This window comes from Misgurnus anguillicaudatus, chromosome 18 (genome assembly GCF_027580225.2).
Source record: "Misgurnus anguillicaudatus chromosome 18, ASM2758022v2, whole genome shotgun sequence".
Taxonomy (NCBI): Eukaryota; Metazoa; Chordata; class Actinopteri; order Cypriniformes; family Cobitidae; genus Misgurnus; species Misgurnus anguillicaudatus.
The window spans coordinates 1,520,667-1,592,755 of NC_073354.2; the positions used below are offsets into that span (position 1 = coordinate 1,520,667).

The window sequence follows — 72,089 nt, forward strand, 5'->3', positions numbered from 1 at the left end:
ATATGCACGTTTCGTGAAGTTTCCTTAAAAACAGTGGTTTTCTCGTGGGTGCTTTTTTAAACTATACAACAACAAAACTAACAACAAAGTTGACCAAGCCACGTAATATACCGGATTATATGAGCTCTCGCTCTCATTATGTTCACGCAACACAAGCTCAAACGTGCCACAAAAGTTCATGTCGTGCATACTATCACGCATTCAGACTTTAAAACAGCAAACAGGGAAAAAATAAAACTCAAGAAGACTTACATGATATCCAGCTAGCCAACTCCATTTGCCATGAGAAGTGGTGGAGCACACAGACTGCCATCATTTGACTCCGTTGGTCGATCTGGTCCAAGCTTCTTAATCCTTAATTTATTCATCAATTAAATACCTTGTATAGGGTGATTTTGTAAGGATAAATGCATATTTTCCTTCATCTCAAGATATTTCACTTGCTTTCACTGATCTGTACTGTAGCTACCGGTTAACACAGCAATCTCCAACGCGGTTATGAGACTCTTCGAACGATCCAATCACAGGAGGTAAAAAACATTAAAAGCAATATTGATTCGCTTTCAACATAAGTGGGAGTGTTTGGGGCGCACAGTCCTGCGCCCCAGGGCGGATCCGAAACCAGCCACTTAGAGCTCAGCCTCAGGTCACATGTTTTTACCCTTTTTCCTGACCTACATATACACTCATTAGGGGTGCGCCCCATACACACAAACATGACACACACACAACAAACTCAGTTTTGATTTTTAATTGTTTTAAATAAATTATTACATGACTAACAGTGAAATAGTACAACTAAATGAATTTATTTTGTATTAATTTGCACTATATATTTAACTTTTTGATAACATGTTAAAGTAGCTTTCCTCTCTGGCCAGCTTTAAGGGGGCGGCGCCCCAGCGCCCCCTAGTGACCAGCCGCCACTGGTGTACATGTGTATACATGTGAATGGCCCCTACGCTAATAGGATTTTGTTTTCTTTCTTCATGTCTCGTCCTCGACCCCGAGGACAATGAGACAAACAGACCCAGTTCTGGTAAATGTAAAGGTCGGCACACCTCTGATCTACTGGCTGACCTTCAACGTGATGCCCAGCATGATGCCTGACCAACGACCACCGGCAGAACCCGCTTAAACCTCTGCTTAATCTCCTTATCCGTTTATATATACAGTATTGTTCAAAATAATAGCAGTACAATGTGACTAACCAGAATAATCAAGGTTTTTAGTATATTTTTTATTATTACGTGGCAAACAAGTTACCAGTAAGTTCAGTAGATTCTCAGAAAACAAACAAGACCCAGCACCCACGACATGCACGCTCCCAAGGCTGTGCAATTGGGCAACTAGTTAAAAGGGGTGTGTTCAAAAAAATAGCAGTGTCTACCTTTGACTGTACAAACTCAAAACTATTTTGTACAAACATTTTTTTTCTGGGATTTAGCAATCCTGTGAATCACTAAACTAATATTTAGTTGTATGACCACAGTTTTTTAAAACTGCTTGACATCTGTGTGGCATGGAGTCAACCAACTTGTGGCACCTCTCAGCTGTTATTCCACTCCATGATTCTTTAACAACATTCCACAATTCATTCACATTTTTTGGTTTTGCTTCAGAAACAGCATTTTTGATATCACCCCACAAGTTCTTAATTGGATTAAGGTCTGGAGATTGGGCTGGCCACTCCATAACATTCATTTTGTTGGTTTGGAACCAAGACGTTGCCCGTTTACTAGTGTGTTTTGGGTCATTGTCTTGTTGAAACAACCATTTCAAGGGCATGTCCTCTTCAGCATAGGGCAACATGACCTCTTCAAGTATTTTAACATATGCAAACTGATCCATGATCCCTGGTATGCGATAAAAAGGCCAAACACCATAGTAGGAGAAACATGCCCATATCATGATGCTTGCACCTCCATGCTTCACTGTCTTCACTGTGTACTGTGGCTAGAATTCAGAGTTTGGGGGTCATCTCACAAACTGCCTGTGGCCCTTGGACCCAAAAAGAACAATTTTAATCTCATCAGTCCACAAAATGTTCCTCCATTTCTCTTTAGGCCAGTTGATGTGTTCTTTGGCAAATTGTAACCTCTTCTGCACATGCCTTTTTTTTAACAGAGGGACTTTGCGGGGGATTCTTGAAAATAGATTAGCTTCACACAGACGTCTTCTAACTGTCACAGTACTTACAGGTAACTCCAGACTGTCTTTGATCATCCTGGAGGTGATCATTGGCTGAGCCTTTGCCATTCTGGTTATTCTTCTATCCATTTTGATGGTTGTCTTCCGTTTTCTTCCACGTCTCTCTGGTTTTGCTCTCCATTTTAAGGCATTGGAGATCATTTTAGCTGAACAGCCTATCATTTTTTGCACCTCTTTATAGGTTTTCCCCTCTCCAATCAACTTTTTAATCAAAGTACGCTGTTCTTCTGAACAATGTCTTGAACGACCCATTTCCTCAGCTTTCAAATGCATGTTCAACAAGTGTTGTCTTCATCCTTAAATAGGGGCCACCTGATTCACACCTGTTTCTTCACAAAATTGATGACCTCAGTGATTGAATGCCATACTGCTATTTTTTTGAACACACCCCTTTCAACTAATTCAACGAATTGCCCAATTGCACAGCCTTAAGAGCGTGCATATCATGAATACTGGGCCTCATTTGTTTTCTGAGAATCTACTGAACCTACTGGTAACTTGTTTGCCACGTAGCAATAAAAAATATACTAAAAACCTTGATTATTCTGGTTAGTCACATTGTAGTGCTATTATTTTGAACAATACTGTATATGTCCCAAGGGTTTTTCCCTCCTAGGACTTTTTTTAATTCCCCGGCTAAAAAGTCTGGGTTTTTTTCTCCAAGGGGGTTTTTCAACCCGGGGAGGCAGCCTTCTTGAGCTTAACTTAGCAACCTCTTCTTTACGTTACATTAGTATTACGCACGCTTATAATGTTGATTCATAGTCGCAGCAAATTTAGCTGCTTGTGCTATTGTGTATTATGTTGTGTTATCTGTCGATTTTCTGTGCTTTCCAATGCTTCTATTAATGTAAAGCTGCTTTGAAACAATCACCAATTGTGAAAAGCGCTATATAAATAAAATTGAATTGAATTGAATGTGTCTGCTATTCTGGATGACAACACAGGCCTTGAGTACCAACTTCCAAGGCACCAAAACTGTGCATGCCAATCATGCTCTTTGGAATAAAACCAGCAGGTCAACCATGGCTCATGAGACAGTGGAACGTGAATGCAAGCTGCAGTTTCTCCTCACCGTAGAAAGGATTGTGCGCATTCACAGAGAGCAAGGAGAACAAACAATTCGCAATGTCTGCACAGCATTAAAGATAAAGATATAAGTTGACAAAATTTATATTTTGTTTTTAAAGAATAATAAAAATAAATAAGCCTTGCTGATTAATGATTGAACCCACTTGTCTCAAGTAACTAAGTTTTGCATGGTGTGTGACAATTGTGGATGACTTGAATTAAAAAATGTAACTAATTTTTTTGTGTGTGTATTTAACATGTACAATGCATAATAAAGACATTGTACCAGAAATCGCTATAAGTATTTTTTTATCGTTTATCTTTTATAGGTTCAATCCAGCTGAAATGTTTTTTTTTGGTCAAAAATGCTGCTGCGATGAAGCCTGTTGCCATGGCCTTTATCCTCCAAGGGGAATCATCTGTGTATATGGGCCTCCTGCTGCTAACACTTTACCAGACGTCATGAAAGAGCATGCAGCAGCAATTCTCCTATCAAGATTCAGAACATCCTGGACCACAGAGGAGAACATCTTAAATGCTGGTAAATATACTTGTTTATCAATTCAAGTGTGAAACAGACGACATTGACCTATATAAATCTATATAATGTTATTGTAATTTAGGATTATAGTGTATCAATGACAAACCACAGGGTATCTATATAGTTAGAAGCTCAGGTAGCTTTTAATGTCAAACATCAGCAGCTTGACAGCCTATACAGTAGAAAGGTAAGAATAATGTGCAGACTTAATTCTTTTGAAAAAGGATTTATCTTGCCCTAAAATGATTAACATTACCCACAGGCCTTGACTACATCAGAAATCACCTTTACACCGACTTAGATGATGTCACCAGCACAAACAGCAGTTTGTCGGATGAAGACAACTTCTTTGCATCCATGGAGTTGGCAAAATCACAAGTATGGGAGCTGGAGAGGTACCTTTCATGACCTTCCCCTGCAGGTATTGACCTTTCCTCACATCAAGAATCTGTCACTCAAAGTCAACACACGTCTTCCTGCATCTGCAGCCTATGAGAGACTTTTCAGTCATGCAGGACTCCTGTTCACTGCTAAAGGCTCGTACAGACTACATGACTTTAAGACGTAGGTCCGAACTGTGCGGTTCAAACTACATGACTTACTCTCTGTGAAATCAGGAGTGTTCACGTTGTTGAGCAGTTCACACCACACGACACAACGTGAATGCCCCGCAACAGGAGGTAACGCACTACATGAGTTGAGAACAACTCTGTTACCCAACGATTCTATCTTGTCTACAAACCACGTTCTGTCACGAAAAATCACGCGATAAAACAAATCGTAAATGACGCGAAACAACGCGTGCGCCAGTAAACTCACAGAAAAAGAAACAAGACGACGCGCAAAACTTTTGTTTGTATATATAGACTTTAAACAGAAATTAGTGCTGCAAACCGTTTGCGCGATGCAAAGCCGCAAAAGAAAAAAATTAAAGAGATGTGGAGAGGTGGATCAGCACCACACGCGGACAGCAGGGATTAAAGATTTGGAGGTGAGTACAGCTTGTTTATATAGGAAATATAGCCGCATGCTTATGGCTTAGAGTTACAAATGACCTCCTATTAACATCCGATCGTGGTGAAATCTCAATCCTTATATTACTAGACCTTAGTGCAGCCTTTGACACAATAGATCACAGAATCTTACTCAGTAGACTAGAAAACTATGTTGGCATCAGTGGTCAGGCGTTAGCCTGGTTTAGATCGTATCTAACCAATCGCTATGACTTTGTTTATGTAAATGAGGAAGAGTCATATCACTCCCCGGTTAAATTCGGCGTACCACAGGGATCAGTTTTAGGCCCTATCCTATTCTCGTTATATATGTTACCTCTAGGAGACATTATCAGGAAACATAACATAAGTTTTCACTGCTATGCGGATGATACCCAGCTTTACATCTCGTCACATCCAGGCGAAACCCACCAGTTTGCTAAGCTAACAGACTGCATTAATGATATATTAGGGACTGGATGGCACATAACTTTCTTATGCTAAACTCCAATAAGACTGAGATACTTATTATTGAACCAAATCGCTACAAAAATAGCATGTCAGATTACAAGTTGTCCATAGATGGCTGCACGGTGGTGCCATCTTCCACGGTTAAGAATTTAGGTGTAATGTTCGACAGCAATCTATCTTTCGATAGTCATATCTCCAACGTCTGCCGCACAGCATTCTTTCATCTTAAAAATATCTAAAAAATACGCCATATGCTGTCTGCATCAGATGCAGAAAAGCTTATCCATGCTTTTATGACCTCTAGAATAGACTATTGTAACTCGTTACTCGGGGAATGCCATGCAAATCAGGTAAACAAGCTACAGCTGGTTAAAAACGCCGCCGCAAGAGTGCTTACTCGATCTAAAAAGTATGACCACATTAGTCCAATTCTGGCATCTTTACACTGGCTACCAGTTAAATATCGCATACAATTTAAAATATTACTACCTACAAAGCCTTAAATAGCCTAGCGCCCTCGTATATTAAAGAACTACTATCAGAATACAATCCACCACGTAAACTGCGCTCACAAAATTCGGGTCTCTTAATTATCCCTAGAATATCAAAAGTGTCTAAAGGTGGTAGATCCTTTTCCTACTTAGCCCCTAAGCTCTGGAATGATTTACCAAATAATGTTCGAGTATCAGACACAGTCGATCAATTTAAATCTAAACTTAAGACATTCTTCTTTAACAAAGCATTCAAATAAAATATGACCAGTAAATGTACTTTTCCCGCAGTAGTTATTTTGTCTAGAACAAAGCACTCACACACCTCATATGGGTAATACACTATTGCCGCAATAGTTAGCCTGTCTGGAACCGAGCTCACTTAAGGAACCATAATGTATGACACTTGCATTACATGCGAATATTGTACGCTAATAGAACTCTGTTTTTTTCTCCCTGTCTTGTCCTCGGGCCCGAGGACAATGACACAAACAGACCCAGTTCCTGTTGCTGTGAAGGTCATCGCACCACTGATCTACTGGCTGTTCTTCAACGTCATGCCTAGCCGATGCCCGACCAACGACCACCGGCTGAACCAGTTTAATCCGCTTCCTATCCCTACCGTATCTATATCTATATCTATATATATACATATTAATCTCTCCCAAGGGTTTTTGTCCTTCTAGGATTTTTCCCACCGGGTTTTTTTCCTAGGGGTTTTTTAGTCCCAGGGAGAGTCAGCCAACTTTGGCTTAGCTTAGCACTTTACTGTATATGTAACACTATTAATACGCTTGCTTGTACGGTTCAACCTTAGCCGCTATGTTCTACTGCTTATATTATCTATTGATTTTCTGTGTTCTTCTTTACATCTACTCATGTAAAGCTGCTTTGCAACAATTAACATTTGTGAAAAGCGCTATATAAATAAAATTTAATTGAATGGCTATGGTCACATTTAAAATATCAAAGTGTTGTCTACTGTGCTTAAAAGCTGTGTTTCTTGATTTAATTATCGTTCAAATAGAATAGGACAGGCTTCGCAAAGCATGACTTGGAGACCGTTTGTCTTTGACCCTGCGATTCTATGCAACAGGTTTGTGTGATTTAATTTCAAACCGATATGAACCGAATGTTGTCATAACGTTTTTTCTGTCTGGGTATCTTTGTGAACTTTTTTATGTCATGCAGGTGACACGTTCAAGTCCCTCAGGTTCAAGTCCAGGATGGGGGACCAGCACCATCTCACAAATAGTTTTGGATACCTGTTCTGCTCTGTACCAGGTTATAAAGGACGATTTCTTGAAGGTAGGGTTATTACAAAATATAAAGATATATATATATATAATCTACTACTTCATTTTAAAAAAGAACACCCATAACATTGTGGACATCAGCAGTTGAATGTTTTTGATAAAAAGTATTTTAGTAAAAACTATTATTAGAAACAGGGTTATAGTTCTGAAAAGTTTAAGTAATTCAATTTTTATGTCTATACGTACCTGTATACATTAATTACATAATTTTATCTGAGCTCCCAGCTAACAGGGAACGTTTTTATAACTTTGGCTAACGGTCTGTTAAGGTTCTCCCAAAGATATCCAAAAACGTTCTTGCAATAACATTAGTAGAACGTTTTCCTAACGTTATCTGCAATTAATAAACGTCCTTAAAACGTAAGCATTAGAAACGTTTTTATTGTATTTTTAGTGGAACGTTCTACACACCCAAGCATTGCAAATGTTACCATTGTGTATGTAATGTAACGTTCTTAAAACAGCCACATTGAAAACGTTACCATTGTGTATGTAATGGAACGTTCTTAAAACGGTAGCATTGCAAACGTTACAATTGCATTTTTAGCGGAACGTTCTACATACCCTAGCATTGAAAATGTTACCATTGTGTATGTAATGTAACGTTCTTAAAACAGCAACATTGAAAACTTTACCATTTTGTATGTAATATAACGTTCTTAAGACAGTATCATTGCAAATGTTATAATTGCATTGTTAGCAGAACATTCTGCACACCCTAGCATTGAAAACGTTACCATTGTGTATGTAATGTAACGTTCTTAAAACTGTAACATTGAAAACGTTACCATTGTGTATGTAATGTAACATTCTTAAAACGTTAGCATTGCAAACGTTATATTTGCTTTGTTATCAGAACATTCTGCACACCCTAGCATTAAAAACGTTACCATTGTGTATGTAATGTAATGTTCTTAAAACGGTAGCATTGCAAACGTTAAAATTGCTTTGTTAGCAGGACATTCTGCACACCCTAGCCTTGAAAACGTTACCATTGTGTATGTAATATAACGTTCTTAAAATGGTAACATTGAAAACGTTACCATTGTGTATGTAATGTAACGTTCTTAAAACATTAACATTGAAAACATTACCATTTTGTATATCATGTAATGTTCTTAAAACAGTAGCATTGCAAACGTTATAATTGCTTTGTTATCAGAACATTCTGAACACCCTAGCATGGAAAACGTTACCATTGTGTATGTAATGTAACGTTCTTAAAACGGCAACATTGAAAACATTAGCATTTTGTATGTAGGATAATGTTCTTAAAACGGTAGCATTGAAAACTTTAATATTGCTTTGTTATCAGAACTTTCTGCACACCCTAGCATGGAAAACGTTACCATTGTGTATGTAATGTAACGTTCTTAAAACGGCAACATTGAAAACATTAGCATTTTGTATGTAAGATAATGTTCTTAAAACGGTAGCATTGCAAACGTTATAATTGCTTTGTTATCAGAACTTTCTGCACACCTTAGCATTAAAAACGTTACCATTGTGTATGTAATGTAACGTTCTTAAAACTTTAACATTGAAAACGTTACCATTGTGTATGTAATGTAACATTCTTAAAACGGTAGCATTGCAAACGTTATATTTGCTTTGTTATCAGAACATTCTGCACACCCTAGCATTAAAAACGTTACCATTGTGTATGTAATGTAACATTCTTAAAACTGTAACATTGAAAACGTTACCATTGTGTATGTAATGTAACATTCTTAAAACGGTAGCATTGCAAACATTATAATTGCTTTGTTATCAGAACATTCTGCACACCCTAGCATGGAAAACGTTACCATTGTGTATGTAATGTAACGCTCTTAAAACTGTCGCATTGAAAACATTATAATTGCATTGTTAGCAGAACGTTCTACACACCCTAGCATTAAAAACGTTACTATTGTGTATGTAATGTAACATTCTTAAAACTGTAACATTGAAAACGTTACCATTGTGTATGTAATGTAACATTCTTAAAACGGTAACATTGAAAACATTACCATTTTGTATGTCATGTAACGTTCTTAAAACGGTATCATTGCAAACATTATAATTGCTTTGTTATCCGAACATTCTGCACACCCTAGCATGGAAAACGTTACCATTGTGTATGTAATGTAACACTCTTAAAACTGTCGCATTGAAACATTATAATTGCATTGTTAGCAGAACGTTCTACACACCCTAGCACTGAAAACGTTACTATTGTGTATGTAATGTAATGTTCTTCAAACGGTAGCATTGCAAACGTTATATTTGCTTTGTTATCAGAACATTCTGCACACCCTAGCATTAAAAACGATACCATTGTGTATGTAATGTAACGTTCTTAAAACTGTAACATTGAAAACGTTACCATTGTGTATGTAATGTAACATTCTTAAAACGGTAGCATTGCAAACATTATAATTGCATTGTTAGCAGAACGTTCTACACACCCTAGCATTGAAAACGTTACTATTGTGTATGTAATGTAACGTTCTTCAAACGGTAGCATTGCAAACATTATATTTGCATAGTTAGCAGAACGTTCTTCATACCCTTGTATTGAAAACGTTACTATTGTGTATGTAATGTACTGTTCTTAAAACTGTAGCATTGAAAAGTTTACCATTGTGTATGCAATGTAAGGTTCTTAAAATGGTAGCATTGAAAACGTTATAATTGTATTGTTGGCATTACAACATTACCATTGCATAGTGGAATATTCTAAAAATGTTAGCCTAAAAATGTATCTTCTGGGGATTTAAATTGGGGTGAGCCGATCCGATATGCAGTATCCCAGCTAACAATTTTACATTATATGTTAGCTGGGCTTACACTATGTGTATATTAAAGTATTTTGTGTGTAAACATGAATTATTAACTAACACAGCAATAAATATAAAATTACTTCCAAACCTAATATTGTAATATTTGTTATTCTACATGTTGTTCAGTCCCTAGTCTTTATACTTATTTATATGGATTAAGTAAGAAGGGGTCTCATTTATAAACATGCGTACGCACAAAACAGGTCTGGAAACATGCGTACGCCAGTTCCCACGCAAAGGTTGTGATCTATAAAAATAACTTAATGGAAGAATGGGCTTGCATGGTGGGATCTGAGGATAAATTATGTACGCACACTTGCAGAAAGGGAATATTGCATACGTAGACTTTTAGTAAGGATCCTTTTATAAATGAGACCCAATGTGTTTGACTCACAAAAGCATGGCTATCCAGTTTTGTTCTACATATAACTATGCAAATAAATCCATTGTAAACTGTAGTCTTAAATATATAATAATTTAATCACTGACATTTGGTGTGTCCTATTGTTTTAGACACCATCAACGGAAGGAGAGTGGCATACAATAGCCATGGACTTCGAAAGGAAGTGGCAGTTTCCAGCTGTAGCAGACTGCTGACCACAACATGGATGATGGACAGTGGAAGAATCATGGGATGGGTGCTTTTCAACCGATGAAGAACACCTCACATTGCAATTGTATGGCAACAGCAAAAGTGAAATGCAATCTGATGCGGGATTACTTTGTCTCACCAGCGGGTAGATGTAGAGTTATCCCTCAAACAGCAGATTAAAGCCAGTTATCGTCAGTTTAGGACATTCATTTTCTTGTGCAATCTGCTTGTTGCAATTAAGTGCCTTATACTAACTTTATTTCTTGATCCACACTCATTATTCACAGAACATTACAGTTTTTTACAGACGCTAGGACACATTTCTCAATACTTAGGTCACTTTTGCAAAACTCTTCACAGTTCTGCTAACAAACTTTCAGCTTGGCAAAGCATTTCATTTCACGTTCAAAATGCACTACAACTACCAAAACACTTTATTCAAGTCTCAAATCAACTCATTCTTCCAACACACTAGCAAAGGATGACAGCCGACAAACACACTTTGTCATACCCACAAAACAATGACCTAAAAAACACTAACAACCTGTAGCATTATACATTTTTCTTGTGTAAAACAAGGACACATCAATATTTATAATTCACTGCAATATATGTTACTGGAATGAATCAGACATGATGCAGAATTCTTTAAAGGCGGAGTCCATGATGTTTGAAAGCCAATGTTGATATTTGAAATCACCTAAACAAACACGCCCCTACCCCAATAGAATCTGGACCTTCTGTTGATAGACCCGCCCCACACATACGCAACCCGGCATTTTATTTGATTTTATTGGCTATAAGTGTGTTTTGGTAGTCGGCCCGTCTAATTTTCCAAAGCGTTTTTCAAACATCGTGGACTCCGCCTTTAATATTTTATGTTGTTTATTTATTTTTACTTTTTTGCATGGCATAATTCCAAAAAAACATAATTTGTATACACACCATCCACTGATACAGATAGATACAATAGTAATGCTAATCTACTTGGCTGTGGACAGCTGTGGCTGGTCCAATTGTTTCATAGCATTTATTTTTAAGATTTAAAATATATTTCATAAAAATATTACAGTTTTTGCCTATTGCTTACACACTTTTTGCAAAATTTGGCTCGTTATGTCAAAACTCTACACACAAGCCACACAGACATAGCACTTGGAGATTAACAACTCACATCCATGCCAAAATGAAACACTGCAATCAAAACTTAGCACTCCTTTCTAAAAATGAAATTATTGTAACAAAACCATACACACAAGCACCATTTGAATTACTCTTTCATATCACCAGCAACACAGTGATCCGCTTTATATATAACACTGCAGTCTTTGTGGTTTTATTTTTATCGTAATTTTCTTAGGGCCAATCACATTTCTCTGTCTTACCCCTTACCCCTACCCCTTAGTTTTGCACGTTCACGTGAGAGTAAGGGCTATCCCAATTCTCGTTTTGATCAAGGGGTAGGGCTAAGGGCAAGTGGTAGATACCCCTTAAAACCAAGAATTTCTGCGAGCTTACTTGAAACCAAGGGGTACCCAGAATACACTGCGCAACCGGCAAAAATGGCGTCCAGAGCGTCCAGAGAGTCCCATAAATGTAAGTATTTTCGGCTTAATAATTAATTTAAAAATTACTAATGTCTTGTTTTGTGCTCTACACAGTCCTGTTCATATATATTTGAATTATGTTCTTAATTTAAATGTTTTAAAATTTCGCTAGTTTGCTACGCTAACGTTACGTTGCTGATTTGCACAACATTCCTGTATTTGCTGATTTGCACAACATTCCCGTATTTCTCTAACTAGCCATGAATGGACTGCATGCTTGTCTACAGTTTTAACTGGCAGCCAGCAAACGACGATGTATGATGACGTAACCGTAACCAAGCGGTGTCTCATTTCATAGGGGTATGTTTTCACCCCTAGCGCTTAACACTTGGTTTTGAGGGACAAGGGCTTAGGGGTAAGACGAAGTGGTAGGGGAAGGGGTAAGACAGAGAAATGGGATTGGCCCTTAGACTCAGTCCAGTTTAGTAAAACTCAAAAGTAGATTTAGTAAGGAATAATTGACGACGGGCCATTGAATTATAAGAAAATAATGCACACCAAGGTGGTAATGCGGCACGACGCGAAGCGGAGTGCCGTTACACCGCAGGTGTGCATTATTTTCAAATAATTCAAAGGACCGGAGTCAATTATTCCTCTTACAGTTTTTTACGATTGTTATGACACTTTTTTCAATACTTTTAACAAATTTTCTAAACTCTTAACGCACCAACACACCTAAAACACACAACTGGCAAAACAATTAATTTTATCCTCAAAATCACACATTGTAAACTAAACTCTTATACTGTTTACAAAAACACTGTAAACATGTTTCAGAATCAACTAGTTATACCAGATCACCAACACATGTTCTCTTCCAACAAAAACATTTAGTCAATCATAACACAATGTCATGAAAAACACAAACATAAGATGGAAAAACAAAAACTGCATAAGTTTATGTGTAAGTCTGTCCTTATAGACAGTAGTAGATTATAGACTATAGATTATAGAGTTTTTTGTTTAGTTGGGTTTAGTAAATGCATGTATTATGATTGTTTTGCTGCAGCAATTCAAGACAAAAATGAATCATCCATCTTAGAGTACGTTTTATAAAAAAAGTAGTCAGAATTGCTGCAGTAAAGAACTTACAGTATTTACAACAGGACATTACTGCAAGATAACAAACATAGTCAATATTACTTCCATTTACAGTAAAAAAGTAAAACATAAAAATACAAACAGAAAAAGCCACTGAAAAATAAAGTAAAAGGAAAATCTCATCATCTCATCTATTGCGTTTCTATTTGGCCACATGTTCTCATTCACATCACACCTGATATCTTCTCTGGCAAGGCATCTTGGGAAGAATCTTTTGCCATGCCTGACAGTGTTCAGTTGTGATGTCTGGGATTGCACCATCTATTGCATCCAGGTGGGACTGGAGGAAAACCTTCCCCTTGACCTGGTGGTCTTCAGTTGACTTGTGCAGCCATATATCTTATTTTTTGTGTTGCTCATATTGTTTCTTTTCCACACAAGATCGAACTAAAGAGGCCCTCCTTTACTCTATTGTATACCATATAGTCATGCAATTGAAAGAACCTGAGTGTGTTTCCTATGTGGGAATCAGCTGTGATTTATATGCATTGGTACAATAAGTTGTTTTTCAATCCCAATGGAATAAAATACAGTGGATATATTTATGTTTCAATTCATCATATAAACAGCTGTTTCCTTTGACTAGTCAAGTTTTTGGACATAATGTTATCTGTTTTGACATGCTGTGTGAAAGCATTTGTAAATTTGACAGTAAAGAACTATTGTTTTGGTCTTGTTTGAGCTTGTCTGTAAAAGAAATTAAAGCATTTTAAATGTGTGTTAATTATATGCATTTCGTGTTAAAGCAACAAGAAATGTGTAAATTGTATAGCTTGTACAGGCGGATGTAGTGCTAACTGTCACGGTCCTGTCAGACATCTGTGTTAGATGTAGGTCTGAGTGCATCTGGCAGGACCGTGATAGTATTATGTTCTGTGTGTGGACATGTGGAATCACATTGTGTGTGTGGTTTCCACATGTTCCCGGTGTCTTGTGGCTGTCATGATCTTGCCAGACCTTAGTATAGGTCCAGGTCTGTGTTAGAGAGCAAGATCATGGCAGCATTGTGTTTATGTGGGAATACGTGTGTTTTCACATCATGTATGTGTAACACGTGTTCCCAGTGTCTCGTCACTTTCACCCTACTCCCTTATGTACTCGTGTCTTACGTAATTAATTATGTTCACCTGTTCCCCATTGATGTCTTGTCTTTATAATGCCCTTTGGTTGTCTGTCGTGTGCGCGTTCATTGTCTAAGTCAGAGTGTTCATGTATCCCGTGTTTCTGACTTGTGCTCCAGTGTTATTTTGGTTTCAGTGTTTTTGTTCCTGTGTTTCGTGTTCCATCACGTGTTCTGTTACCATCTGTTTTACCCCCACGTGGGTCTTTGTGTTTAATAAACCTTCAGTTTATTATTATTTCAGTTGTGTCTGCGTTTGGGTTCTCGTTTGTGTAACCAGTCGTGACAGAATGAACGCGCCCAATTGAACCCAGCGGACACAGCATGCAGTGTGTGTCGGACCCGGAATGGTGGTCCTCGATCGCCAGCCAGACTCTCTCCGGCAGTAGTCCCTTCCCACCGCAGAAGGGGCTTCCCCTTAATGACTACGCCCGGGCGGTCGAGAAGAGGAAGGGATGTTACCCGGAGTTTTTAGCCAGCGCTTATCTGGTGGCGGGTATGGATGACCCTCCACCGATTTAGGAGCGAGGTAGTTTACTCCAGCTGTCCTACTGGGATTTGGTAGACTGCCTCGCTCAACGACAGAGCCCAGCTGAGACTGCCCGACCCCTTTCACCCGCACCTAAGCTAGGGGGTATCCTTACGGGGGCGATCAAGCTGGGGAAGCCTGCTCTCGTTCCCCCGGTGCGGGAAATTACCTCCGCGGCCAGTCTCCGTCCTGACCTCCCTGCCTCTAGACGGAGGAAGAAGAGGACGAAGAGAGCTTCGGAGCCGGCGCAGCCGGAGACACGTCACCCGCCGGCGCAGCCGGAGACACGTCACCCGCCGGCGCAGCCGGAGACACGTCACCCGCCGGCGCAGCCGGAGACACGTCAGCCGCCGGCGCAGCCGCCTGCGCAGCCAGCTGCGCAACCCGGACCGCGTCACCCCTCTGCTTTTCAGCAGAGTCGTGAGACTCATTTTCGGCACCCTGGACTTTTTGTTCCCCCTGTTTTTGCCCCACCACCCCTTCATCATGTACTGTTTCTGTTAAATCACCCCAACCCGTTTATTACTTATGTTTGTCTTCCATTGATGTTTGTTGTTGTTATTTCTTGGGTGTTGTCTGTTGTTCAGTCTCTTGTTCCTCGTGTTTAATGTTTATTTGTCGTCTGGAATCCGCCTTTAAAGAGGGGGGTACTGTCACGGTCCTGTCAGACATCTGTGTTAGATGTAGGTCTGAGTGCATCTGGCAGGACCGTGATAGTATTATGTTCTGTGTGGGGACATGTGGAATCACATTGTGTGTGTGGTTTCCACATGTTCCCTGTGTCTTGTGGCTGTCATGATCTTGCCAGACCTTAGTATAGGTCCAGGTCTGTGTTAGAGAGCAAGATCATGGCAGCATTGTGTTTATGTGGAAATACGTGTGTTTTCACATCATGTATGTGTAACAAGTGTTCCCAGTGTTTCGTCACTTTCACCCTACTCCCTTATGTACTCGTGTCTTACGTAATTAATTATGTTCACCTGTTCCCCATTGATGTCGTGTCTTTATAATGCCCTTTGGTTGTCTGTCGTGTGCGCGTTCATTGTCTACAGTTGTCTAGTCAGAGTGTTCATGTATCCCGTGTTTCTGACTTGTGCTCCAGTGTTATTTTGGTTTCGGTGTTTTTGTTCCTGTGTTTCGTGTTCCATCACGTGTTCTGTTACCATCTGTTTTACCCCCACGTGGGTCTTTGTGTTTAATAAACCTTCAGTTTATTATTATTTCAGTTGTGTCTGCGTTTGGGTTCTCGTTTGTGTAACCAGTCGTGACACTAACTGTGTTAAGAGTTTTGAAAACTTGTTAAAAGTATTGAAAAAAGTGTCATAGCAATCGTAAAAAACTGTATACCACGGTTACCACAAACATTGCTCTGGTGCCTATTTTTAAGACGTTTGAAAAGTTAGGTGTGCGGTTTACAGAAAAATAATCAACACCCATAGAACATTTCTCAACCAATCAGAATGCAGCATTCAACAGACCCGTGGTATAATTTGAAGATATATTTATTTGTTTAAATTTATTCAGTAATCAAACAAGAAATTGTTATGGTTGGTGAACCAATCTTGGACCAGAGCAGCCCGGTGGAAACTAACATTACCTGGGCTGCAGTGGTCTGTCCTGCACAACTGCATGTAGTGCATCTAGAAATGCAATGATCTGTCCTGTATTGTAGGGACCTAGAGTGGCATGATGATGCAGGACTCCTTGGACACTAATTGCAGCACACAAGGTGATATTTCCCCCATGTTGCCCAGGGACATTTACAATAGCCCTTTGTCCAACTATGTTACGGCCTCGACGCCTGGTTTTGGTCAGATTAAAGCCTGCCTCATCCACATAGATGAACTCATGTGGCTGTTCGGCGGCATCAAAATCCAGAACTGTCTGTAACAGAAAATATTTAATAGTGTTACTGAAAACACATACAGTAACTACAATGTCTACATTTTGACACAAGTAGGGGCTGAGTTGGATTAGTATAGACAAAAACTACAAGACACAGACAGAGCAGGTGGCAGCATAAACCCTCATTCCCACATCACAATATATAGTATGTACAGTAAAGTGACACATACCTGCACATAATCATGGCGCAGATCCTTGACCCTGACACAGTTCTTCTCAAATGGCACCCTGTACAGCTGCTTCATTCTGAAGTTATGTTTCTGTAGGATGCGACTTATTGTAGTAATGCTGACCCTGTTGATATTGTCGAATACCATTCCTTCTGCTATTATGCGCTGTTGCAACTCACGAAGTCGGATTGTGTTATTTGCTTGCACCATTTGAATGATGGCAAGCTCTTGTTCTTGAGTAAAGAGCCGTCCCCTTCCACCTCGAGGAGGTAGCCCAACCTTTCTGTAAAAAATGCCCTCACAAGATGTCATTGGTTAGGTTCTTTTTCACATACTGTACTTTCAAACTGTACACAGTACTGTAACATTACAATGATACTCCTTTACATATACTTCACAGCACTACTCATTTTTTAATAGTACTGTACATTACAGTTTTTGCCTATTGCTTACACACCAAATCCGAATGCCTAGACCAAAGCCTCAATACCTAAACTTCTTGTAGCATATGCTTAAACACAGTGTAACCATAGCTTAAACACATTGTCAACTTTGCACTTTGTTTGCAATTCTGTAGCACACTTATTGCGAAACACTACACACGTTTTCTAACATTAGACACATTTTTCAAAAACGAAATCACCTATTATCATTGGGAAAACACTCTGTTCAAAATGCAAAAGTCATCTGGCAACCATAGGCACCCACATACACACCCGAACACACCTGCACAGAAAACAGAACACCAATCGGTCTGAGTCCCAGCACCACAAACAGGCCCCAGGCAAGACACTCCGAGAACCTTGCAAGCATGGAGGCAATGCGAGTAAGAGTAAGAGGAGGACAAAGAGAGAGAGGAGTTGGACGTAAACGTGGACATGGAAGAGGACAAAGACGAGGACCAGTGCGGAGACGTGTATCGGATGACATCAGGGCTACTCTGGTGGACCATGTCATAAATCATGGCCTATCTATGAGGGAGGCTGGGCAAAGAGTCCACCCTAACCTCAGTCGCTACACAGTAGCGTCAATACTAAGAACATTCCGACTGGAGAACAGGTATATCTTCAAGTTTCTACTCCTGTACCTACTGTATGTGTCACATGATTCTGTATCATATTACAGTATTACTGTACAGTACTATTCAAAAATGAGTAGTGCTGTGAAGTATATGTCGCCTGTGATGTCGACGAGGTCTTGTGGCCAGATCCGAACAGAAGGAGGGATCCATAAGACCCCCCAGGCCCCCACCACACACATACATGTGCACACAAACACAAAACAAGTGTGTTTTTCCCCACAATAGCAGTTTATCCAGTATTTGTTTTGTTTTTTACTTTTGTTTTGTGGCTAAATGTGATGACTTGTGGTTCTATTTTTCTTTATTTCTTTAAGAATGTTATTTTTAGGGTAAAAACTCTTGTTTGATTACTGAATAAATTTAAACAAATAAATATATCTTTAAATAAATCTACTTTTGAGTTTTACTAAAGACTGAGTCTAAGAAAATTACGATAAAAATAAAACCACAAAGACTGCAGTGTTATATATAAAGCGGATCAGTAATTCAAATGGTGCTTGTGTGTATGTTTTTGTTACAAGAATTTCATTTTTAGAAAGGAGTGCTAAGTTTTGATTGCAGTGTTTCATAATCGCATGGATGTGAGTTGTTAATCTCCAAGTGCTATGTCTGAGTGTCTAGTGTGTAGAGTTTTGACATAATGAGCCAAATTTTGCAAAAAGTGTGTAAGCAATAGGCAAAAACTGTAATACTGTAATATGATACAGAATCATGTGACACATACAGTAGGTACAGGAGTAGAAACTTGAAGATATACCTGTTCTCCAGTCGGAATGTTCTTAGTATTGACGCTACTGTGTAGCGACTGAGGTTAGGGTGGACTCTTTGCCCAGCCTCCCTCATAGATAGGCCATGATTTATGACATGGTCCACCAGAGTAGCCCTGATGTCATCCGATACATGTCTCCGCACTGGTCCTCGTCTTTGTCCTCTACCATGTCCACGTCCAACTCCTCTTCAGTATTTGTAGTGCTAAGACTCAGACCGATTGGTGTTCTGTTTTCTGTACAAGTGTATTCAGGTGTGTATGTAAGTGCCTATAATTGCCAGATGACTTTTGCATTTTGAACAGAGTGTTTTCCCAATGATAATAGGTGATTTCGTTTTTGAAAAATGTGTCTAATGTAAGAAAACGTGTGTAGTGTTTCGCAATAAGTGTGCTACAGAATTGCAAACAAAGTGCAAAATTGACAATGTGTTTAAGCTATGGTTACACTGTGTTTAAGCATATGCTACAAGAAGTTTAGGTATTGAGGCTTTGGTCTAAGCATTCGGATTTAGTGTGTAAGCAATAGGCAAAAACTGTACTAGAAATGTAGCAATAATAGAATAAATCTTATTCAATTTTGTATTATGTTATTGTTTAAAACATAAGTTTAACAGTTTTAAAAAAACAGTATGTAAGCATGTGCAAATTGGCTTATTTGTATAAAGAGTTTTGGCAGTTGTTGTGTCTGAGTGAGAAAAGAATTCATAAAATTTGAGAGATGTAGTCATTGAATGCATATGGTGCCAAAGCAATGATACTTGATCCTCAGTTTAGCCCACATAGACTTCTGTTGCGCTCACTGTGTGAAGAGTTTTGCAAAAGTGACCTAAGTATTGAGAAATGTGTCCTAGCGTCTGTAAAAAACTGTAACAATGTTTCTATACTAGGGCGATAAACATCAACCCATCTGATCATGATATAATTTATGGCGATTGTGATGATAAGCTCTGGGCATTTTTACTCAATGTGGATTAATCTAACAGCCAATCACACACAATTATATTACGATATTTATATATCAACCAGCCCTTAAAGGGCTCTACACAGGGAGTTTTGTAATGTTTAATTGTGTTAATGTGACGCACTGCAAGTGTTCTAACAATGTATATTTTGTCTGTCCACATAATATACATTCAAATGTACTACATTGTTTTCAAGTTGCACAAACAACAATGCAAGGCTATAAAGCACTATTCATATTGCCTGTTTTTGTAAAATATGACTCAATGTGTTTTATACTTTTATACTTTGTTGCATTAAATGTATTACTTTCGATGGACCATTTATTTCATGAAACAGCACTGGGAAATTCAACCTAAACCCTTTAACAAGTTTATTCACCTTATTGATAAATGTAATACATAGTAAAATCAATTCAATTCAATTCAATTTTATTTATATAGCGCTTTTCACAATGGTTATTTGTTTCAAAGCAGCTTTACATTAATAGAAGCAGTTAAAGCACAGAAAAACGACAGATAGCACAACATAATACACGATAGCATAAGCAGTCAAATTTGCTGCGGCTATGATTCGACATTATAAGCGAGCGTATTACTAATGTAACGTCTAGAAGAAAAAGCTAAGTTAAGCCCAAGCAGGCTGCCTCCCCAGGGTAAAAAAAAGCCTAGGAGGAAAAAAACAAAAACCCTGGGCTGTTTATATTATTAATTATATTATCCACAGTTGAGGATTTTGCAAATTGGGGGCCCACTGCGATGGTATATATGGTAACTAAGGGTCACCTTCCGGTCTTTAAGAGAAAATGAAACCTGTCGGAACAAACCAACACGTTTGACTAAGGCCGGAAGCCCCACTGTCATCGTTAATGCAGGTTCAGTGGCAAACGGGTCTGTATTGCATACTATTCACAAGACAAAGAAAGCACCAAAATCACAACCCAACCATACGTGCCAACCCGTTTGACTAAGGCTGGAGGCCCCACTGTCATTGTTAATGCAGGTTCAGTGGCAAACGGGTTTGTATGGCATACTATTCACAAGACACACGAAAATGCCAAAATCACAACCCAACCATATGTCACAGGTCGGGGCGGACCACAGAATGTAACAAGCCACGCCCCTTCCTAGTTTCCACCTTGAGGAGGTCCCAAAGCCATCCCAATGACCAGACACACAGAGAAGGTATGTATAATTAAAACAAACTTTATTAAATTACTTAAAATAGTGTTCAGGGAAGGGGAAAGGGGAAGTTTAAAACTGTTTCCTTCTATCCTCCATAGGCTTTCTCGTGGGGAGAGGGGGACGGGGTTCCTCCAATATGGATTCTTGATCCTGTGGCGCCCTCCGCTTTCCTGGAGGCAGAATTAAAAAGAGAGAGACAGTCAACACTCCGTGCGATAGAGATCGACTACCTCGACTTCACACTTCGAGGGTCCACAGGGGTGGATACGTCCACTGTGGTCTGTTGTACAACTGACACTCTTCTCTCTCTCTCTTTCTTTAGGTGGCCTGCTGGTGCTCCGACTGTGCGCTTCTCCAGCCGACGGGGGTGATCCGACGGAGTGGCTCTTCGCTGGAACCAACGGTAAGTATTTCACGGATGACCGTAGCTTTTACTTCCTTCCTCGGGTTGGGAGCTGTAAGCAGAGGTAAGGGTTTACACAGGTGACCGTAACTTTAACTTTTCTTCTCAGGTTTGGAGCTGTAAGCAGAGGTGAGGGTTTACACAGGTTTACGTAACTTTAACTTTTCTTCTCAGGTTTGGAGCTGTAAGCAGAGGTAAGAGTTTACACAGGTAACTGCAACTTTAACTTCCTTCTCAGGCTTGGAACTGTAAGCAGAGGTAAGGGTTCACACAGGAAACTGCAACTTTAACTTTCTTCTCAGGTTTGGAGCTGTAAACAGAGGTAAGAGTTTACACAGGTAACTGCAACTTTAACTTCCTTCCCTGGCTTGGAACTGTAAGCAGAGGTAAGGGTTCACACCGGTAACTGCAACTTTAACTTTCTTCTCAGGTTTGGAGCTGTAAGCAGAGGTAAGAGTTTACACAGGTAACTGCAACTTTAACTTTCTTCCTCTTATGCACAACGGTTGGTTTGCACCACTTTTACACTGGGGCAGTGGTTTTACGGGGTGAGGTTCCACACAGCAGGAATTTGGTTTGACGGGCCTCCAGAAGGGCCGGGGTAGCACACGGCCCACCTAAGGCTCACTGTCGGTCGAAGGGACGGCCAATATACTCATGTGGAGCCGAACGCTTCCCTTACTCCTCCTCCACGTATGGTTCAAGAGATGCTGAGCAGGGGCGAACTTTCGAAGAGGCTCCACACATACAAGAGTGGTTAAAGCACACAGCAAAATCACAGGCACCCTTCATCCCAAGAGGACACTACCAGATGGTCTACTCACTCTAGTTCGTAGGTATACTTCACCACTGCCCTTCTTCACAGTCAGAAAGGATCCGTCCTTTACACTCAGGAGGTACAATAAATATCTGCTTTAAGCCCACACTCCCCTAGCCTCAGCGGGCTGTTCTCTCCTCACGACTTCTCTGGTTTGTAGTGGCTCCTGTCGACACAAGCACAGCACTCCTCTGAAAGATTATGTGTACACAGACATACAATAAAGGCAATGACTCACCCACAGCACTCCTCACACTTTTCGTGACTAAGGACAGAGCCAAAACTTGACCCGGGTTCGTTGTGTGGCTTGGCTGGGCGTAGTTCTTAACGGAGGGGGAAAAGTGCCTAAGGGATGAACGCCGAACCTCCTGTGTTTACTCCTAATTGTACTTCTCGGCTCGCCCACGCTCCTCTCCACGGTGGGGCCGCAAATCTGCGTGCTAAACTTCACAACACAGTTCAGGTAATAGTCCCTCTTCAATAGCACTGGCTATGATATACAATGTTACTCACGTGCATGCACCAATACTCCACGACACGGTGGCCTCCCAGTACTATTTCCTGGCTCACCCACGCTTCTCTCCACAGTGGGGCCGCACACTGAGTAGTAAACTCACAACACACGTCAGGTAAAGAAATCTCCTCAATACTTTATAAACACATCTGGCTTTTATCGAAGACTCTTCAATGTGACTGCTCCACCAACGTCAACACATGACCGCACATCCACATCACAACGGTAAGTATTTGTTTTGTACTCAGCCCAGTCGATCGTATCTTTGATTCGTCCTGCTCTCAGTCACTGGCGAACTCTGTTTCTTCTAAGAAGATCTTACTCAAGCCTTCACTAGACAGTTTCCGTGGTTGCACACAATGCAGCGATCCAGATGAAATACAGCACACTAACAGCACCCCAACAGCCCTTGCTTGCATTTTGAGGGCTCCTTTTATACTCCCTCTCTTCCTTTCCTTAGCCAATCTCCAACCGCTGCGTTGATTGTACACACCTGCATCTAGTTTAGCCTGATTTGCCTCTCGGAACACACCCGGAAGTTCCTTTGTTTGCGGTAAATCGTACGGGTGGAAACTATCTTCGGGCGAAACTAATCCTCCCAACTTTAGTTCCGCCTATAGAAAAGTCACACGGTGACACATACGTACCAACCCGTTTGACTAAGGCTGGAGGCCCCACTGTCGTCGTTAATGCAGGTTCAGTGGCAAACGGGTTTGTATGGCATACTATTCACAAGACACACGAAAATGCCAAAATCGCAACCCGACCATACGTGCCAACCGGTTTGACTAAGGCTGGAGGCCCCACTGTCGTCGTTAATGCAGGTTCAGTGGCAAACGAGTCTGTATGGCATACTATTCACAAGACACACGAAAATGCCAAAATCCCAACCCAACCATACATGCCAACCCGTTTGACTAAGGCTGGGAGCCCCACTGTCGTCGTTAATGCAGGTTCAGTGGCAAACGGGTCCGTATGGCATCCTATTCACAAGACACACGAAAGTTCCAAAATCGCAACCTGACCATACGTTAAGATAAGGTTTTTATTTATTTATTTGGTTGGTCTGTGTTATGACCGCGAGTGCTTTGTTCCGTACAAATATCTTTTTCGAGTTAAGTAAATTATGCGAATGCTTTGTTGAAGAGAAAAGTTTTAAGTCTAGAGTTAAAATTATCGACTGTGTCTGATTCTCGGACATCGGTTGGTAAATCATTCCAGAGCTTAGGGGCTAAGTAGGAAAAGGATCTTCCACTTTTAGACACTTTTGATAGTCTAGGGATAATCAAGAGACCAGAATTTTGCGACCGTAGTGTGCGTGATGGATTGTATTCTGATAGTAATTCTCTAAGATATGAGGGTGCTAGGCCATTTAAAGCTTTGTAGGTGATTAGTGATATTTTAAATTGTATGCGATATTTAACTGGTAGCCAGTGTAAAGATGCCAGAATTGGGCTTATGTGGTCGTACTTTTTAGATTGAGTAAGTACCCTTGCAGAAGCGTTTTGAACTAGCTGAAGCTTGTTTACTTGATTTGCATGGCATCCCCCGAGTAGCGAGTTACAATAGTCTATTCTAGAGGTCATAAAAGCATGGATAAGCTTCTCTGCGTCAGATGTAGACAGTATATGGCGTATTTTCGAGATATTTCTAAGATGGAAGAATGCTGTGCGGCAGACGTTGGTGATATGACTATCGAAGGATAAGTTGCTGTCGAACATCACACCTAAGTTCCTAACCGTGGAAGATGGCACCACAGTGCAGCCATCTATGTGCGACTTGTGGTCTGACGTGTTGTGTTTGTGGCGATTCGGTTCAATAATAAGTATCTCTGGCTTATTGGAGTTGAGCTTAAGAAAGTTATGTGCCGTCCAGTCACTGGCATCGCTGGGGCAGCCTGTTGGCTTGGAGGACGTGTGTGTTTCGCTGGGATGTGGGGAGATGTAAAGCTGGGTATCATCCGCATAGCAGTGAAAATTTATGTTATGTTTCCTGATAATGTCTCCTAGGGGTAACATGTATAAAGAGAACAGGATAGGACCTAAAACCGATCCCTGCGGTACACCGTATTTAATCAGGGAGTGATATGACTCTTCCTCGTTTATATAAACAAAGTGATATCGATTGGTTAGATACGACCTAAACGAGGCTAGCGCCTGACCACTGATACCAACATAGTTTTCTAGTCTATTGAGTAAGATTGTGTGATCTATTCTGTCAAAGGCTGCACTAAGGTCTAGTAATATAAGAATTGAGATCTCACCACGATCGGATGTTAACAGGAGGTCATTTGTAACTCTAAGCAACGCTGTCTCTGTGCTATGGTGGGGCCTGAATCCTGATTGGAACTTTTCATATGTACTATTATTTGTCAAGAATCTGCGTAACTGGCTTGCCACTACCTTTTCTAATATTTTTGATAGAAAAGGGAGATTTGAGATTGGTCTAAAATTATTAAGCTCTCCCTGATTAAGCTGTGTTTTTTTAATCAGCGGTTTAATAACTGCTAGTTTGAAAGCTGTTGGAACGTATTTCTAGCGATGAGTTAAAGATATTTAGAACCGGGGTTGACACTACAGGGAATACCTCTTTAAGTAGTTTTGTGGGAACGGGGTCTAATATACAGGACGATGATTTGGATGATGTAACTAGTCTAGAGAGCTCATCTATTGTAGTAGGTTTAAATGAATCAAGATGTTCGTATGGTAGTCTAGTGTTAAGTGAACTAATGGGTAGAGTGGTGGCTGCCTGGGTAGCTATGATGTTTTCCCTAATAGCCGTAATTTTGTTAGAAAAGAAGTTCATGAAGTCGTTACTATTGTGTTGAAGTTTAATATTGGTTTCTGTTTGTTCTTTGTTTCTAGTCAGTTTTGCAACTGGGCTAAAGAGGAAACGAGGGTTATTATGATTCTCATTTATAAGCTTGCTAAGATAGGTAGATCTGGCGGTTTTAATAGCCTGTCTGTAGTGTTTAACACTCTCTTTCCATGCTGCACGCCATACCTCTAACTTTGTGCTTCGGTAGTTTCTTTCCATTTTTCTAGATACATTTTTAAGGGCTGCAGTATGATTGTCATACCATGGAGCTGGCGGTTTTTCTTTGATTCTCTTTTTTCGAATGGGAGCAACGGCATCCAACGTGCTAGAGCAGACGTTGTTCAGGTTTTCTATTATAATATCTAGATCTTCACGGTTATCTGCTACATGTTTCATTTGATACAGGTCTGGAAGAGTGCTAATAAAGCTATCTTTAGTGGTGGAAATTATTGTTCTGGCTAATCTGTAGCATGTTGTAGACCGAGCGGTCCTATCTAGAAGTATTGTGTATGACAGAAGGCAATGGTCTGAAATGGCATCGCTCTGGAGTGATATTTCGATGTCATTAATATTGAGTCCGAGTGACAGAATTAAGTCTAGTGTGTGATTACGAGTATGCGTGGGCCCCGACACGTTTTGTTTAATGCCGAGAAGAATTTAGAACATCCATAAACGCACGTCCTAATGCATCTTTTGGATTATCCACATGGATATTAAAATCACCAACGATAAGAGCTTTATCTACAGTGACTGTAAGGTCAGATAGGAAGTCCGCTATTTCTTTAAGAAAATCTGTGTGGTGGCCCGGAGGCCTATATATGGTAGCTAAAATGAATGAAAGCCGTTTGTTGTTACGATCAGTTATTTCCATATTTAACAGTATTATTTCAAACGAGTTAAATTTTAGGGTTGGATTTATGGTTTACTTTGAATATTTTATTGTATATTGTAGCTACACCACCCCCTCTCCCTTTTAGATGAGGAACGTGTTTATAATAATAGTCTTGTGGGGTGGATTCGTTTAAACTGGTGTAATCGTCTGCTTTAAGCCAGGTCTCTGTTAAACAGAGTGCATCTAAGTTTTGGTCAGTAATTATTTTATTGATAATTGGTTCTTTATTGGTAAGCGATCTAATGTTAAGAAGGCCGAATTTTAACATTTGAGTTTCATCTGTTAATGTATTGTGTTCTAATTTTATGTTAATAAGATTTGTACGAGACGAGGTAAACGGTGCACTGTATTTATTTGTTCGAGGAACAGACACAGTCGAGATGTGTTGGTACTCTGGTAAAAAAGGCTCTATGTGCTGGGATATATGTGATCTTGACATGTCAAGGCAGCTAACAGACTGATGGGTAAGCCGATCTGTCTGTTTCCTGACCTGGGCCCTGGATAGTCAGACAATATCAAAAGCAAGACCATTGGTCAGATTTCTAGAGAGTATAGCACTTCCCTCCGGAGACGGATGGAGGCCATCTCTCTTTAGCAGGTCAGGTCTTCCCCCGGAAATGTCTATAAACCCTACGTTATGCTGAGGGCACCACTTTGACATCCAGCCATGAAGAGACACTAATCTACTGTAAGTTTCATCCCCCCGGTAGGCGGGGAGGGGACCAGAGCAAATTACATTGTCTGACATTGTTTTTGCAATTTCACACACCTCTTTAATAGTATCTTTGGTGATCTCCGACTGGCGGAGTCTGGTGTCATTCGTGCTGGTGTGAATAACAATCTTAGAAAACTTACGTTTAGCATTAGCCAGCACTTTAAGTTTGGATCTAATGTCAGACGCTCTGGCTCCCGGTATACAATCGACTATGGTGGCTGGTGCCTCAATGCCAACGTTCCTGAGTATAGAATCTCCAATAACCAGGGCACCTTTAACAGATGTCTCAGCCGGTGTATTGCTGAGTGGAGAAAATCTGTTTGATATTAAAACAGGAACGTGATTTGGATGCCGAATGTGACTAGGCCGCCTGACAGTCACCCAGTTAGTCAGCCGCCTTGACTCAGATGCCAGAACCGAGCTATGTGTATTACGTTTAACACTAGGCGCACCCGAAACAGTGTTTGTAGCATTAGCGGTATTAGCGTTTGTAGCATTAGCGGTATTAGCGTTTGTAGCATTAGCGGTATTACTGTCATCAACTAGCGTTTGGATGCGCGCTTCTAGTTCTGCTATCTTTTCCGTCAGCCTAACTACTTCAATACACTTAGCACAAGTAAACCCCTCTATGCTGATGGAAGAAGCTAAACTGTACATGTGGCAAGTAATGCAGGTTACAATAACAAGCGAAGTCTTACCGCTTTCATATTGGGTGATGGCGTCTTCGGTCACCTGGACGCGGTCCGTGAAGCTACATCGCGAGGGAAGCTCGCTCCCAGCACGCCCCGATCGCCTACGGAAGTCTGTAGCCAGGGTGATGTGAGGCACGCTGAATCTGCGAAGGCCGGGCAGCAGCTCCTCCGCGGCTTCCCGATCGCTTTCATTCTGGGCGATGGCGTCTCTGTTCCCTCGAGCGCGGTCCGTGAAGCTGCAACGCATAGGGTGTTCGCCTTCTGCACGCCTCAGTCGCTTGTGGACGTCTGGAGCCTGGGTGAACTGGGCGCTGTACGTCGCGTAGGATCTGCGATAACCGGGTATCAACTGCTCCACAGCTTCCCTCTCAGGTGAGGACAGGTCTGAATAGCATACATCGGATGAGTCCGCCATTAGATCGGCAAATGGTAACTAAAGCCGGCACCGTTTGTTGATGCTAGCGGGCTATATGCTAACACGGGGTGTTTATTAGTGATAAATCGTGTCACGTGGTAGTACTGCTCAATAGTCGTCACGGTAAAGTATTCTTGAGATAAACTAATATGTTATATTATATAAATAGGAACAAGGTAGTCAGAAAATAGGATTTGGATGATGAACTCGACGGAGCTCTGATGCACGATGCTCAAGGTGTGTTTGACTCCAACCGGAAGTTACATAGTAGTAGCTCAAAAGGTGTATCAATTGTTTGTAAACAAAAACACATCGGGACCGCACATGTCATGTATGATATATGCATAGGGTAGGTTGTTCAGGTGACAACATTGATCCACTTCTGTCTCCTGGGTGTTGTATATCATCACCATTATGCTTCTTTTGAGTTGTGATAAGAGAACTGGGTCTTCAATATCCCTCAATTCCAAAGCCATGGTTCCCAAATGATGTTAATGTATCCCTAGTTGTTTGTGAGTCCACTTGTGCAACAGTAAAGTCTAAAATCAATAAAGAAATGCATTGTTTTCAGTTAATATTTACCTCCAGATTTTCATTTATTTTATTTGTCTATTCAAACTAAATATGATAATTTATTCCTTGGTTTACAAGCTCTTTCAACTGGTACAAAAGGCAGATTGTAATGTAACTGAATATCCTCTAATACACAATATATAACAATAAACAGAATTACATTAAAAAGAATTATACACTTTATAATGTTTTACAGACATATCCCAAAAATAGGATTACGCTAGCTTCTATAATATTCATGTATTTGGAAATATGACCAATTCATTTATATTTTACCCCATAACATTTAGATAATGTAATAATAACATTTCCTCACCTGGCTGTTTTACAGCGTTTGCTATTTCTCTCCACCGTTTATTTTTCTCAGCGCAGTTGTGGTACATATATGTGAAATGTCACAGGTCGGAGCGAACCACAGACTGTGTGAGTCACGCCCCTTCCTAGGTTCCACCTTGAGGAGGTCCCAAAAGCACCCCAATGACCAGATACACAAGAAAGATAAGTAAAATTTAAGCAAACTTTATTTAAATTATTTAAAATCAATTTGGGGAAAAGGGAATCTAAAATATGGTCCTCTCTTTCTCTCCTCCAGGGAGAGACAGGGGTCCAGAGAAGGGGGAAAGGAAGACCAGCCAGCAAGAGTAAGTGTCTGCAGGGAAAGGACAGGATGGAGCTCCTTCGTCCCTGTCGCACCTCCTGGGGTTTTTGTTGCTTTATCTCTGTGTACAGGTAAGTAATGAGGGTCGTTATATTACTCCACTCTAGGTCTCCGATGACACAAGGTGAGTTAGCTTTAACTTTAGGTACAGGTAAGTAATGGTTAACGTGATATTACTCCACTCTAGGCCTTCAAAACGTACAGGGTGAGTTAGCTTTAGCTCTGGGTACAGGTAAGTATCGATCGTCGTTATAGGTTTTCACTCTAGGCTTCCAGAACGTGCAGGGGGAGTTAGCTTTAGCTCTGGGTACAGGTACGTATCGATTCATCGCTATAGTTTCCACTCTAGGTTTTCAGAACATACAGGGTGAATTAGCTTTAGCCCTGAGCACAGGTAAGTATCGACCGTCGTTGTAGTTTTCCACTCTGGGCCTTCAGAACGTACAGGGTGAGTTAGCTTTAGCTCTGGGAACAGGTAAGTATCGATCGTCATTATAGTTTTCCACTCTAGGCTTTCAGAACGTACAAGGTGAATTAGCTTTAGCTCTGGGTAGAGGTAAGTATCGACCGTCTTTATAGTTTTCCACTCTAGGCCTTCAGAACGTACAGGGTGAGTTAGCTTTAGCTCTGGGTACAGGTAAGTATCGATCGTCGTTATAGTTTTCCACTCTAGGCTTTCAGAACGTACAGGGTGAGTTAGCTTTAGCTCTGCGTACAGGTAAGTATCGATCGTCGTTATAGTTTTCCACTCTAGGCCTTCAGAACGTACAGGGTGAGTTAGCTTTAGCTCTGGGTACAGATAAGTATCGATCGTCGTTATAGTTTTCCACTCCAGGCTTTCAGAACGTACAGGGTGAGTTAGCTTTAGCTCTGGGTACAGGTAAGTATCGATCGTCGTTATAGTTTTCCACTCTAGGCTTTCAGAACGTATAGGGTGAGTTAACTTTAGCTCTGGGTACAGGTAAGTATCGATCGTCGTTATTATTTCCCACACAACTCTGTACAGTACCTCAGTCGATGACCCCACATACCTTCGTTTCCTCTGGGCCAAGGTGGTTGCAGGCGATCATAGAATTTGGCGTTTTGTTGTGGCAGCAGCTCACGCTCGTTCCAGCAAGGGCTCCCTAGACCTGGGGGCGAGTACAGACAACAAAGAGACGGCACAGCACTGCAAAGCTTCAAGTGCACACACGTCAAGGAAAAGCTCACCCACAATCCACACACACTCCAGTGATATAGTAGGGTCCATACTCTGCGCCGTTTGAGGTCCGCCCTGAGGGAAAACTTGGGTGCACTGTTACACACAATATGCGACCAGTCAGGTTAGGCCTGCAAGACCACAATGATTTAACTCTACCACTTCGGCTCCCTCAATGATCTCCACGTACACAGTGGGGCTGTTAGACAACAGCTAGACTTTATGACACCGATGCACGGGTCAAAGGTAATAGCAAGCATCAAACTCCGTTTTACTCACAGTCTGTATCAATAATCTCCTCTCTCCCTCCACAGATCGCTCACCGGATGCTCCGTCGTTCCGCTGTAACTTTACCCAAGCCCCCTTCCTTCTCTGTGTCTTTGCTACAACCAGTGTTGTTTTTGGCAGCCCTTTTAGTTTTCGTTTTAGTCTTAGTCTTTAAGACGAAAATGCTTTTAGTTTTAGTCACATTTTAGTCACTTGTAAAATTTATAGTTTTAGTCAAGTTTTAGTCGACGAAAACGCAAAAAGGTTTTAGTCAAGTTTAAGTCAATTTTAGTAAAAAAATTATTTTTTAACCAATGAATTTAGGTTAAAAAGTGTGGTGTATTTAATACAATTAAAATGTGCATTAAGGTTGTCCCTGAGGGCTTGCCGTTGTTTTAGTCGGTGTGCCTTCTGCGCATGTCATTACAAAAAGTTATGAAGAAAAAAGTTTAGCCTAATATACCCTCATGTTGAGTTTGTGTTACGCTGAGACCTCGCTTATAAAGTTGAGAAACGCGTGCCTTGCCTTATTTAAATACACCACAAAAAGTATTGGAAATGGGCTTAGGTTTGACAAGTAGATACATGTAAAACCTTAAGCTTACCCTGAAATATGTCACAAGCCAAATGTCGAGTAAAATTGGATGTTAACATATGTTAACAGCGTGACTTGTTAGTTAACAGCGTGACTTGTTAGTTACCTTTAAAAAATATTAGCGTGATGACCCTTCAGGTGCCGCTTGAGGTTGGTGGTATTCTTCCCACCTAGTTTGTGGCCACATTTACCGTCGTCTCCCAATATATTTCCGTTTTCTGTCTGATGGATTATACTGAAAGTATGTCCATAAATCATCTTGTCGTTTCCGTTTATTGGCATCACCCCTACGGTCCTGCAAACTCGCCACAGCCGCAGGTGTGTTGTTGTTGTTTGAAATCTGGTGCGCCTGCGCGGCATGGCGGCAGCCGGGTGGTGGGCGTGAGTGAGACTGTGTTGACCCAAAACAAGGAAAGAAAGCGGCAGCATTGCTGATACTTTTGAGCTAAAAACAGACAGATTTCACGCAAAATAGGCAGAAATGACATGCATTATGAACGTCAGACTTATAATCATTTTCGTTCCGTCTCGTTTCGTCAACGAAAACTCGAAAGCGTCTCGTCATGTTTTCGTCACCTTAGAGACATTTTTAGCTAGTCATCATCGCGTTAGCGTCATTAAAAATATGTGCGTCAACGAAATCATTTCGTTATCGTTATCGTTGACGAAAACAACACTGGCTACAACACACACAACGGTAAGTATACTTCCTTCTTAATGTTCACGTTGCTCACCCCCTGTTAACTTGTTTGTTTCCCATCCTTCAGATCACTCGACAAAGTCCTCCAAAGCCTCACTGTCCCTGCTTCTTTCCGGGTGGTGACTCACCGCTTCGCCTGTGGCACTACTTCCCCAAAACTTAACGTGACTTCTACATCTCCACTGCTCCTTTTGTACCCTCTTCATCCACGAAGACGCCCAGTCAAGAATCGCCACGTCATTCTCCACACCTGTCACAAATTCAGCCTGATTTGGGTTGCTCGGGGTTACCCGGAAGTGACAGGTGTTTGCTGTATTCGGTCTGGGTGGAACTTTTCCTTTCACCTTTGGTTCCGCCCTAAAAAGTCACTCCATGACATCCTCCCCCGCCAATCCGTTCTAGTCCCTAGAACGTCCTTCTCCCATTCACTCTCCATATCGCACAGGGGGACGTCCTCAGGTCTCTCGCTGGGACCAACGGGAGGCCTGAGACCTGAGGTTGCTGAGGTTGGCCTGACATTTCCGTTTCGCCGCTAATTTCCGTTTTCACCGCTGGATGAACAGCAATTTAATTTCATATTTTCACATCTGGATAGACAGCTTATTTATTTTATATGTTCACCTCTGGATAGACAGCATATTTATTTTATATTTTCACCTCTGGATAGACAGCATATTTATTTTATATTTTCATCTCTGGATAGACAGCATATTTATTTTCGTTTTTCACCAGTGGATATATTCTTTGCAGGCTTAATTGCACACGTCTTTTCCGTATTGTCATTTTACTTTAATGACTTAAAATATATAATATAAAATCTGTGTTCAAATTGAAATATGATCTTTATAATATCTCTTTACATAAAACAATTCTCAATAGTATGCTTAATATAATAACATCAATAATTCATGCAAACTGCATTCACAAGAACCACCTTGAAAATATATATTGTTCAGATCATTTCACTATTTTTTGTGACTTAAATTCAGCCTAGATCAATGGACTATAACGTTTTGTCATTACAACAGACTTGTACATGTTAATTGACCACAGGTATTTTTTTGTAAATGTAACCACTTCTGTTTATAAGATATACGTAGACTCACATGATCTCACATGATCAGACAATTTACCAAACAATCCAGATCAAATGAACACTTCGTGGTTTTACAATATTTATTGAAAATTACACACATCTTAGTAAAATTAGACAAATCTGACCACCAGAATGAAGATGCAACAGTCAGGCCCGTGTGGGGGAAGTGCCGATTTCAAGAGAAAATAAAACATGAACCGTTCCAAATAAACTATTGCACACTGCACACCACACCTCATTCCTGCCCCCTAAAACTGTCTAGCTAGTTTGTGCATTTGAATTCTGACATGACCTATAAATAAAATCATCGACAGTTTATTATTTTTTCTTACCGCTGACATGTGCATGGCGCGTCAAATTTGAAAAGTGAATGACGATACGGAAATGACGTCAGCTGTCCATCCACTGGTGTCCAGCCACTGGTGTCTAGCAAGAAGTGAGTCTGCGGGGCTGCAGCTGGATGCCTCTCGAAATCACCGAAACGAGGCACAGCTGTACCAACAACGTGGCGAACGTTGATTGGGCGAGTCACGCTGGGGAAAGGTGTATAAAAGGGGAAGTTAGAAGAGGCACAGCAGTCGTCGGATTTGGAGTGCGTTGGGCAGATGCTGGGACACCTCCGCTGGGTTGAATCGGAAACACAGGAAAGCAGCACTGGGCAAATGCTGGAAATCTGCAGAGAGAGAGAAACACAGTAAGAGTCAACAAAGGGTGAGCAACAGAGTGATAGGAACATTGCAAACGATCGGATTGTTGTGTGTTTACATGGAGGCTTGGGCGAGTTGAACCGCATGTATCTAAGGACGCCCGGAAGAGGAGGAAAACAGAGGGAGAATGCGACGTAGTCGTGAGTAATTGCAAACATTGTTATGTGAGAAATCTGCAATATTAAAGGAGTGTGTGTTTTGTCTTCTTAGCGGTCCCACCAAGTGTGAAGCCGGTGGGTGAGCCGGGAATCGAGTGTGTTGGTCAGAGACAACAGAGCCGTGAGTAATCTCAGATGTGTGTACATGACGACTGCAAAATATTAAAGGATTGTGTGTTTTGTCTTCTTAGTGGCCCCACCAAGTGTGAAGCCGGTGGGTGAGCCGGGAATCGAGTGTGTTGGTCAGAGACAACAGAGCCGTGAGTAATCTCAGATGTGTGTATATGACGACTGCACAAAATTAAAGGAGTGTGTGTTTTGTCTTCATAGCAGCCCCACCAAGTGTGAAGCCAGTGGGTGAGCCGGGGATCGAGTGTGCCTACAGGCATTGGACAGCGAAGCCTTTAAGCCCGGTTGGGACATCGTCAGTGTGACAGACTTTCTCCCTTATCCAGAGCTGGTCTTGCTGAGAGAGGAGCACGGACCTTAATTATTCACTGGAGTGTGTGCTGTGCAGCGTGAGAGTGATCTTTTGACGTGAGTACACTAAGCTTGTAGTGTGGTGCCGTGTCCTTGCTGTTTGTGCTCCCCCCTCAGGGAAAATTGGCTTTCTGTAAAGACCATCGGGAGCCGTTACGCCGACGAACACCCAGCCAAACTTCCACACGCCACGGCCTATGTCCTGTAGGAACCCACGGACGTTGTAAAGGAGGTACTGAGAGGAAAGTAGTAGGCTACTTGACAACCAGCGGCGGAGGAGCCGCCAAGAGGGGGACAGGGGGTCCAGGAGCTGTGTATGTGCTGTGGGTGGCAAGTGTGCATTAACAACTGCTATTCCGTCTAGATCTTCGCCTGCCCTAGGAGCAAGGGAAGAGGACGTGTGGAGTCTGTTAGCCTCAATTCACGGATAGCGAGGCGCTGCTACGATTGGTGGTGTGGTGATGTATAGCCCCTTCCTCTACTTCCCCCAGTGCCATACTAACAGCCTAGTATAACCTTGAATGCCTAGAGATACCTGTAGAAAGAAGATACTTACTGTGTAGCGAGCTAAAGCTAAACCTTCCCCGCATGCCTTGAATGCCTAGAGATACCTGTAGAAAGAAGATACTTACTGTGCAGCGAGCTAAAGCTAAACCTACCCCGCACGCCTTGAATGCCTAGAGATACCTGTAGAAAGAAGATACTTACTGTGCAGCGACCTAAAGCTAAACCTACCCAGCATGCCTTGAACGCCTAGAGATACCTGTAGAAGGAAGATACTTATTGTGCAGCGAGTTAAAGCTAAACTTACCCAGCACGCCTAGAACGCCTAGAGATACCTGTAGAGGGAAGATACTTACCGTGCAGTGAGCTAGAGCTAAACTTACCCAGCACGCCTCGAACGCCTAGAGATACCTGTAGAAGGAAGATACTTACTGTCTGGTGAGACAAAGTAAAACTTACCCAGTACGCCCAGAGAAACCTGTAAAAAAAGGGAGAATACTTACCGTGATACGAATCCCAGCTAAAGCCAAGTCCCACTTACCGAACACGACCCACCAGAGCTAAGCATCGGCCGTGCTTGAGATACACCTCCGGTGACAATCCATAGGCCCTGTGGGTCTGTGGACGAGAAGAGGGATTTAATGGCAGAGACGTCGATTCGGCCAAGTCCGACATAGTACTTACCTTGTGTTTTATTTTGCCCTTAGGAGGACGAGGCGCACCACGAGGAGTCCTTCCGCACAGGAGGTGGGCCGAGGACGAAGGAGCTCCGCCCGGCCCTTGCCCTGTGATTCTTTGGCCCCACGGAACCGACCTCTCCCCTCCAACGTCCCAGGCCCCGTAGTGTTCCCCCTGAGGGCGAGAGGATATATTTTTAGATTCCCTTCCCCAGTTCCCTTGATTCTTTTAATTAAATGAAATAAAGTTACTGTTTTTATCTTCACTTATCTCTCATTTGTCTGGTCATTGGGGTGCTTCGGGGACCTCCTCGAGGTGGAACTTTGGTAAGAGCGTGACTCACGTAGTCCGTGGTCCGCTCAGGCCGTGACATTTGCATCTACACATGTTCTTTTCCCGGCCGATACTGGAGCTGGTAGTCATAATTGGCCAGCTGAGCCACTCACCGTTGTTCCACGGCTCCCAGTTTCGCCGTCTGTAGATGAACAAGAGGATTATTATCAGTGATCACTGTACCTTGTACAGATAATCTTTGAACTTCTCACTCAAGGCCCACTTTAAGACCAACAGTTCTAATTTGAACGATCTAATTTGAAGTTCGCATCGTTTTGTTCCGCCGGGTGGAGGCTCCTACTGGCATAAGCGATCACTCGCTCGGCTCCCTCCTGTCGCTGGGCCAACACTGCTCCCAACCCCAGGTTGCTGGCATCTGTATACAGAATAAAAGTTGAGTTAAAGTCTGCATAAGCCAATATGGGTGCTTGCAAAAGTTCCTGCTTCAGTTTCTGGAAGGCGGCCTCGCACTCGGGATCCCACACAATGGATGGAGACCCCCGGCCCCGGGGTCGTCCTGTCCCTACCAGCAGTTGATTGAATGGTTTTGCAATTTTAGAAAATCCTTGTATGAAACGGCGATAGTACCCTACAAACCCCAGAAATGATCGTACCTGCCTCACCGTCTTCGGGGCACTCCACTCCTTGCCTACCGCAACCTTCTCGGGATCCAAAGCCATCCCTGCTGCACTCACACAATGGCCCAAGAACTTAACTTTCCTTTGTAACAGATGGCACTTGTCTTGTTGCAACTTAAGACCGTAGCGCTCCATGGCTTGAAATACCTCTTCGAGGTGCTTCAGGTGGGACTCGAAGTCTGGGGAGTAGACTATAACATCGTCGAGGTATACTAGAGTCGACTCCATCAACCGGCCTCCCAGGCACCTCTGCATCAGCCGCTGGAATGTGGCGGGAGCGTTACAGAGCCCGAAGGGCATTCGATCCCATTCGAAAAGACCAAATGGGGTATTGAAAGCAGTCTTCTCTCGGTCAGCCTCCTCTACCTTCACTTGCCAATACCCACTTGCCAGATCCAAGGTCGAATACCAGGCAGATTGGGTCAAACTGGCCAAGGAGTCTTCAATACGGGGCAGAGGAAAGGCGTCTTTCTTCGTCACCTGGTTCAGTTTCCTATAGTCTACGCAGAACTTCCAGGCCCCATTTTTCTTCTGCACCAGTACGATGGGTGCCGCCCAAGGGCTACTGCTCTCCCGAATGATACCTCGTTCAAGCATACCTTGCAATAGAATGCAAACTTCTGAATAAAACGTGGGCGGGATGGGGTGGTATCTTTCCCGGCTGGGTCCAGCCTCCCCCATGGGGATCTGATGTCGCACCACCTCGGTACATCCATAGTCTTCATCGTGTGTTGCAAATACATGTTGCCATCAGGTCAAAAGCCCTTTCAACTTCTGGGTCGGGGCTTCCTGTAGCCCTTCTCCCCTTAGTGACGTACTCTTGAGGTGGCCAGGCATGTCCGCCCCCGTCTTCTTAGGGGGCACCTCCGACTGGGTCAAGGCAACCTCAACCACGGTGGGACAAACCTGCCAGAAACTCACGTCTTGTTCTTCTCGCACCTGGTGAGGGCCGACCATCGTCACTCGGGCTAGTCTCTGATGCCGGTGTAACTGTCAGCAGCAATTCGCCTCCACTCCTGTTGCTCGGCCCTCGGGGCCGTCTCCGCAGGCCTTGCCTGGAACAGTTCCTCCCAACACTCAGCGATTACGTTCAACCCCAGTAGGGCTCGGTGTGTCCCCAGACAGTGATCTTGGACAACCACAATTCCTTTCTGGGGCACAATGATCCCCCGAATCTCCACATCAGCCACTACGTACCCAATGTACAGGATGTCTAGCCCATTTGCTCCCTTTAGGGTCAGCCATGACGAATCACTCCCTTTCATGCTCTGTGGGCCAAATACTTTTCGAGACAGGCTTTCTGAGAACAAAGTGACTTGGGACCCGGTATCCACTAAACAAGGTATCTTCACACCACACACTGTTGCTTCAATTACGGGGCTCCACCCGATCAATCTTTCTTTGGACTCCATTGTATGAGTTGGGTCTTCTGAAGGGGGCCCGACCACATGACCCACTGTGGCCGGTCATCCTAAAAACCCCCCATCGAGCATCTTCTAGGGCCGCACTGTTGGCTGTAATGTCCGGCCTCCCCACAGCGATTGCAAATGGGTCGTCCTTGTTCGTCCCACTCAAAGCGATGCCGAGCCGGCCGAATTTGCCTCCTCCCCAGGTCAAGGCCATGATCGGAATGTGCTCGCTCTCGGGGAGCGGTCCTTACCTCCTGACGAGGAGCTCCCAGACGCAGCTCTTCCAATAGTCATGCAGGCATTCATGCCTGAGTTCAATGTTTTCTTGGTGGCATGCTGCTCATCTTTCCGGGTGACCTCAACCCCTGGTCGGATTGGCTGTAGCTCGTGACATCACAGGAGGTCGAGTCGTGCGTCAGCTCCAGATATCTTGCATACTAGCTATTTTTCTGGTGTCGGCGACGCGTCTGCGAGCGTCCTTGATGCATTGTTGGCTCTTTCATACCAACAGATTGCCGAACGCCGATCGCCCGCTAATCCCCCGCGATTTGCACCCGATAACACCCTGACTTGTCGGCGAGCGAACGACTTGCAAATCGGGCTTAAATCTGGCTTAAAATCATGTAGTGTGAACTTAGCTCAAACGATCACAGCTTCACAGCAAGAACCTTGAGAGCCAGGTACTGTTGAAGTTTAATATTGACATCACTGAGTGATTTTTTGGTGAAATCGTTTGTTTCTGCACGTTTTCACACACGCACACACACGTTTTACATTGACCGGTTCCTTCTGGTGTGCAGTTTTCTGTTCAGCATGCCTGGTATGAAGTGTGTTTGTGTTTCCTTCTGTTGTTCTGTCACTGGAGACACACACACACATACACACACAGTTTATGAGAATTTATAGGTTGCCTCGTTCTAGTTCTGCCTGGTAAAAAATATAAAGGTTTGGAAATTTGTGTTACTTGTGCGTATTTATTTTTTATTATTTTATTTATTAAGTACTTGAATTTACCTGAATTATTTTAATTTAAGCTATTTTGTAAGTAATTAATTTTAATTTGTTTTATTGATTGGATGAACCATAATTTGCCGAAAGATTATTTTGTATTTTTGTCTGTCTGATTGTTGTCTTGTGTTAAAAAATAAATCAGATGTTACTCAACAGTTACTAAGTACATAAGTAGTTTTTTCTCCTAGTACTTTTTTACTCTTATTCAAGTAATTATTTGGATGACTACTTTTTACTTTTACTTGAGTCATATTTTATTGAAGTAACAGTACTTTTACTTGAGTAAAATTTTTGGCTACTCTACCCACCTCTGCATGCAACCAGGGGCTGCCATGGCCGCTGCTGCGGTGGACTAACTATTTAAATACCTGCTTGAATTGTGTAATTGAATTCAGCAGGACACACCTTACAAAACCCAGCAATAAATGACCAAAACTAACACGAGATGGAATGAAAACTTAAAAATATATATATGACTTTAGCACATGATACGGGATAAAGCAATACAGTGTTTCCTAGCAACGAGACTTTTGCCAGTAAACTGCTTCTCCTGACGCTTGGTCAGAGAACATACCAGTTGCATGTAGTCAAGGGGAAACTGTTTCATAAACATCCGGCTTGTTTAAATACCTCATCTCTTCTTACTTACTGCCATTGGTGTATGAATATGTGAGTGAATGGGTGAATGTGAGGCAATATGTAAAGCGCTTTGGATGGCCATTAGCCTGTTTAAAGCGCTATATAAATGCAGTCCATTTACCATTTACTTTATTACGACCCTTCGTCAAGTTAACACTCCCGTTGATCATTTGTGCTGCTGCAACACATCGCTCACATCAATGGAGACTATTGTGACTTTTAATACATTTTAGAAATGACTTGCCTTGTGCATCACAGATGATGATGATTAATATAAAATAAAATAAATAATAATGTAATAATAAATAAATTACTTAATAATGTAATAGATATTAAGTATTCTTATACACAGTATTGTTATGAAAATACCGGACATGACTGGAAGAACACAGATACACCATATATAATCCCACTTGTTTTTTGTCGTCTTGTTTTTTCCGTCAAAACATCTTTATTTGCATGATTTAACAGCAGGGATGCTATATGCCCTTATAACGGTGTACATGTTTAAACAGATCTGAACTTTCCTTCGTATGTCAGTTTTGGACTGTCTTTGCCCAACATTCTATCAGAACCAGCATTCACTTTTTCAACAATATTTAGCTATAGTAACTTGTCTGTTGCATCGGAGCACAGGGACCAGTCTTCACTTCCCACGTGCATCAATGAGCCTTGGCCACCTATGACCCTGTCACCGGTTCATTGCTTTTCCAGATGAGCTACTGTAGCTGGAATTGCTGAAAAAGTGAATGCTGATTTTGATTGAAAGTCCATGCCTCGACGGGGAACCTACACAATATTAGGCAGGTGGTTATGGCTTATTGATGTAAATACAGTATGCATATTGTTATTTATTATAATATTTATAATAAAATAATCATTATTATTTACTTTTACTGGAGAGGGGCACATTACATTTTAAGACAAAAAGGGCAGGGGCATTTAGTGCCTTGTGGGTCTGGTTTGTAGCACTAGCTCAACTAGCCAAGTCTTGATGGAAAGATGTTGTTACATCAGCTGATTGTAAAGTCTCACTTGACTCCCCAGACTCCGTTTCAGTAGAATCAGTGTCATAATGGTATTTTTCTTCAAGATCACTTCCAACTGACACTCCTGTTGTGCTAAAGAGAGAACTAAAGCGCTTCACAGGATTCATTTGTCGATCCCTCCATCAGGGGATTGTCCCCCTCCAACAAGCCTGGCTCCACTGGCCTCTCAGATTCAGAGCTGCTCTCATGTTTTACTAAGGCATCAACCCTTGCCCATCATCGTCTCCACTTCCTTTGGGACATGTTTAGCATATCAAAAAATTAAAAAATGTTAAAATGTTTTTAAAGCAGTTATTTTAAACATCCATGTTAAAATTGATTTATAAACTTAAGCACATATTCTTGAGTTCCTCCTACTTTAACATTTTAGTCTCTTTTACATAATTTTCTTTATTTTGTACATTACTATATTCATTATCATGGAGCAATTACAATCGTAATGAATTAAATTCAGTATTATTATTACATCTTTCTACTGGGAAAGAATTTTCATATACTCCATCCTATACTACGTTCATAATATAATTTGGAATAAGGTACAGCTTTTCACATTATTAAAATAAGGAAATAAATTCCAATAACTAACATGTAACTTTATCCTTAACTAAATTGGTCAATGCTTTTGTGCTCCATTGATTTTTCTGAATTTTCTTGGTTTCTATTTTTATGTAAAGATGCTTTGGAACAATGTGAAAAGCGCTATATAAATCAATTGATTTACTTTCTGAAAGAAAATCTCAAATAACTACACCTGAAAGTGATTTGACTGGATCATTAAACAAACTGTACTATTACCTGCTGCACATGCTACTACAATAATTACATATCCATTTGTTTGGGGGTGTAACGAGTTCTTTCATCCTCATAGGAACTTTAATAACTCTTAAGGAACAAGCAGCTTAACATGGTAAATGGCAAAAAGGACTGCATTTATATAGCGCTTTCATAGACCAATGGCCATTCAAGCGCTTTACAATTTGCCTCACATTCACCCAATTACTCACTTACTCATACACCGATGGCGGTGTCAGCCATGCAAGGCCCCATCCAGCTTAACATACTTTCTTACTCTACTTACCTCTTTTCTTACACCTATATCTCAATCAAGAAGCTTGAGTTCCATCTAGTGGTGCATTATAGTAAGGACATCACAAATACCAACCCTGGTACTCAGGGTTGCCAGGTCCAATAACAATTTCCAGCCCAATTGCCAACTAAAACCTGCGCCCATATAAAACTTCTCAGAAATGCTCTTAAATACAGTCTTAAGCTATGACTTACGTCATATTAGATGTTTACTGGTCATATTTCTTACTAAGAACTTTTTAAAACTTGTCACTTGCGCCGTCATCCCCAGGGTGTTATTGATAGCACGCGATCGTAGGTGAGAGCAAAACCACACACATTGCCTTCTGTGTTTAAATAGTTTGGTGAAAAAACAATGCATAAAACCGCTAATGTATGGTTCTGAATAAGTTTTGCGCGTGTTTAGGTGAAAGTAACTGTCCAAATCAACTCGTAGTATGCAAATCTGTTGCCAACCCCACAGTTCCTCCTCACGTGTTGGTGTGTGTGTGCGTGTGTGTGTGTTGCGGAATGTTTAGCGTGGCAAGCGAAGGAAAAAAAGCCCACTAATAAAGGCACCGCCAGCTTCATTTAAGTCTGCAGCAGCGATGAGACTCATTCTTAAGTGCTGACCTACGTGCTACAAACTGAGAACTACAATTTATTTCAACCTAAAATGGCCACCCTTAACCTCTGAATCAGCCAATAACAAACCTGCAACGGTATACAGTCACAGCAGCATGTGACACCCTACATTCATGAATCATAAAGACATTTAAATTATATTAGTATTTAAATATTTTAATTTAAATTTGCTTTACATTTTATGGTATTTTATTTACCTGTCATAAACTGTAAAATGTAAAAGCGGCTCTACTTAAAACACTTATTTCAATAGGTAACACCTTATATTTCAACATTTTTAACTTTAATTATTTCACTTAAACTGAGAAAAAATTATAAAAAAAACTACAAATTTTACGCATTACCAATCTTTTTTTAAGTTGATTCAACTTTAACTTATTAAATACATTTAATATAGAATATGTTTCGCTAATATACATTTTATCTATATTATACTGTATATTATATTGTGTAACACAATATACATTGTATAAAACACTATTCTCTTTTATATTTCATAATGTTATATTAATTCCTATCTACTGTCTATATACTAACATGTTTTACTGTAAATTTGCTGCTTTGCAACAATGCAACAGGAAATTTGTCAAAAGTGCTATAGAAATATATATATATATATATTTTTTGTAAAGTGCATGATCTCTGCCTCTCTGCTGCCCTCTTGTTACTCTTAACTAGGTTAAGAGACCTCTCCAGCTCTCTAAAATAATTTAGGATCTGAGACCTAGTCTTAACACTTAGGAGGCTTTATAAATCAAGCTTATTCGATGTCATTCTTAGAATTTTCACACACATAAAACTAAAATTTTACTCTAAGCAGCTTTATACATATGGGTCCCACTCAAAGGGAATATAAACTAAATTTTTAACTTGTCCAATCACAGTTGACAACTGCAGGATTTCAACAAATGGCTGTAAACTAAACATTTATTATTAATTTTAATATAGTCTACTAGCCTACTTCCCAGGTGAAAATATACACTTACATAATGTACTTAAAATGCTATGTTTTTGCTCACTAGTTTTGTAATAAACATAAAAAATTCTATACTTTAGTAGCCTTATTAGTAGCCCTAAGATTACCTTGAGAACATCTAAGTGTACTCAACTGTGCTACTTTGAGACACTATGAACTTAAATGTGCTTTTAACATACTTTTAACATATTATGTAGTGAACTTAAACATCTTCATATAAAGTTTGTTTGTTGGTAAAACATGTATGTGCCTAATCAAATGTTAATGAATTGTAACATTCTGTATTTTTTCCTCTTATTCATTTTACAAATGTCTTGCCTCCACAGCAAACAGAGAAATTGTCCCAATGGAGGGCAGTGTATTTATAAAAATGGATGGATGGTTGATAAGCATTTTGAGTAAGTCTGATCAGTAAATATAAATATGCAAAAAACATATTTTTTGATCCTTCACAAAGACCAGTACAAATGTCTTTTACACTGTAAACAAATGCAGCATAAAACAACTTGGTTTTGAAAGTCAATTCAACCTACTATTTTAAGTTTTGGTCTGTGAACAGTTGACATAACTTATAAAATCAAGTAGAATGTGTTATAATTTTTAACATAAAATATATGTTTATTTAACAAAGTGTTAAAGTTATGTGTTAAAAAAATACTAACATTGCTTTTGTCTACAGACAAACATTTTCAAAATAGCCAAATTGTGCAGGAAAACCGTGAACCTGGCAACACTGAGCAGCACACACGCAAACGTGTCAACCTTTACGCCACGAGATGGCAGTGGAATGCAGCAATGGCGTGTGAGCATAACTATGTTTTTAAATTAAGGCATCTTAAACATGCATTTTAGTCTGGGGCTGATAAATTTTATATTGCCTTTACACCATTGTTATATTGTTCCAAAGCATCTTAACATTAATAATAAAAAACAGAAAAATCAAAGAGACAACAAAAGTAGCAATATTAAGATTAAACCGTGTTAATGTAATATACAAAAGAAATATCTAATTAACTAGTATATATATTAAACACTATGTCAGAATATTTTATGGGAATAAAAAATGTAAACAATTTTAAATTAAAAGTTAAAGGAAACATCGCTGGGCAGACAGCAAACCAGTAACTAAATACTATATACTATACTACACTCTAAGAAAGGATGTGTTCATTTTAACACATCGTTTTGTGTTATCCTATTTAACACATTATGTGTTATTTTAACACATTTTCTGTCATTTCGTGTTGATTTTTATTTCAAATAAATAAAAGGGACAAAACAAGATGTGTTAAAATAACACAAAGTGTGTTGTTCCAAAAAAAAAAAAACACAGATGTGTTAAGTTAAGGACAACACAATAGATGTGTTGTCCTTAACTAGACACAAGATGTGTTATTTTAACACATTTGTTTTAAGAGTGTATAAACTATACTATATTATAAAATTTAATAAGAATGAAAAATGTAGAAGTTAAAGGGAAGGAGTCTGTGGTCGCTGAGTGGTGTGATGAGCTTCACGGCAGCAGGAACTGGGTCTGTTAGTTTCATTGTCCTCGGGTCCGAGATCGAGACAGGGAAAGAGAAACAAAATCCTATTAGCATAGAGGCTGATCACATGTAATGCAAGTGTCATACAATGTAATGGATGAATATCTGCTTTGTTCCGGACAAGTTAACTATTGCTGCATAAGTATATTATGTAAATTATTATTATGTAAATGTTACACACCATAGGTGGGGTTAATTGTAACAGACAGAGGTTTTGTTTTATTTAAAACAATTTGAAGACAAATAGAAATGTATTCTATTTGAACACAATTAATTAAACATAACACAAGGTGCACCACACCCTTTTTGTTCACTTTAAAGCTCCCAAAACACACGCTGTTTCTACTCATCTTATGTTAATCTAGAGTACCTATAGAGTAGTATTACATCCTTCATATTTCCAAAGAGTCTTTATTTTTTTTTTTCAGATTTATAAAAGAAAGATTAGCTCTACTGATTAATTTCGAATTAACCAAAAACCCCTTGGGAGTGCCGCGGGAGGAGCGGGTCAGGAGCAACACTTAATAACTTGTGATTCACTACATGTTCGTGTCATCTACATTATATGCACTTGCGAGCCGATGTCCAACATACACAGAAGTCTTATTTACCACCTGCAACTCATGACCTGGACTTTTCAATGAAATCCAGCGTTAAACAAACACATTCAAAACCCCGCTGCTACCCCAGATAAACAAACTATATCCATTGTTTCCATAAGGATGGCTTATGGAAACTTCTCCTTACATCCAAAAACACACTTCTTCTTTCTGCTGTTGCATGAAGTGATGTCTGTGACGTCTAGCGTCCTCGGTTCTCACCGTCCCGCTAATTGACATTGGCGTGCTTTTCTTGTGGAAGTGCCCATGAAAGAAATGATACGTACTGTAAGGTCTAGTCTAGCCATGCTCTGTAGGATGTTCCCGTGTTCGAAAAAACTTTCCAAAACTTGTACGAACCCTGACGAAGTGCTTTCAGCACAGAAATACTCTGTCACACGTCCAACTGCTTTTTTGACATTTTGCCTATGTTTAGCATGAGGAATCCAACTCTTGAAAACTGTGTTAATAAGTCAGAATGCATGAAATACCGTTTCATATATCATTGTATAGACGTTTCATTGGATGCGCATTGTCACGGTTTTGTATCTGGACGGAACTTAACTTCCGCTCTGTTTACTCTCCTGGGTAGTGGCTAAATTGAACAAATACCTTCCAAGGTTTTGGTTTCCTAAAAACGATGGGAGACGATGATCATGGATTACAGCTACGTGAAGGGAGGTTTGGCAGCCGATCTGTAGTTAACATTGTATACATTGTATACACAGTAAGGTTAGCTCAGTGTAGTTTTTGATACGCTTTAGTTATGATTTTAACTAAGGTAATCTATACTTGTTATTTATTTTGCTTGTTATTCGAAATAAACTAATGTAAAGGGATATTCTTTCCCTGTCAGAAGACTAAGACCAATAGCACAGATTGCTCGGTCCTTTGTAAATATGTTAAAGTTCTGTGTTAACGGCAAATTATTTTGTGCCCGCGTTTTATCGTTTTGAGTATTATTACCCTCAATTTAAAACACGCACTAAAATATACACATAATTGTATATAACGTCGGATGAGACGTTAAACCGAGGTCCTGACTCTCTGAGGTCATTAAAAATTAAAGGATGTACTTCGAAAAAGAGTAGGGGTGTGCCCCGGCATCCTGGCCAAACTTGCCGGGTAGCCTCCTAATCATCCCCATATCTACTAATTGGCTATATCACTCTGTCTCCTCTCCACTAATAAGCTGGTGTGTGGTGGGCGTTCTGGCGCAATATGGCTGCCGTCGCATCATCCAGGTGGATGCTGTACATTGGTGGTGTTGAGGAGATTCCCTGTTCATATGTAAAGTGCTTTGAGTACTGAGAAAAGCGCTATATAAATGTAATGAATTATTTTATATATATATATATATATATATATATATATATATATATATATATATATATATATATATATATATATATGTGTGTGTGTGTTTCCCTTTTTTAAACAAGTGCAGATTATTTCTAAATCACCCCATCCCATTCACTTGTCCATGCAATTAGCCCTTATCTGTAAGCAGTTTAATTTTCTGCGACATGGCGCGAGTGGCTCGGCCCTGATGGATGTGACATTAACGGGAGATGAAGCTGGGGAGATTGGACGTTGCAGTCACATAGTGGCATTTGTCACTGCCCCGGTCATGCAGATTGCGCCAGCACTGGCCACTGACTAAGATTAATGACGACGGCTTTCAGTCTTTGTTTCTCCCTGTGCTTGTGTCAAGCTTTACCTAAATATCATTCATACAATTCAGGCTTTTTGTTAAAACCTCATATAACAGTGATATCCATTGAATTCATGGAGTCTGTAGTTGTTCTTATTTACTGTATATTTCATTTAAGATGTGCATTACAATTCTGTTGCTATTTTAACAGGCCTATTTTTTGCATAACCTCTAACCGTATACAATATCTCCCAATGGGATGAGATAGTGTTTTGAAAAAGTAAACTTTATCCCATGGCAGATTTTTTGCTTGTCTTACAAATTCATTTTAGATTTATGATAAAGTCCCATAGGCTTACAGTAAACTAAGGACCCAAACCATGTCTTGAAACTACAATATTTTGCCATACTTTGTTCAGTGAGCAACATCACATAGAAATCTGATATATTGTTTTAAACACACAAGTTTGTGTACAATATATACGATTTTTGTATAGATAGTAATCACCCAGAATGTTATCACAATCACCTTTACCAAAGTAATGTTTTAGAAATCACTACAAACACTTTAGCAACAATGGTTTCACAACCCCCCACAACATGCTAGCATTGCCAGGGGCATGTTCAAGTTCAAAACGGTGTGCAAAGTTTTGCTACGGTTTCCGGGTTGAACGACATGTTTCCTGGAAACGGTGTGCACCAATGTGCGACAGGGTTTGAGATACGTTTTCTCTTGTTTGGTAGGTGTGTTAGAATTGCGATCCAATCAGCAGCAACATGTAAATAAACCACGCGGTACTAAAGAGACAGCTCGCACAATTGGTTCAGGTTGGAATGTTCTTTTTCATTCTTGATAACATTGAGCGTATTTTACAGTATTAAATATGTATCTATAACGATTTCATCAGGCTTCAGAAACATTTAAAAAATAACACATAGCTTGGCCTTCTCAGCTACCGTAGTTGCAACTCTTGCGTCATCACAACAGGGAGTTTAACACATCACTGTTTCTGTTTAATAAACGTTGTAGAGCACCCCTGCTGAAAAAAACAGCATACCAGCAAGACCAGCATATGTTGTGTTTTGGTGCTGGTTTGCTAGTGAACACCAGCTAAACCAGCATCAAACCAGCATCAGCACCAGCATTAACACCAGCTAAACCAGCACAAAACCAGCATTAGCACCAGCTAAACCAGCATTAACACCAACATCCCATGCTGGTCATACCAGCATATGTTGTGTTTTGGTGCTGGTATGCTGGTGACCACCAGCTAAACCAGCATAGACCAGCATAATTCCCATGCTGGTCCATGCTGTTTTTTTCAGCAGGGACATGGGTAGCATATGCTAAAGCTAATCCGGTAACACTTTACAATAAGGGTGCACTAATAATCATGAATTCATGCTTAACTAATGTATTTATTAGCTATTCATTAATGATTGCCTCATTAGCAAATAATGAAGAGTCTGTCTGGTTAATATATTAGTTCATATATGAATTGTTATTTATTAAATATGTAATTGTGGATTAATTCCATCATCACTTCTTTTATAAACTAAGAGTGTTAATTAATTTGTTAGTGCACCCTTATTGTAAAGTGTTACCGCTAATCCACTCCAGAAAGGAATACAAGAAAACCAAACCTAAAACAAGCTAAAAGTTCAAGCGTGTTAAAAGTCCAAATGTGCAAAGTGTTCTCCAGTGTATATACAATCCAATGATAGTGTAATCCACAAAAGGTGTCTGGAAGGGTAAATTCACAATGAAAGAAACTCCTCAATGCAGCAGTGGATTAGCTTTAGCATATGCTCCCCATGTGCTCTATGCTACTTCCTTTTATAGTGTTACTTTCTGTTTCCTGTCATGTGATCACTCACATGACAGGTAAACCATATCAAAATCAAAGACATACACACAAATGAAAAGTAAGAGATAAAATGGAATAAAATGGCTAAAAAATCCAACACCAAATGCCTGGGGAGGAGCTTTCTTCATTCGGCTGTAACAACTTGGAACTGCCTCCCCTGTACTGTAGTAGGTGAAATCACTTCAAAGAATGTTCAGGCCTTTAAGAAGAGACTAAATAAACACCTCCTTAGAATAAAAACTGTAATTTCCTGATGCATTATGTCACTTATCCTAAATATTCAGTCCTGAGTAGCTGCAGATCATGATAGGCTCTCGGTACTTGAACTGTTAAAGCCTGTATCTGCTTAAGCATGAATAAAAAAAAAAGACTACGTAAAAACTATGTAACTATGTAATACCTAGTTAAAACTCAAATAAACATAAAACCATAAAAGATATATATTGAGCGGTAAAAACATGCTTCTTGTGTGGCAGTGTCACATAGCCCCCCCCCCCCCTTAGCTTACCGCCTCGGGGGAGAAACTAGTCCTTTCAAGGTACTGTCAGCCATTGTCCATCTTGTGGGTCTCCTCTTGCAAGTGTGCATTAAAATGTCTTAAGTTTTAATGTGTTGTTTTAAGTTCATTGTGATCTTGTAAATACACTTGAAGAGTTTCGTTGCAAAATGAGATAAATCCATTTTTTTACATTTTTGTCAAAACATGTTTATTATTATGTTATCATGTTCTTATTTTGTTTTATGGTGCTACTTAGCTGTATTTTTTAAGTTATGAAGGTTTAAATCAAAACAAACCAACTGCAGTTGCATTGAAATTAATTGGAATGCACAACCAAAAAACGAGATTTCTGAACAATTAAAAAAACGGTGGTTATCTCGTTTTGCAACGAAACTCTTCACTTATTTAATTTCATTTCACTAGTTTGTCATCCTTTTAACATTGTTTTAACCTCACACAGTAAGATCTGACCCCTTTTAAGTATTTGTAACTCAGCTGATAGGGCTGATCGTTACAAGTTAACGTCTGCAAAAATTACAAACCAATGGTGTTTGAACCCGCGAAAAAGCGGGCTTACCCGCCATATAAGTGCAGGTAGAAACACCATCTCACTTACCTTTATCTCCTTCAGCGGGATCATCTCGCTGCTCTGAAGAAGAAGAAGCCTTTCCTGCTCGCTGTCGATCTAAGCCCTGCAGCAGAATCCAGGCCTAGCGTCGTCCCCTGCTGCTTTCCAGCTGAGAACCGAAGATAGCCTTCGCTTGCCGTGGTACGAGCCCTGTGCAGCGGACACATGTCTGAAAAGGTCTCCCCTGCGGCCATCCGGTAAGAACAATATTTTTAATATAAAGCTAAAAGAGCAAGGCGCTGTTGGAATTGCGTCCAGTATAGCGGCTCAAGTGAGTCACTCTGGCCCTATGAAGTTACCTCCGAGTGCGTCGGCGGCCTGGGACCCCCCATGCCGAAACGCTCACACGATGCATGGCTGTTCTATATGTGTTACTTGCTCCCCCTGCTGTTCCTCTCTCGCTGAGATGAGCAAACTGCAAGCCGTGAGACTAAGATAGATGCATAAGACAAGCACACACGGGCTGGTCATGCCTCTCTGTTCTGTCACAACGCTGCCATTCATGCTTTACACCCGCAGGCCTGGGTCTTCCTCACTCCGGTAGAGCTCACACAAACTCTCACAATACTTGTGCTGCTCTGACATTCTCTCTCAAGCTTAGATGGAATCAGAGGCAGAGCGAATTTGTTTGACAATATGCTTTTAATCAATGGCAATACCGCGGGCCTCACGACAGACTCCTCCTCTGCATAGACGAGAGTCTGACATCAAACCACCAAGACAGACTGCTCTGCTCTGTGAGCCACTCAGATCACCACCTGAACGGCCAGCTGTGTGGGTATACGGCCCGCCGTCCATTATTGTATCGACGCTCGTCGTCAAACACAGGTTTGGCGATCCATTCCCGGGACACCAGATTGGATTCTAAACAATAATTCAGATAATTTCTCGCTGAAATTCACTCGCAGACCACCCCAGTTTTCCTGCAACGCTACTGACAGTGCAAGCGAGCAGGGTCTCACGGCCATTATTTTCTCTTCCTAAGAAAGACGGCAGCCTCAGACCTTTCAAAGCTCCAAGTGTTTTGAATCGCGCTCTCTCCGGACGGCCATTCAAAAGGCTTACAGCCAAGCGGATTATGATGTTTTCGGCCAGATGGCTGGTTTATATCAGTGGATCTGAAAGACCCTCACACGTCTGCTCTGCTCCAACATTCTGAGAAATTAAGGGAAAGTATCAACCTCCAAGTGAGTTTGCTACCCGCCACAATGAGTTTCGTTTTATGGCGCTCGGGACGCAAGCTTAACACCAAAGCCCGCTCACAGTCAGACGCGCGTCATCTCGTTTAAGGCGGGCTCACGTACCCCCCCCAACGAGTCCTACGCTGAATCTCGTGGCATTCTGTTCATAAGACCACTTCAGTTTTGACTTAGCAATGGGTCCTGCCTCGAGCTGACGGCCGGTACGTTTATGCTTGAAACTACACACAGCTGCATGAAGTGCTATCGATATGAGCTCGCCCGGCATCTGCTGTGGGTTGGACATACCTTGCAACGACTACCAGCCTTCGGTGCATGGAATGCTTGTTTGTTTCATACCGGTCACCTCTTACTGTACATGCAGTCAATTTAAGGAGGTGATTTTAGCACAGCAGCACTCTTGACCGTGTTATCCGTGACTAATGTGGTCGAGCAAACTACGGTGGTTTCATTATTCACCGAGCTGTACAAGCTGACGAGTCATCTTCTTTATAAGCTCATTGCATCGCCTTTAACCAGTGTTCAATCAGAGTGATACACATCTCATGCTTAAACCACCACGGTGCAGACATAATCTCCCATCATGGCAGGAGTATGGAGACTGCATCCGAGAGGTACAACCTATGTACCTTTAATGACACAATGACACTTTCACGAGGCGTCCTTATGCAAAGAATGGTCTGTCCCTTTCTGGTGTATGGCGAAAAGTCTAGACCCCGCGAACTGTGGTGTAGAACAATTCTACACCACAATCACTAAAGGAGCTCTTTGCACGGCGGCTCTCATCCTCTACGCTAATATCTCTTTGGTGGCGATCCACGCTTTTATGGCCGGCCATTCTATTTAAATCACAAACCTGCCATTCTGTCAATTCTCTGAGTCGGACAGTGCCCGTAGAGCAGCGCTCTGGACCTGTCTACGGTCCTGAAGCGAGGTACAGCAAGCACGCTTAAAAGACACATGGTGTTTTCTCTCGCCCTCCCTTTGGTCGACGGCAGACAACCATCAAAAAAAAAAAAAACTCTGCCCTGCCAATGCTGTGACTGTGGCTTTACACGAACCGTTCTGACATATATCAGACAGATCATCTGTTCGTCTGCTTTACAGATCACTCACTAGCGTGCCTATCAGCACAGGCTATCTATGGATCGTTGAAGTTATCACCTCCCTTAACAAGCGTTGCTCACGTGGGGTTAAAACCTACTCCACGTGTGGAATAGCTTTACCTTGGGCATAGTCTTAGAGGTTTTTCTTTTTTTTACATTTGTGACACGGCCGGCTGGTCCTCGCCGTCCACGTTGTCAAATTTGCGCTACTGGGGTATGCTGCATTAAAAGGTACGCCCGAGAGCTCACCTGTATGCACGCTATGTGGTTTAATTATATGCATCCACTGTGCACTTGGTGCAGCTCACCTATGCACGCTATAACATTTGGGGATACACTAAAGGTGCGCTTGGAGAGGCTCACCTGTATGCACGGCTGGGTTATCAATTTGTGATACATGCACACTATTGTTGTTCATTTGTGTATGTTCACAGTGCGTTTGGGTACCCACCGTTACGTTCACCAATTATATCTGTACACATTCACGGCGTGTCCTGTGCACTGATTTATCTATATGCATTCACGGTTCAACTGTGTCCGCTCAATTTATTATCAGTACATATTATGGTGCGCTCAAGAAGCTCACCGACCTGTGCACTATGATATTACCTATATGCACCCCCGGTGCGCTCGAGGGCTCACCTGGGTTCACACTATTGTGGTGTCTGTATAATCCCACGTTACACAAACCGTTCTGCCGCATATTGTAGTCAGATCGGCTATTCGTGAGCTTCGCAGATCACTCGCTAAGTATGCCGGTTACTAACAACGGCTATCTAGATGGATTGTCGAGGTTTTCTCTCTGGCGTGCGCCCCCCTCATTTAACAACGCCCGCTTGGTGTCAGTGCACACTACGCGGAGTATGGCCTCATCTTGGGCTTGGTCTATAGGGATTTCCATCTTGACATTTGTGAAGCGGAAGGCAGGTCATCACCGTCTGCGTTTGCCAGTTTTTACAGCTTAAGATATTCCTGCCCTAAAACTAATACAAGCGCATCACGGTGCACTTGCTGATTCCACCTGTATGCCGCTTGTATTGTTTTATTACACGTCACGGTGCGTTTAAGCCAACTCACCTTCATATTTTCTATTTACATGTACACACTTGCAAATTGCGAAGTGAACAGTATTGAAAGGGAACGATTAGGTTACTCACGTAACCCTGGTTCCCTGAAATAACGGGAACGAGCATTAGCTGGCTGTGCTATAAACGTCGTCACAGAAAGCTTTATTCGGCTCCACGCTTTAGCCCCGCTCTTTCGCGGGTTCAAACGCCATTGGTCTGTAATTTTTACAGACGTTAACCAATAGGCTTCAGTCACGGAGTAAACAGGAGTTTCCCCCATAGCGTCAACAACTGATGCAATGCTCGTTCCCGTTATTTTAGGGAACCAGGGTTACGTGAGTAACCTAATCGTTTTGTTGGGGCTGAACGCAGCCCAGGTGAAAGCAACACTCTCCTATAGATGATTATCAGTCATGTGACCTTTTACGTCATCCGCCCTATTTTCAGCTTACTGCCACCATCTTCAGAAGGGGAGAACCGGGGCAAAAGTATCGAAAAATCGACGAAAGTAACAAAGTGATTTTCCCTGATAACATTTGCATCCCAAACTACGACAGCATCTTAGGCACACAACCCCTGACTGACCTGACAAATATTGCGTTATTTGCTCACCGTTTCCCGCGTGTAAATCCAGAAAGGTGTTTTCTCATTTGATTTAATTTCATTTTCATAGTGTTCAAACTGTTGAAAAAATGTTTTATTCTCAATTAAAGTTTGTACTGTTGGTTGCTTTTGAAACATTTGATAAAGCTGAAATTTAAAATGAAAATGTAATTTCATTATTTTTAAATTCAATTTAATTCAATTCAGTTTTATTTATATAGCATATTATCCACAGTTGAGGATTTTGCAAATTGGGGGCCCACTGCGACAGTATATATGGTAACTAAGGGTCACCTTCCGATCTTTAAGAGAAAATGAAACCTGTCGACCCGTTTGACTAAGGCCTGTAACCCCACTGTCGTCGTTAATGCAGGTTCAGTGGCAAACGGGTCTATATTGCATACTATTTACAAGATCACGAGAAAACGCCAACATCGCAACCTGAGCATACGCGTCAACCCGTTTGACTAAGGCTGGAGGCCCCACTGTCGTCGTTAATGCAGGTTCAGTGGCAAACGGGTCTGTATGGCATACTATTCACAAGACACATGAAAGCGCCAAAATCGCAACCCGACCATACGTGCCAACCCGTTTGACTAAGGCCGGAAGCCCCACTGTCGTCGTTAATGCAGGTTTAGTGGCAAACGGGTCTGTATGGCATACTATTCGCAAGACAAAGAAAGCGCCAAAATCACAACCCAACCATACGTGCCAACCCGTTTGACTAAGGCTGGAGGCCCCACTGTCGTCGTTAATGCAGGTTCAGTGGCAAACGGGTTTGTATGGCATACTATTCACAAGACACACGAAAATGCCAAAATCACAAACCAACCATACGTGCCAACCCGTTTGACTAAGGCTGGAGGCCCCACTGTCGTCGTTAATGCAGGTTCAGTGGCAAACGGGTTTGTATGGCATACTATTCACAAGACACACGAAAACGCCAAAATCCCAACCCGACCATACGTGCCAACCCGTTTGACTAAGGCAAATAATTTTTTCGAGTTAAGTACCTTTACTAGACAAATTATGCGAATGCTTTGTTGAAGAGAAAAGTTTTAAGTCTAGATTTAAAATTATCGACTGTGTCTGATTCTCGGACATCGGTTGGTAAATCATTCCAGAGCTTAGGGGCTAAGTAGGAAAAGGATCTTCCACTTTTAGACACTTTTGATAGTCTAGGGATAATCAAGAGACCAGAATTTTGCGACCGTAGTGTGCGTGATGGATTGTATGCTGATAGTAATTCTCTAAGATATGAGGGTGCTAGGCCATTTAAAGCTTTGTAGGTGATTAGTGATATTTTAAATTGTATGCGATATTTAACTGGTAGCCAGTGTAAAGATGCCAGAATTGGGCTTATGTGGTCGTACTTTTTAGATCGAGTAAGTATCCTTGCAGAAGCGTTTTGAACTAGCTGAAGCTTGTTTACTTGATTTGCATGGCATCCCCCGAGTAGCGAATTACAATAGTCTATTCTAGAGGTCATAAAAGCATGGATAAGCTTCTCTGCGTCAGATGTAGACAGTATATGGCGTATTTTCGAGATATTTCTAAGATGGAAGAATGCTGACGTTGGCGATATGACTATCGAAAGATAAGTTGCTGTCGAACATCACACCTAAGTTCCTAACCGTGGAAGATGGCACCACAGTGCAGCCATCTATGTGCAACTTGTAATCTGACATATTATGTTTGTAGCGATTCGGTTCAATAATAAGTATCTCTGTCTTATTGGAGTTGAGCTTAAGAAAGTTATGTGCCATCCAGTCACTAACATCGCTAAGGCAGTCTGTTAGCTTAGAAAACGTGTGTGTTTCGCTGGGATGTGAGGAGATGTAAAGCTGGGATTCATCCGCATAGCAGTGAAAACTTATGTTATGTTTCCTGATAATGTCTCCTAGGGGTAACATGTATAACGAGAACAGGATAGGACCTAAAACCGATCCCTGCGGTACACCGTATTTAACCAGCGAGTGATATGACTCTTCCTCGTTTACATAAACAAAGTGATAGCGATTGGTTAGATATGACCTAAACCAGGCTAGCGCCTGACCACTGATACCAACATAGTTTTCTAGTCTATTGAGTAAGATTGTGTGATCTATTCTGTCAAAGGCTGCACTAAGGTCTAGTAATATAAGAATTGAGATCTCACCACGATCGGATGTTAACAGGAGGTCATTTGTAACTCTAAGCAACGCTGTCTCTGTGCTATGGTGGGGCCTGAATCCTGATTGGAACTTTTCATATGTACTATTATTTGTCAAGAATCTGCGTAACTGGCTTGCCACTACCTTTTCTAATATTTTTGATAGAAAAGGGAGATTTGAGATTGGTCTAAAATTATTAAGCTCTCCCTGATCAAGCTGTGTTTTTTTAATCAGCGGTTTAATAACTGCTAGTTTGAAAGCTGTTGGAACGTATTTCTAGCGATGAGTTAAAGATATTTAGAACCGGGGTTGACACTACAGGGAATACCTCTTTAAGTAGTTTTGTGGGAACGGGGTCTAATATACAGGACGATGATTTGGATGATGTAACTAGTCTAGAGAGCTCATCTATTGTAGTAGGTTTAAATGAATCAAGATGTTCGTATGGTAGTCTAGTGTTAAGTGAACTAATGGGTAGAGTGGTGGCTGCCTGGGTAGCTACGATGTTTTCCCTTATAGCCGTAATTTTATTAGAAAAGAAGTTCATGAAGTCGTTACTATTGTGTTGAAGTTTACTATTGGTTTCTGTTTGTTCTTTGTTTCTAGTCAGTTTTGCAACTGTGCTAAAGAGGAAACGAGGGTTATTATGATTCTCATTTATAAGCTTGCTAAGATAGGTAGATCTGGCGGTTTTAATAGCCTGTCTGTAGTGTTTAACACTCTCTTTCCATGCTGCACGCCATACCTCTAACTTTGTGCTTCTATAATTTCTTTCCATTTTCCTAGTTGCCTTTTTGAGGGCTGCGGTGTGATGGTCATACCATGGAGCTGCCAGTTTTTCTTTGATTCTCTTTTTTCGAATGGGAGCAACGGCATCCAATGTGTTAGAACAGACATTGTTTAGGTTTTCTATTACAATATCTAGATCGTCACAGTTATCTGCTACATGTTTAATTTGGGACAGGTCTGGAAGAGTGCTAATAAAGCTATCTTTAGTGGTGGAAATTATTGTTCTGGCTAATCTGTAGCATGTTGTGGATTGAGTGATCCTATCTAGAGGTACAGTGTATGACACAAGGTAATGGTCAGAAACTGCATCACTCTGAGGTGATATTTTGATGTCATTAATATTGAGTCCGAGTGACAGAATTAAGTCTAATGTGTGCTTACGAGTATTCGTTGGCCCTGTCACGTTTTGTCTAATATTGAGAGAATTTAGAACACCCATAAACGCACGTACTAATGTCACGGCTAGTCCGTGTCATGTTTTGTTTGTCTCCGATTACGTCACCTGGACAGTTCACGTACTGATTCCTCATCACACCTGTTCCCTGTTAAGTGTTGTGTATTTATACTGCTGTCTGTTTCACACCTGTCGCCGGATTATTGTCATTGATACCCTGTCTGTTCCTGTGTTAATGTTCCTGTGTTCCTGCCTTCACCATGTCTGCCCTCGTGTTTTTATTATTAAATGTTATTTATTTTGAACCTTGCGTTTGCGTCCTGTCCTTACAACCCGGTCGTGACAGAATAATCCGGCCAAACTGGACGCAGCAGGTTCACGGAGGGCGGCTCCCCCAGGAGTTTCATCGAGGGAAGTAGTGACATCGGGGTTCATTCCCCATCAGCCCCGATGTCTCTTGGGGACCACCGTAAGCGATCGCTCGCTCCTGCGGGAGGAGGATCGGCCCAGGCAGTCCCCCAACGGTTGAGTCGACGGTCCCTCGGAGGACCACCATCCTGCTCGCAGGGGGATCCGGAACGGACCATGCCCGATCATTTCCCCGTGGTGGCTACCGAGCGAGGGTCTCCGTTTCCGCGAGGGGATGGGATATGATTTCCGGGGGCATCTGATTGTCGACGATTCCCAGGAGGGGGGTAATTCGTCTGCCTCGGTTCTCAGAGCGATCGCTCCGGTTCTCCTGGCGCAGTCCGGCCAACAGTCCTGTTGGTCTCATCCCGGCAGCTGCCGGCTTCGCCAGGGTCCCCAAGCCCTCCACCCCTCCCTTGGGCTCTTGCTACCAGACTTTGTTTTTGTTGTGTTTTATGTGAGTGTCTGGTAGCCACTCGTAGAGATTATTAAATGTTATTTGTTTTGAACCTTGCTTTGCGTCCTGTCCTTACAACCCGGTCGTGACACCTAATGCATCTTTTGGGTTATCCACATGAATATTAAAATCACCAACGATAAGAGCTTTATCTACAGTGACTACAAGCTCAGACAGGAAATCTGCTATTTCTTTAAGGAAATCTGCATGGTGGCCCGGAGGTCTATAGATTGTAGCTAAGGCAAAAGAGAGTTGTTTGTGGTTACGATCAGTTATTTCCATATTTAACAACATTAGTTCAAATGATTTAAATTTTAGTTCAGATTTTTGGTTTACTTTAAAAATGTTGTTGTATATTGTAGCTACACCACCCCCTCTCCCCTTTAATCGAGGTTCGTGTTTATAATAATAGTCTTGTGGGGTGGATTCGTTTAAACTAATGTAGGGGAGACCCGGGTTGGTTGTCACAATTTTTACTCATGCATGAATTGCTCATCTTCAAAAAATCTTTCAGCAGTAATTCCTACATGAAATGAAACTTTGGAGTCTTGGCTTTAAATGTGTATACTTTTTACTTTTAGAATGTATTGTAACAGGAAGTAATTAACCATCAAAGACACTCTGACACAATGTGACAACCAACCCCATCACGGGGTTGGTTGTCACGGGGTATGGGGTTGGTTGTCCCTATAGAGGTTCAATAGGATTTCAATGATAAATTGGGATCTGAAAAGATAATGTGTAACTTTTTAGTTTTTTAAGCTAGAAACTGAAAATAAGTTTTAATATGAATCCACCCCTATGATAGTTGTTATTAATGCCCCTTATGTTTAAACAATGGGATTAAAGTGGGTGATCAGTTTCTTGAATAGGCTTTATGCCCAGCTGCACTATGAACTTCAGCCAGCTCCTTGTTTCCTGTCTGCCATTATTGGACAAACTGATTAATCCAGGTGTGTCTGATTATTGTTGTTGTGACTACTGAGGTCAGGCACACCTGGATTAATAAGTTTGTCCAATAATGGCAGACAGGAAACAAGAAGCTGGCTGAAGTTCAGGAAGTAGTGCAGCTGGGCATAAAGCCTATTGTCTACTGTGTTGAGAAATCTCTTTATTTAATGCTTTATTTATTTTATTTTAACAGCAAACAAAAACAAACAAAAAGACAAACAGTCTTAAAAGGTCTACATGTCCAAGACTCACATGTGACAACCAACCCCGCAAGCTATGTGACAACCATCCCCAACTGACTTCTTGACAAACATGATAAGCTAGCTGCCACACGGCTTTAACTTGATAGCTAAAATATGACTCAAAATAAAGCTACTACTTTTAGCTTTTTTATGAGTGTTTTGTTTTTGAATGACTAATATCTTACAAGATCTCAACACAAAAACAACACCAACATGAAAATTTACTCTGACCCATAAAAATAAAAAATTGTCTCCTAACCTCAATGTTTTGTGTCTGCTCAGCAAAATTACAAGTGCAAATGAGTAAGCTATTAAAGGCTAACAGATTGATATCAAAATTGTACCACAGCGCCATGTATTATGTCTAGAATAAGCAGTGTGACCACCAATCCGTGAGACAACCAGCCCCGGTCTCCCCTAGTCGTCTGCTTTAAGCCAGGTTTCTGTTAAACTTTTGGTCTGTAATTATTTAATTGACAATAGGTTCTTTATTGATAAGCGATCTAATGTTAAGAAGGCCGAATTTTAACATTCGAGGTTCATCTGTTAATGTATTGTTTTCTAATTTTATATCAATCAGATTTGTACCAGATGTGGCAAGTGGTGCTCTGTATTTATTTGTTCGGGGAACAGATACAGTTGAAATGTGTTGATATTCTGGTAAGATTGACTCGAAGTGCTGGGATATAAGTGATCTTGACATATCACGGCAGCTAACGGACGGTTAAGCCGATCCGTCTGTTTCCTGACCTGTACCCTGGATAGTCTGTATTAGACTCTATTAGAAGTAAGACTATTGGTATTATTGGACTATTGGACTATATAGAGAGAATCGCCCTTCCTTCCTGAGATGGATGGAGGCCATCTCTCTTTAGCAGGTCAGGTCTCCCCCGGAAATGCTTCCATTTGTCTATAAACCCTATGTTATGCTGAGGGCACCATTTTGACATCCAATTTACAAAGATAAATTACAAAATATGTTTGCAGTTACATATTAACGAAGTAATAGTCATGTATATTTAATAAAAACAAGTGTAACACAAAAATCTATCTTGTTTTGTTGTGTTACTTTCGTCCCTGCAGGTGGGGTTGAAAGTAACAATTCACTATTTATCTTTAAAGTAAAATTATAACGAAGTCATTTTACATTTTTTACAAAATTCCACCTGGTATTGATAGACCACACTTGTGAGTTGATGACTACAGCACAAAAATATATCTATGTCTATAACATTATCTTTTAAAATTAAGTTTTTCTGAAAAATGGTACTTTCGCCCTGCTCTCCCGTATACCTACCGAGTACCAGTAGGTTACTGACAAGCATTGGCTAGCTTGCTACAATTTACAGATTTCTTATTTTTTACTGTCTATGATTCTTACGGATAAGGAAATGGCTACAAAAGACAACATTTCGCACCTCGACTGTCATGAAAAGAAACGCTACTTTTAAAAAAGTATCTTGGTTAGGGTGTGATGCCAATCCCTGATGCGTTCTTCCAGCCGCTGTCCGCTGCTACCGAACTACCACTATTTTTACAACACTAAGAAGGCTCGACACAACATGAAACTTTGCTTGAAGTATCACCTGGATCTCTACACATGAACACGAGCATTGAGAACATTGTTTGTGTGCACAGAGTTTACTAAAAAGAAAGGTTTTGAACAGGGGCGGAGTGGGATCAAAAACATTTACTGGAAATTTTGTAGACCACCGGCCCTTGGTGGTCAAAAAATAAATAAAAATATAGTGTCAAACATGCTCAAAAACTGGAAGTATTAAATGGAATAATGTGTGCATCTTTGAATAACATTCTTATAACTAAACAATAACGTTAATACTACTTTTTAAAAAAAATGGACGCTTTTAACATGCTAAGAACGTTTAAACATAATGTTTTTATAACCTGTTACGAACGTTAGAAAAACTTGTGACAAAACAACGAATTATCCATGCATTTATATGGAACTATGCTTTACTATCCATCTTTACTCTACTCCTTACGTCGCATTCGGAGATCTTGACTGGCAAGATGGCAGCGAGCGGACACCAAAACAGCCAAAGTCAGTTGTTCAAAACCTTCTTTTTAGTAAACTCTGTGTACAGAAATAATGTTCTCAATGCTCGAGTTCATGTGTAGAGACAGTTTCATGTGTAGATACACAAGTTTCATGTTGTGTTGAGCCTTCTTAGTATTGTAAAAATAGCAATTTTTATGCTCACAACATATTTAAGGCACAGCTTATAGTTTTTTTTTGCGACCACTAAAGGTACTCAAAATGGCAGAAGACAAGTGTGACGTCAGCTGATATTCATGAATAGTATCTATACTCACCTTTATATAACCCCCTAATACACATATACACACAAGAAAGCAGCATCTGCAGACAAAAAAAACAAAAATAAATGGGAACTAAGGGGAATCAATCTATTTACAGTTCTTAGAATATCTTGCAAAATTGCTGCATAGAGTCATGAAAGTAGAGTGCATGAAACCTCCACATATCCCCTCGATTGCGATGAGAGAGAGAACGGTATCCCCAAACTGGCTGCTCGATTGCACAGAAAATGGTTTTCCTTGACAAATAAGGTGATGCGGACCAGGCTCAGATGGATGGGGGTTTGGGCTGGTTGTATCAGGGCTCTTGGGATGCTGAATATTTACTCAGTCATTCATCATCCTCTGGCACATCCACTTATACAGGATCTGCACCACACACCCATACTGATGTAATTCTCCACATGGAGAGCTGAATTACCATAGTCTGTCCTCAGACTGTGTGTGTGTGTGTGTGTGTGTGTGTGTGTGTGTGTGTGTGTGTGTGTGTGTGTGTGTGTGTGTGTGTGTGTGTGTGTGTGCGCGCGTGTATTGTTGTGCAACGTATGTTAGTTTGGGTGTTTAAGAATCTCAGATAGTATTTGTGTGTTTTATTCAGAATGTTTACATGATAATTTAAACCGTATTTGTTTTCAAGGAGGATATAAACTGCCATTCTTAAAATACCCAGATCATACAGTCCTATTTCTATGGTTCCTATTTTAATTTGAACTGCTATGCTCCAAGTTCTCATCATCTGTGAACTAACATTGTCATTCATTTCTTAGGGCTGCCTATAATGAATGAGCCTTGCATCCCTCACATGTTAATGATCGATCTGCCGTTGTCTTGCTGTCCATCTCTAGGTCCAAGGGACCACAGCTACAACTCCCCTCCCTATTTGGTTATGTACCTCTCACAATGGTGAACACTTCAGCATTAACACCATACCCCATCATACTAGCTTGGATCTCAGCATGGGTTCTGACCAGGTCACTCATGCATGAGTGACATTTGCTTCAGACGAACACTGGCATTTCAATCAAACCACATGGTTCCTGATTGTAGTTTCTTCTTTAATACAGTATGGAGTGAAAAGACAATGTTTACCCCCACATTAAAATCCCATGTGGTTTCAACTGCAGTCAGTTTGTGTGTGCCAACTGTCTGCCCGGGAATCCCAGGGTGCACCGGGAACAGGCTGGTAATGTGGCAGAGGGTGATGATGCAAGCACCACAGATCTCCCTGGGGGACATAAATGTTGATTAAACATGTGCTCAGCCTTGGCTATTGAGCAATGGGACGTGGAACAAATGTCAAACGTTTGTTAATTTCTCTGCAGCAGAGAACTTATCAGTGAAGGGGGTGGAACCCACACCATTGAGGCATGACCCCAATGAGAAACCGATTGGCCAGACAGACAAGATCAATCTTCAAGAATCAATTTTAAGGAAGCAAGAATGTTTCTTGTTGGTGTGTACTTATTCAAAGAGGAAAGAAATATCTATTGGAAGTAGGAGCTGATTAGATAAAGTCATCCAAATAACAGAAGTAAAAATAGAGTAAAATTATAGTTTTACACCTATAGTTATGAGCTGACATTTTTTCATATCAGATAATAGATTATATAAACAGTTGTTGTACCCTTTTGTCTCCCTAAACTCTTAAAAGTACACTCGCTAAATTCCCTTTTATTAAGTTGTAAAAATATTTTTACATTTACGAAGGAGCTGTGAAAATGTTTGCACTCGCATTAGATAAAGAATCTGGTTATTTCAGAACTCCATGGTGCACTCATGCAGGTACATGAGTAGTATAGTTCAGTACAACATATACATTTCTGTATGTTTATGTTCTTGATGTACTTACTATGGATTTTGCATGTTTTTTACAACCTTTTACAATCTGTCATCCAAAATCACTGTTTTGTTAGGGATGCAACTTAAATGTAAACCTTTGAAAACCAGGCTAAAGTCTCATAATCTAATTAAGAGAAAATGAACATCAAAGTAGGATTTTAACCATTCATTTTATTATGACTTTAATTATATGGCCTTCCTCAGTTGATAATAAAGATATCACGGTTATATTTTGACAAAATGTTCTCTACATTATATGTTGAAAACAGTAAATCACTAAAAAATGACTTTTAGCTGGGTTTTATACAGGCAGGGTCACACAATGACCATAACATGTGAAGTTAAGTGTGTTTAGTTTAGCTGTAATAAAGATGGGCAAGGTGGTTGGTTAGACCTAATGTCTCATTTATTCAGAGTAGAATGCTAAGAATGATGATGCAAAAGAAAAAGTGAGAGATCCCTTCAGAGTATAAAATGTGGTAATGAAGGAGAGTCTGTACATTCACGGCTCTGTGGATTACCATGAGCGCTCAGCCCAGCCTTCAGTTTGTCTTACTGCACTGTGCTCTGAGAATAAGGCACCAGTTTTCTTTAAGTCCAATCTAATGAGCATCTTCTGTGTGCAAGGATGGAGGTTCTCTCCTTTGTGAAGCTGGACAGGTGTCTAACTGAATGATGAATGTCCTTGCATCCCTCCATAATTGGCTTCTCTCTATTTGGCCTCAGCCTTGCTGCATGTCTGCCGGGCGGCCACCTCCATCTGTCAATCAAATTTGCCCTGTTGCCGACTGGCTGGCCCTCTGATAGCTATGCTAATGCATCTGCTGGCCTCTGATTGGCTGCTGCTTGGCTGGCCCAGGCTAATCCATTATGGCCTGACAGTTGTAATCTCCCCCCCAACATAGTGGGTCCCGTGTGCTAAACGTTATTTGACCGCTCCTGTCACGTTCCTGCTGGCATCGGACAGCGAAGGTGATGGATGACCCTGTGCAGAGCACACTCGTTCATCACCCCCTTTGACTTGTTTGTGTGGCATTGAAAAAATTAGGCACACTGATTTTTTTCAAGATTTCTTTTTCATTAAGGCATGCTTACACACGCCAGAAAATGTTTGCAAACAATGTTGTGTGGGATTGGCTTAATTTTCATGATCAACTAACTGTAGAATAGGATCAGAATTGTAGAATGAATGTAAGTTTGTTTGAGAGCTTATAGCCTACTTTGAGAAATTGAAGATTCTTATTGGCCGTATGCTGCGTGAACCTGTGACCACGTTTAGTGGAATAATTGCAACAGATCTCGAAAGATGTAATCAGTGTCCAGCATCTGAACCTGACATAAGTAAACATACAGTCATAGGACTGTGGATTTCGCCCATTAGCTCAAATGGTTTGTTTTCTTACCTCACTCAGCGGCTGTGGAGGGTCTAACCACACACTTTGGTCTTGAAAAGAAATTTGCTTAGTAGTCCAAAGTGACTGAATACACGAGTTGTCAAATTGGCAACAAAGCTTAAAACTTTAAAGCAGAGGGGTAATGATATCATCACTACATTGATGTTTGCCTTAGAGTTTGTCCTCATGACCATGTACCACAGTTTTACAGTGATATCTATAGAATACTAAAATCTAGCGAAATAATAATAATAATCTAAAGTCAAACATTTTTCATCAAACAAATCTGAGCTATGTACTCCACATTCATTGTATAGTTTATAGTCTATTATTTTATACCAACTATAAATAAAAATAAAGTTTTCTAAAACATTAAATTGTAAAATACAAGCAATAAAATCTTCTTACTTTCTGTAAACCTGTAGGTCTAAATCCAATCACAACAGTTAAACTTCATGAAATTTCAATATGAAGCATTCTTTTTTCTCTTAACAGAAGAACAGAAAGATGCCTTACATCATTAAGGCATTATAAGCATTTTAATGTACATGCTAGCCCAGCCATGCAATCAGTCAAACAGTCAAAAATGCTTTATATAAGTTCAGTTAAAATTGCCACAGGTTGGTCTGTTCATTTAATTATACTTTCACTTTTTTTCCCACTTTCTTACTTTTTTTTGCATTTTCATTTCATTTTAAAAAGATTCAAACAAAAACAAAATTGCTTGACCAAAACCAAAGATGAAAAGAGCAATGAGAAAAGTGAAAAAGGATCCATGGCATCTAAAAGAATACTTGTTTTGTCATGGCAGGTTTTATAAAAGATCATTCTCTGTAGTTCTTTGGCCTGGTTTTAGGGGGTGTTGTATGAGATTTATGTGATAAGACTGGTCCGTGTGCACTTCCTCTCTTCTCTGGCCCTGTCAGATCTGGTTGCAGAGAGGGCAAAAACATTTGTCATCTGTGTAAGATTCTCACATCTTTCATTTGATCTAGAATAACAAGGGTGCAACATTTGTAGAATTCGGTCAATCATTATACAAAACCATTAATAGGTATTAAAAATATTTTTGCTTAGTATAGCAGCGATTCCTAAGCAGAATTTTGCATACCAATTGGGACCAAAGCAATACCATAGCAATAGATAGTGCTTCGACAGGACTGTCTTAGGCGCCATAATAGTTTAAGCAGTTATTTAATCTATTTATTATTAGTTATAATAAATTAGTTATTTAATTTAGTTATTTAATCATAATATATATATAGCAGCGATTCCTAAGCAGACTTTTGCATACCAATTGGGACCAAAGCAATACCAAAGCAAGAGATAGTGCTTCGACAGGACTGTCTTAGGCGCCATAATAGTTTAAGCAGTTATTTAATCTATTTATTATTAGTTATAATAAATTAGTTATTTAATTTAGTTATTTAATCAAAATATATATACAGCAGCGATTCCTAAGCAGAATTTTGCATACCAATTGGGACCAAAGCAATACCAAAGCAAGAGATAGTGCTTCGACAGGACTGTCTTAGGCGCCATAATAGTTTAAGCAGTTATTTAATCTATTTATTATTAGTTATAATACATTAGTTATTTAATTTAGTTATTTAATCATAATATATATATAATTATATATATTATATATATTAAACATATATATATATATATATATATATGTTTAATTTTGTAAAACTATATAATAAATTTGTAAGTGCGAATAAGATAAAATGATTCAAGGATCTTGCTGTTGAAACTTAAGAATGTTTTTTGTTCTTACATGTAAACCATAGCTTCACTGTTTTCCCACTAAGATTTCTAGGTTTGCAAAGAGTGGGAAAAATACTGTATTCTGTTGGGAAGAAAATTCCTGGAGGACAAGTCCTTCCCACTAAGAAATCTGACTCAGGTGTCAAATGGAGTCATGTCCCCTGGCCTTCTCTCCCCAACCCCCTCCCAGAGCCTACTTTACCTCTGCCTGCCCCGTGCTGTCTGTCAACTGGCTTGATCCACTGAGGCCCTAATGCAGAACCAGATGTGCTGGCTGACTTCTGAAACATTCTCTTCCTGCTGACATCTTAACCTGAAAGGTGTGGATTTGTGTGTGTGTGTGTGTGTGTGTGTGTGTGTGTGTGTGTGTGCCTGTGTGTGTGCCTGTGTGTGTTTGTGTGTATGAAAGAGAGGTCAGACTTTTAGCCTGGCCTTCAAGTGAGTGTTGATTAGTTTTGAAGGTTGTGTTTATTGCTTCATCGCTGATAGTGTATTTTGTTGTGTGGTCAATATAAATACTTGAATCTCAAAACTGGAATTTTACAGTGCAAAAATGTGGGAAAACAACTAGAGAAATGTTTGCATGTACTATTTTAATTTACAGACTATAATAATATTTATTTAGATATTAATAAAACATGCGTTTTTTTTTTTGCTGTGAATTTTGTGTTTTAGGCAAGCTAGACATTTTTGTTTAATAATCAAAGTCACATTTAAGTCATTCTTCTTGTTTCACCCTTTCACCCATAATTCATCATCTAATTTCAACCGATATACGATATCTAATTCATCAGCACATGCCCAATCTAACCAGCTCCACACATGTGTGAGCAATTACACTATAGAACAGTTGCTAACACAAATACTTTCTGATAGATGGCACTCTAAAATGTAAGACTAAACCAATGGCCAAACTGACTTGAACTGATGTACTTAAAGAAGGGGTGAAAACTCCTATTTCCAATAAGATAGGATCACAATATTTGCAACTACAATGGGAATATTTTATTTATTCTAGTAATTTCTACAGGACAACTTACTTTTCATGCTATGATCTCTAAATCATAACAGAAAGGTAGTTGGAAATACTTGAATTAAATGTGAAAACAGACACAGTAACTGCAGTATGATGGTGTCAGATCAAAGAGGCAACAGTGGAAATAAAGTTGTCAGGTGAAAAATGTGGACCGACATGTGTCACTTTAATTCTTCTATATTTGGCCAAAGGTTTAGGTCTACTGTCCGGCATGACTGTCCGAATTTAATTCTTTCTGATCTTAATTAAAGGGACAAAAATTCAGCTCCACAGCTGGGGACCTTTTGTAGTGTGTTATCCTAAAGCTGCATTTTATAACCATCAAAACACTTCACTAAATGGCATGCTTGACTTCATTAAATTAAAATGTGCTTTCTGAGTGGACACCAAAAATGACCACATATAAATTATACTATTAATTACAAAATGCTATTATTCAGTCATTTGTTACTAGTTTATGTTGACATCCCTTAACCAGCAAATATTACTTTGTTTTCCTTGTTGAACCCTTTTGATTGCAGCTGTTTATCGTTAATCAGCTTTCTAGGACTTGAAAAAAGAGAATGAACAGAACTCCAGGCATGTGGAACAATCAGTGTTAGATGCAAGATAGCGCTTCTCCTGACCTCATTCTCAACTTTAACCTCTGACCTCTTGGCACACGCACTGATGTAAATAAAGCCAAGGAGAGGCCTCCCCTCCTAATTTCCTTTTGGCCTAAATTTTGAAAAACCATTCGCTCTGACTGTCCCGTAACCATTTCCTCACGTGGACCATATTCTTAACATGACCACTCAAAAAGTCCACTGTAGAAATATTGTTTGACAAGCTGGATTTAGCTGGCTGTCTGGACTGGCATTTGACTGTAGTTCACATCACTTAAAGTAAAATATTTTTGAAATATAAGGGTTGCCCAGAACCAAATGCTACACTGTTTTTTTAATCATACTTGCCATAATACTATAGTTATAGTCTGTACTAGTTAAAATAGTTGCACCAGTCATTGTTGGTATCATATGGTTTCATCACACACCACTAGGGAGCATCGTTATCGTGGTCTTATTCCCTTCACTTTAGTTGATGCAAAAGAATATGGATACGAATCTGTGCGGGAATCGAGCTACAGAGAACATAACATAAAATTGTCCCAATATGAACGCAAAGAAAATATTACATTCAAATAAAATAAACGTCATGAACCCGTATAACATTTAATAATTGCACAGGCTCGTGAATTTCCCCCAATACTTATTTAAATTATATTATTTTAATATTATTAACTAACACCGTGAAATAAACTTTTGAAAACAACAGAATATTTGATTACATTGAAGCTGTGAAATACAGACTGAAGTCTTATAATCTAATTATGAGATAATGAGCATGAAAGTTTGATTTCAAACATTAATTTCACTTATTTCAAAAACTTTGACATGGCCTTAATCATTATTAAATATATAAAGGTTATGTATAAAATTACTGTGAAGTACATTTTATGTAGAAACAGTAGGCTAAATTACAAAAAAAAAAAATATATTTTACTGAAACTGTGTTTTCATAGGCAGGGTCACGTTTTTGTGCCGGGTTCCAAAGAATGTTTCACAATCAGAATTAGAATCGTTATTCATCGAAGTAAAGGGTAATACAAAATATTGGTTAAAACGAAAGGAAAATACTATGAAGGTTTAATTATTATTTCGTTTTTCCTAACTCCATATTCCACAGTGTTGGAAAAGACAACCAATATTTAATGTGGTTATGTTGTTGTTTCCGGCAGCTTTCACAACGAATTTATCGCTGACCAAGACAAATCAACTTACCATTTGGGTTATTTGTTTTAACATTGTCCCTGGTAAAGATAACAACAGATCTTAAAAAATGAATGTCTTTCCGCTATTAGAATTTTTATATGTTAAAGAAGCACAAAGGTGGAGCTTAATATTAAGCAATATTTAGACTTACATTATCTTAGCAACATCTAAATACATTCTCCTCATCAATACTGCAGTAGAGATCGTTACGCCGCTGACATTGATAAATGACCACGAAAGTACACCGTTTTCACACTACTGCAGGCTACAGAAACAAACTACAGCTAGGCTGTATTGTCTGGAGGAGCAGTCTTAGCTACAATATCAAGCAGCACGAGAAAATCATTTTAAAATGTCAGCGCAAAATTACGTTTAAAAGAAATCCTCGAGATGAATAAGTTTGCAGGCTTTTCTGAGAAATGATGTGGGGGAGAGCCCATCGAATGATTAACAAAAAATATGTGATTTATTTCTTCACATATAGCTTCAACATTTAAAAGATAGCCTTACCTCCAAACAAATCTTAGTCCATTTTAGAGAGAATACTTCATGCGCTAATGAAATAATTTCCCCACCAACCCAAGTGCCTTCAGTTGAATATAAATTATGTGCTATTACAATTGGTGTTATAGTTCGTATGTTCAAAAATGTTTAATGTATCTCCGTGATATTTACATATAACTTTGAAATAATTCTTTCGTTCTCTTGTTAAGTATTGAATTACAAATTAAATGTAAATACAATATTTTCTATCATTTGAGTGGATTTGGATCTTGCACGATTTCAAAGTGATTTTTCCACCAAACCTGCACATTGATACACATTCTGCATACCAGAAGAAAGACATGACAGCATTAAAATCAAGAGATTTAACATTTTGAAAATTAAGTATTTATTACAAGAATTCAACATTTGATTGTGTAGAAATATTGAAGAACTGCTTTTAAAACACTTCTAAAAGGAAAATGACTGCACAAGAGGATTTATTTAACTTATCAGTACATCAACAAACTTTGATATTCCTTAGAGAAAACTAGGAATGAAAATTGTACAATATCCCATCTTCCTTCTTAACAGATCTGGACTGAATGCTGATTTTACAATGATGTGTTTTACAAATAAAATGTACACAATTATGTACAATGAAACATATTTAGTCCTCCAGACATATTTTATAAGAGAATTTTCCCAATTCAACAAAAAAAATTAACAATAAATTTCCTCAGTGATACTATACAATCACCTGAAAAATACTTCAGGTACTGGATTTGTGATTTCAGGTACTGGAATTTGTGTCAACTGTTTTCATTTCTCTGTATTCATTATATAGAATAAAAGTGAAAGTCTAAAACTAGTCAATACCAGTCCAAACATTGATTTTTTTTTCAAAAAAGTTATACACTCACATTTCTTTGTGAACATTAGCATTTTTTAAATATATTTCACTTCTGTGTATTTAGGAGGACAAATACATTTAATATGAGGGTGTGCACTTACTGTAAATGAGCAGATATGAACAAAATATTTTCTGGGGCAGCCACTCTATAGTTGAGCAAAAGTGCACAAATGTTCTGGTCCCTGTGCTTCTTAACAGTAACAAGAATAAATAAATAATTTAAAAAAGAAAATATCAGTATCCCAGTTGCAAAAGTCTTTCTTTGACAAAAATGATTCAGGTTTGTCTGTTTTGCTATGCTTGTCCTCCTTTGCACAGTAGTTTGTTTGGGTTTATAATGGCCAGTTTGATGAGGTTTGAGTTCCCATAAATAGAGAAGGTATTTGCTGTTTGACAGGGATGTGATCAGATTTGAAAAATTTCAAATTGACTCACTCGTTCCTTATGCCTTAGGTCGGCACCAGGACTGAGGTCACCATAAAAACCTATAACACTGACAAAAAACAGATAAAGAGAAATTAATTTACACACATCTATACTTAGTTTGAAAAATAAATATTACTTTATGCTAAAATCAATTGCTTAAAACGCAAATATCTGCCTCTAAGATCATTATTGTGACTCTCTCCGCTTTATGCCTAAACTTTCACACATTATAGGCAAACAGATCTGAATAATAATGATCCCAAAGATCCACTAACATATGGCGTTTAACCAGTAAAAATTAAAAACTGGAAACATTCCTCTAAATGACCCAATTAC

The 72,089-nt window shown here is 40.2% G+C and overlaps 2 protein-coding genes and 1 long non-coding RNA gene across 3 annotated transcripts in view; 1 reads left to right on the forward strand and 2 right to left on the reverse strand.

Moving 5' to 3' along the window:
• Positions 1–6,687: 6,687 nt before the first annotated feature.
• LOC141350311 (uncharacterized) lies at positions 6,688–12,461 on the forward strand. Its single transcript, XR_012358395.1, has 3 exons — positions 6,688–6,873; positions 6,969–7,085; positions 10,432–12,461. It is a non-coding gene; the product is annotated as an uncharacterized lncRNA (long non-coding RNA).
• A 3,737-nt stretch (positions 12,462–16,198) lies between these two features.
• LOC129425742 (uncharacterized) lies at positions 16,199–17,334 on the reverse strand. Its single transcript, XM_073855411.1, has 2 exons — positions 16,943–17,334; positions 16,199–16,751 (listed from the first exon to the last, which is right to left on the reverse strand). Exons 1-2 carry the CDS (start codon positions 17,252–17,254, stop codon positions 16,461–16,463), a joined length of 603 nt encoding a protein of 200 aa, XP_073711512.1. The 5' UTR covers positions 17,255–17,334; the 3' UTR covers positions 16,199–16,460.
• Positions 17,335–71,411: 54,077 nt separating this feature from the next.
• meis2b (Meis homeobox 2b) overlaps positions 71,412–72,089 on the reverse strand; it is an 18,979-nt gene continuing 18,301 nt past the window's right edge. Inside the window, exon 13 of the mRNA XM_073855493.1 lies at positions 71,412–71,820. The gene's annotated coding sequence lies outside the window, so the exon portion shown is untranslated. The remainder of the gene's footprint in view (positions 71,821–72,089) is intronic.

Excerpts from the sequence above, each read along its gene's own strand:
- LOC129425742 (XM_073855411.1), bottom strand. The coding sequence starts at position 17,254 with ATGACATCTTGTGAGGGCATTTTTTACAGAAAGGTTGGGCTACCTCCT. Across the intron at positions 16,752-16,942 it reads TGCGCCATGATTATGTGCAG|ACAGTTCTGGATTTTGATGC; the intron begins GTATGTGTCACT and ends TTTCTGTTACAG.